Below are 72,089 nucleotides of genomic sequence, written 5' to 3'. Positions count from 1 at the left end.
TGGTGAGTGCCGAGGCGTGCAAACGTGTGTCCAGTGTCCTGCGAAGTCCACAAAACAGCACGTGACCATCCAGTTGCTGCTGAGTGCCGAGACGTGTGTCCAGTGCCCTGTGAAGTTCACAAAACTCCACGTGACGCCCATCTGTCGAAAGCAAATCCAACAAACCTAGCTAAGGGTTAACAGCCTCTCGTCTAGTTCTTCCACACTGAATTAACTAGCTCGATGATGGCTCTATCATTCCAAACAGGCTCTCCGGAGCTAAATTATAACTCCGCCGTTTTTCCTCCCCCGTGGCAAGGGGGCAACACATCTATCCTGGTAAACGACCATCACTCGAAAAAACGCAAGCTGGAACCAACCAAGACAAATGTGAATAAGAGTCAAACTAAACCACCAGCCAGCCAGGTGACCACCTTCAATAGATTCTCAATACTGGAGTCTACGGAAGACTCCATGAATACAACCGAAAAGGTAAATAATCTCCATACTCAAAAAATTCCCCCTCCTCCACCAATATTCATTGACGACGTAATCGACATACAGTCAATGATAAGGACCATTGAAAAAGACATCAGCAAAGAGGACTACAAGTTAAAAATTAACAACAACCACGTGAAAATTCTGCCGACCCACCCAGACGCCTGTAGAAAGTTAACTAAGTTGCTAAAAACGTTAAACGCTAAATTCCATACATATCAGCTCAAACAAGAAAGACCTTTTCGTGTGGTGCTACGCAACATCCACCACTCAGTCGACCTAGATGAACTAAAGTACGAACTTCAAAATCTTGGCCATGAGGTAACAAACATAAGCAACATTAAACATAGAATCTCAAAAAACCCACTATTACTATTCTTCATAGATTTAAAACAAAAAGGGAACAACAAAGAAATCTACAACGTCAACCGGCTGATAAACTCCATAGTTAAGTTCGAACCACCTCTTGTAGAGAAAGAAATAGTACAATGTAAAAGGTGCCAAAGGTACGACCACACGCAGAAATACTGCAACCATAACTTCCGGTGCGTAAAATGTGCAGGTAATCACCCCACTGACCAATACACTAAATCCCCCGAAACCCCCGCTAAGTGCATCCACTGTCAAGGAGAGCATCCTGCGAACTACAAAGGATGCTCAGCATATAAAACACTACATAATATTAAGTATCCAAAACTGAGACCCAAGGACATAACCATACAAGAACCTAGACCCCAAAAACTCACCTCACCATCAGTATCCTACGCGCAGGCGACACAAGGAAACGTAAACAACTCGAAAACCCACAGTGTACACACAGAAAATAGAATTCCCACCCCACAAAACACAGACAACTTCACCAGACTCGAAAAACTTATCGAGAAGCAAACAGAGCAAATTAACAACTTGCTGTCACTACTCACACTCTTCATGGACAAATTCATACGCACAGAAGCAAAATAAAACCAATGCGAATAGCTTTGCGGAACGCCAACGGTCTAGCTCAGCACAAATTTGAACTAGAACTATTCTTAAAACAACAGCAAATCGATGTGATGCTCATATCCGAAACCCATTTCACCGATAAAAACTACCTGAACATAAACGGATACAAGTTCTACCATACCCAACACCCCAGCGGAAAGGCCCACGGCGGCACCGGAATCATAATCACATCAAACATTAAGCACTACGAACTTCCACCATTCCAGAAAGACTACCTCCAAGCAACAAACGTAGCAATAGAAGACTGTCATGGTACAATCACCACTTCAGCTGTATACTGCCCTCCCAGACACTCCATCGCCAAAGAAGACTTTGACGACATCCTGGACACCCTGGGCAATAGATTCATAGCTGGAGGAGACTACAACGCCAAACACACCCAATGGGGCAGCAGACTGGTTACAGTAAGAGGCAAAAACCTCCTCAACAGCATAATAACCAACAAGCTCAACTACCTTACCACATACGAACCCACACACTGGCCCACCGACACAAACAAAATACCCGATCTCCTTGATTTCCTCATAACTAAAAATATCTCGTCAAGACACGTCCAAATCAATTCCTCGGCTGATCTCTCCTCTGATCATTCCCCCGTGATAGTAACAGTCAGTTCAACTATCATCGAGAATACACGTAATGGCTCCATACATAACCAACACACCAACTGGCAGCTCTTTAGAGAAGTCTTTACACACACAACTTCAGCCTCAACTTCACTAAAAACCAATGAAGAAATCGAAGCAGCCACGGAATACCTAAACACGAGCATAACAAACGCTATCCGCTTCTCCACACCGGCAAAAACGTCCATCAGCAATCACGAATACCCCCAGTACATATTAAAAAAAATAGCAGAAAAACGTAGACTAAGAAGCATATGGCAGACCCATAGAACACCGGAGGACAAACGCAAACTAAACAACGCAACTAGAAAACTATCCTAAACTATAAAAAACTACAATAATGACCGTTTTCACAAATATCTCGCCAGCTTGTCCCCCACAGCCGACTCCAACTACTCACTATGGAAGGCCTCCAGGAAACTCACGCGCCTCCCACAAATAATACCTCCAATCCGCCGTCCGCAGGGTGGATGGGCGCGTAGCCCTATAGAAAAAGCCAACCTATTTGCCAAACACTTGACTGAAGTATTCCAACTCCATTCCTCCATAGCTGCAGCGGACGTTACCGAATATCTGCACACTCCCTTCCAAATGTCCCCTCCTATTGAACCCTTCACTTCTTTAGAGATCATAGAAGCAATCAGTCGCCTAAACCCCAAGAAAGCAGCAGGTCACGACCTAATAGGAAATAAAGCAATCAAGGAACTCCCCATAAAAGGGATCGCACTCATCGCATCAATCTTTAACGCCATCCTCCGCCTTGAACACTTTCCTAAGGCGTGGAAAATCTCACTAATCACTCTCATCCCCAAACCAGGTAAACCAATATATGAAGCCAGCTCCTATCGCCCAATCAGTCTCTTACCTACCCTTTCTAAACTATTCGAGAGGATGCTCACGAATCGTCTCCTTCCACTCCTAGAAGAATTGAAAACTCTCCCAGATCACCAATTCGGCTTCCGAAAACAACACTCAACAGTAGAGCAAATCCACCGCATAACCCACATGATCAGCCAGACCCTTGAAAAGAAAAAATACTGCTCAGCCGTATTCCTAGACATCCAACAAGCATTCGATAAAGTATGGCATGAAGGGCTACTCTACAAGCTTAAAAAAATCCTACCCCACCCGTACTACTCCATCTTAAAATCCTACCTTACCAACAGACAATTCATAGTTAAATGTCTAGGCGCCACTTCCGCAACATTCCAAATAGAATCCGGCATACCGCAAGGTAGTGTCCTCGGACCCCTACTATTCTCCATCTACACTGCCGACTTACCCATATCAAACGAGGTAACAATAGCAACATTTGCCGACGACACAGCACTATTAGCTACCCACGCAGACCCGGCAATTGCCTCATCCACTCTCCAGCGAAGTCTCGACTCCATGGAAAAGTGGTTCCAAAAATGGGGTTTTAAAATAAACGAAAAAAAATCCTCCCATGTAACCTTCACGCTCCGAAAACAAACCTGCCCCCAGGTCACCATTAACAACACAATAATCCCAAGCAAGGACTCCGTAAGATACCTGGGCATGACCCTGGACAGGAGGCTAACTTGGAAAAAACATATCTCGGAAAAAACAAAGCAACTAAAGGAAAAACTAAGAAAATTCTATTGGCTCACGGGCCGACGCTCCAAACTAAACATACAGAACAAAATAACCCTCTACAAGGCCGTAATAAAACCTGTCTGGACCTACGGAATCCAACTATGGGGAACAGCAAGTAACTCCAACATTGAAATACTCCAACGCTTCCAATCGAAAACGCTAAGATCCCTATTAAATGCACCCTGGTATGTTACCAACGAAACAATCCACCGAGACCTCAAGATACCTACAGTCAAAGATGAAATACACAAGTCCAGAAGCAGATATAGCACAAGAGTCAACAACCACCACAACCCACTAGTCACCCAGCTACTGGACACGACGGACCAGATCCGCAGACGAAAAAGAAAATACCCACTAGATTAAACCCCTAGTCCTACTAGAATCAACAATATAAAGCAATTATAATCCATGTCATTGTATCACGCCAAATTAAGTTACTGAAAATTCTCAACGAGAATTGATTGTAAATATTCTAATAAATAAAAAAAAAAAAAAAAAAATTTTCGTCTGTACTTACTTTAAGTATGTTTATCTTGTTCTCTTTTAAGCACTCGTGAACATAGTGGTAATGAACTTCAATGTGTTTAGAATTTTTTGTAAAATTCCCGTGCTTTGCTATACTTATCACTCCAGAGTTATCCTCATAAATTTTTACAGGGTTATCGTCTAGATTTACATTGAAGATTTTCATAATTTCCCTAATCACTCCTGCTCGGACAGCCGAGGAGGACGGACATGTCTAGACGGTCTTCCTCTCCAGGTATAAGTGAATAGTGAAAAAGTGCTTCAAAGTAATAGTGCTGCAAAGTGATAGTGAGGAGGAAATAAAATAACAATGCAGATACCAACTATAAACATAGCAACAAAAGGTGAAACATATTATATAAAAACCAAACAAATTAACATTGAGACTGAAGAAACAAAAGAGCATCGGGGACAGGAAGATAGCAATTCAGAACATGAAAGATACTACCAGGACGAAAGCTGGAAGCCAGCGAAGGCTAGCAAAAAACGCAAAACAACCACAGACATAAGTGCCATAGAAAACCCAGTTACAGAAAAGCAGCGATGGCTGCAAGAATTACCATTAAGTAACTCCTTCAACTCACTAACGGAAGAAATAGACGCTGACCCCGTAAATAAAACCACTATCCAAACAAATCATATTACAAAACCACCACCAATCTTTGTAGAGGCCCAAATAATAGACCCGCTCATCGATCTACTAAATAATCTAGATGAGAAAAACAACTACACAATAAAGCAAACAAAATTGGATCAAGTGAAAATACAAACAAACACACCAGAAACATTTAGGAAAGTTATAAAAGCATTAAAAGAAAAAAATGCTATCTACCACACATATCAGCTTAAAACTGAAAGGAGCTATAAAATTGTCATAAGAGGATTGCATCCTAAAACCAACATACATAAACTAAGCGATGAGTTAGCTAAAATTGAACATCAAACAAGAACAATAAACAATATAACAAGATTCGACACAAAGCAACCACTACCACTATTCTTAATAGAACTTGAACCCAGAATCAATAACAAGGAAATATATGATATCAAACAAATACTAAACACAATAGTAATAGTCGAACCACCACGACACAAAAAAGATATACCTCAATGCATGCGGTGTCAACAATACGGACACACTAAAAACTATTGCAACAGAAGCCCAGCTTGCGTCAAGTGCGCAAAAAATCACTTAACTGTACACTGCCCATATTCAGGAAAAATAGAAAAAGTTAAATGCTTCAACTGTAACGGAAACCACCCAGCCAGCTATAAAGGATGTGAAGTAAGAAAACAACTACAACGTAAACTGTTCCCGCCCCTACGAAGCAGGACAATCACTAACACACAAGCCCAACAGGACAGCACAAATCCTGAAATAATACCAAATACAGAGCAAGCAACAAACACCAAACCCATCAGCACCAACACCATTGGTGGTCTAAGCTACGCTCAAGTAACCAGCCAATCGACACATACACACAACCAATACCACAGCAATAGTAACAATGACACTGCAGAAATCAAAGAACTGCTCAAACAATCTATAAAGAACACCGAAATGCTAACCAGAATGATAAGCGAACAAAACGCAGTACTCAAACAGCAAACCCAACAAATCACAGTCATGCTACAACTAATTACAAACGTGCTAAGCAAAAAATAAAAACGGACACTCTAAAAATAGCAGCCTGGAACTCAAACGGCCTACAACAATGGGCCCTCGAAAATAAAACATTCATATACAATAATAATATAGACATACTACTTGTCTCAGAAACACACTTCACTACAAAAAGCTATTTGAAAATACCATACTACACCGTATATGATACCAAACACCCCTCAGGAAAAGCTCACGGAGGGACAGCAGTGATAGTCAGAAACGATATCAAACATTATCTACACAGCCAAGTTAGCAAAGAATATTTACAAGCAACCACTGTTACAGTTCAAACTAGCAGCAACTACTTCCAGTTGTCAGCAGTATATGTGCCTCCGCGACACAAAATAACAACACAAATGTGGGAAGAATACTTCCAGGACCTAGGGGACAAGTACATCGCAGCGGGAGACTACAACTCAAAGCACACGCTTTGGGGGTCAAGAAACATTACACTTCGAGGTAGAACACTGGAAAAATACATTAGAAATAATAACCTCAATATATTATCCACAGGAACACCGACACATTGGCCGACTGACCTGAACAAAAAACCAGATCTTCTGGACTTTGCAGTTACAAGGGGACTAAACACAAATAAACTAAAAATAACACCCAACCTCGAGCTCAGCTCCGATCATACACCCATAATAATTGAATACAGAAACAAACCAATTCACTATAGCAAACCAGAAACACTATGCAATAAAACCACCAAATGGCAAACTTTCAAAGAAATAATAGAAAGCAAAATAAACTGCAACATCCCGTTAAAAACTCCTGAACACATAGAACAGACAGTAGCAACATTGACAGCAACTATTCAGGAAGCAGCAAGGACAACCACTACTCCCGAACCAACCAGCAGACAAACAATAACAATCCCGCAAGAAATACTCGACAAAATCAAAGAAAAAAGAAAAGCAAAAGCAAAATGGCAAAAATACAGAACCCGAGAAAACAAAAAACACTTAAACAAACTTGCAAAGGAAATAAAAAACAAAATAAAGGAGCACAACGATAACGAATTCGCAAAGTTCATAGGGACACTCTCCACACACGAGAACACCAACTATTCACTATGGAAAGCCACGAAAAAAATAAGGAAGCCAATAATACCCGTCCCGGCAATCAGAAAAGCAGATAACACATGGGCAAGAAGCAACGAAGAACAAGCTGAAGAATTCTCCAACCACCTCTGCAACCACACATTATCAACAACAGCAACCTCAAAAGTCATACGGAGGAGGATCCACAAACCACTACTACCACAGCCGACAAGGAATACACCATACCTAAAACATCGGCACAAGAAATTAGAAACATAATTGATAAAACAAAAAACAACAAAGCGCCAGGAATCGACCTAATCAATGGTAAAATCTTGAAAAACCTTCCGCCAAAAGCAATAAGACTAATGACAGTAATATTCAATGCAATTCTAAGAATTCAATACTTCCCCAAACCATGGAAATTAGCACAGATCAAAATGTTACATAAACCAGGCAAAGACCCGCACCAAACTGCATCTTACAGACCAATATCACTGCTTCCAGTATTTTCCAAAATACTGGAAAAGATAATATACGACCGCATAAAACCAATAATAGTGACAAAAAAACTAATACCGGATCACCAATTTGGTTTCAGAAACAAGCACTCCACGATAGAGCAAATGCACAGGCTTATAAACGAAATAATAATAGCACTAGAAAACAAGGAATACTGCACAGCCCTCTTTATAGACATAGAGAAAGCATTCGATAAAATTAACCATGAAAGTCTACTACAAACAATTAGGAAACAATTCCCGGAGCAAATACACCAATTAATAAAATCCTATCTAAGCAGCAGAACCTTCGTAATAAAAATCAAGGACACACATTCTCAAGTTAAAGACATCAAGGCCGGGGTACCACAAGGAAGCGTCCTAGGCCCAATACTATACACATTATACACGGCGAACATACCAACAACTACCAACAGCACAGTATTGACATTCGCGGACGACACAGCTATACTAGTCAGGCATACTAACCCAGAAACGGCAGTCAAAATACTACAAGAACATATCGTAAAAATAGAAAATTGGCTACAAGAAAAACAAATAAAAGCAAACCCCAATAAATGCAACCATATTACATTCACGCTACGGAAAAAGATACCACCAAACATCCTATTGAACGGCACGCATATAACGCAAACAAAGCATGTCAAATACCTAGGACTCCACTTAGATCAAAAACTCACCTGGAAACTACACATCAAATCAATAGTAGAAAAAATACAGAAAACAAGGAGACAAATGCATTGGCTAACAAGCCGAAAATCCAAACTAAGCACAGAAAATAAAGTAAAAATATATAAAACGATCATAAAACCAATCTGGACGTACGGAATACCACTATGGGGGACGGCAGCAATGAGCCATATACACAAAATAGAGGTAATACAGGCTAAAATTCTCAGAACAATAGTAAACGGACCTTGGTACGTCAGAAACGAAGATATACGAAGGGACCTGGGAATGCCAACGGTCAAGGAAGAAATCAGCAGATACTTCGAGAAATACAAATCAAGAATAGCAACACACATAAACCGGCTAGCTGCGGAAACATACAAAATCATAAATATGGACAAAAGACTAAAAAGGAAGCACCCAGCAGACCTTATAAAGGACATAACCTAACAAACACGATGATGGTACCCCGCTGGGGGTAGCCACCAACATGCTAATTTAACCGCTAAAAAATTCCACCAAATGTCCAAATTGGACAAATAGTGAATTTAAATAAATAAATAAAAAAAAAAATAATTTCCCTAATAGACATTAATTCACTCACCGCTTCCGATAGAGCTACATACTCTGCATACGTCAAGGCTTTTGTCACACACCTTTGTTTTTTAGACTTCCAACCAATTACATTTCCATACAATCTAATTACATATACAGAAGTCGATTTCCTATCTAAATGATCTCCTGCCCAATCAGCGTCCACATAACAATCTATCGTTTCACATTTTTCATTCCTTTTATAATCTAATCTTAAATCTCTAGTCCGGTACAAATATTTCAATATTCGCAAAGCATATTTAAAATGTGTCTCATTACAACAATCTTGAAATCTACTCAAATAATTTACACTATAACTTATATCGGGTCTGGTATTTACACTAATATACAACAATGCGCCAATTAAATTTTTGTATCCAATATCCTCTCTATTCTTTGACTTCACTTAAATCTTTCATTTCAAATCTATTAGTTAGTAACTTCTTTACACTTTGTATCTTCCTTTTGTTTTTACTACAAATTAGCAAATCGTCTACATATATTAACAAATAAGCAACATTTTCTCCCTCTCCATGTGTATATAGGCACAACTCTATGTTATTCTTTTTTAAAACCTAATCTCGTCACATACTTATCAAAACACTCATACCAGTCCCTTGGACTTTCTTTTAACCCATACAGCGCTTTCGATAGTTTACAAACTCTATTCATTCCGTCCGCATATCCCTTTGGTTGATTTACATATACCTCCGAGGTTACTTCACCATTTAAAAAGGCAGTTTCTACATCCATTTGCTCAATAATTAATCCATTTTGACAACAATATGATAGCAATATCTTAAAGGTCTGATTTTCTCGCTACTGGGGAGTATATGTCATCAGCTACGTTTCTTTGTTGGAATCCTCTTACCACTAATCTAGCCTTATACCTGTCATCTGATTTTCTCGTGTAAACCCATTTTACATCTAATACGTCTTTGCCTTTTACCCTTTCTACCAATTTCCAAGTTTTATTCTTATAAAGACATTCTATTTCCTCATCCATAGCTTGTTTCCAATCTTCACTATCTTCGCAACAAATCGCCTCCTCAAATGTACAAGGGATATCTACTCTACAATAATTTGCATGGATTTCACTAATGTTTTCTTTTTCTGGATATCTTACTGGAGTTCTCTTATTACGTGTAGATCTTCTAGGGATGTTTAAGCTTTCAAGACTGTTATTATTTTCACCTTCCCTACTTTCTAACTCTTCCTTATTCATGTTTACCAATAAATCATTATCCTCAATGTCATCGTTATCTTTATCGAATGAATTTTCCACAAAGCCGATACATTTTGTGTCTGTTCCTATGACCTCTACATGTCTCGCTATTGTTATTTTCCCACCTAATAAGACTCTGTAACCGACTTCACTATATCCTAACAAAATTCCCATATCTGCCTTCTTATCCCATTTAGAAACTCTTTTTTGTTCTCGTCTTCTTACAAAAACTTTACTTCCATATAGATGTAGATTTTCAACACTTGGTTTTCTCTCGAAGAATATTTCAAAAGGTGTCTTTCTCTCTATAGTATTTGCCAGTATTCGATTTTTCAAGTATACCGCTGTACAAACTATTTCCGGCCAGTACCTTTTATGTACTTTCGCTTCCGCTAACAAGCAACGCGCCATGTCCATAACTGTTCTATTATACCTTTCCGCTGTCCCGTTTAATTCATGTACGTAGGTTGGGCAATTATTTATTCTGATACCTTTATCCCTAGCAAATTTATAAATTCGATTATTCAAATACTCTTTTCCATTATCACATCTCAATATTTTTAACTTCTTGCCCGTTAAATTCTCGGCTTCATTTACAAACTGTACGAAACAATCAAAGACCTCACCCTTTGATTTTATACAATAAATTCTAGCTATTTTGCTATAATCATCGATAAATGAGATGAAATATTTCTCTTCATTGAATCCGGTAGTCTTAAAGGGACCGCACACGTCCGTATGAATAATTTCCATTATCTCCCTAGCCTTGGTTCGATTATTTTTGAATGGTAAATTGTGCATTTTACTTTCTATACACACCCTACATTTCAAAAATTCCTTCTCAAATTCATTCGGTATACCAGTAACTAGCTGCTCTTTACCCAAAATATTTAAATATTTAAAATTTACGTGTCCTAACATCCTACGCCATCCTTCCTTTTTACTCATATCACTACGTTCGGCGCTGTTTGCTAAGTGCTCCTTCCCTTTCAATATACTTTTCATTCTATATGTTCCCTTTTCTTTAACCGCTACCGCTGTAAGCTTATTGTCCTCATCTATTACTTTTGCAATATTTCCTTTTGAAATAACCGTGTTCTTATTATCTGTTAATTTGCCCAAACTAATCAAGTTTGCGGACATTTCTTTCGCGTAAAAAACATTATTCATATTTATTTCATTTTGCTTTCCAAATGCTTCAAAATAACTTATAACATTCCCTACTTTTGTTGCCTTTATCGATCTATTATCGCCTAAATATATATTTACCGGTTCTTTAAGGTCAATAGATTTATCGAAATAATTTACGTTGTTAATTATGTGATCTGTGCAACCGCTATCTAATAGCCACATTACTTCATTATTACTTATCTCGTTCGCCTCGCCGCTGTGTGCTGCGTGCGCCGTTGCTATTGTCACGTAAAATAAAAAAGCAGGAGGCTCGAACGAAAAGAAAAAATTAAGATAACAAAAAAACAAGAGAATTTATTTCTGAATTTACACTGACTGCGATTTTGTTCTGAGCTCCAGCCGTGACTTTCCAAGACTGAAGCTCTTACAATTTGACTTTCGGTAACATCTGTTTCTTCTTTGTTTGTCATCCCTCAATATCCCCACTACCCTGTAGGCGTACGTGACCGCTGTCACGCTTCTAGGACATTCGGTGGAAGGACCGTTAGGATACAGATGACTCATTAGGCACTTCGGCGATATACATTGTCGCCAAGGCCGCCACATCTCTATCTCCATCATCGGTCCATCGGATTTGAAGTATGCCGGTCGTGACACTATCCATGTGCCTGATCTTGAGTTACCATGCTCGCTCGTGCCGGTTGTTGATTGACGATGGAAATTTCCACGTCCCCTGCTCGTATTTCCTTTGTTTCCTCTTCGTCTGCTGCGACCACGTGTTGACCCACGCCAAAAACTGTTACTGCTTCCCGCTTCGACGCCATTTTGACACTCTCTCGCAAAATGTCCTACTCTTCCACATCTGAAGCATCCTTCCTTTTTTGCAGAAAAGGCGTTGTTTTGCATTTCTCCTCGATTGGACTTATTTTTCTTCTCCGCTATTTCAATTTTATTTTTTACATACGCTACCGTTTGATTTTCTGCTTTCAATACATCTACTATATCCGCTATGTAGATGTATTCTTCGGGTAACGTATTCAGCATGTAATTTAGTTATTCTCTCTCACTCACTTGTGCACCCGCACCTTTTAATTCGTTTATTAATTTTTCGAAATCGCTAAAAAACGATGCTGAATCAGTGTAGTTCTCAAGTCTTATCTTTTCCAATCTCCTTCTGCATACGATCTGTAGTGCCGTCGACTCTTTCGAGTACATTTCATCGAACTTTTTTACTATCTCATACGCCGTTTTTTCTTCTCTAATATATTCCAATTGTCTATTTGTGACGGTACTATAAATTATATTTATTGCCTTCAAATCCTTTTTGTCCCAGTCTTCATTGTCTGTTTCTGTCTTCACCCTAGTTGTGACAATCTCGCATTCTTTATATCTGAGAAACATCGTTATTCTTTGCTTCCACATACCGTAATCCTCACCATCGAAAATAGGTATCATGATTTCCGATCTCTCCATTTTAAATGATTCCTTATCTCTTACTCAAGCGTTCCTACGTGCTCGAAGTGTATTTTTCCTCTTTGTAACCTTTGAACGTTTCTTTCCTTACTGAGAACTCACTCGAACTAACTCGCAATATTGAAAAACAGGCACTAAAATAACTTGCAAAATTATGAACCACGCTCTGCTACCATGAAAAGATATAGAATGGATTCGGAAATACAAATAATTCCCTTTATTTAGCACACAACTGTTATACATATGTCGGAGATGGAAAAACACCGGAACCTCTCCTTGGATTCTCGGGAAAACCGTAATGTCGTAATTTAGATTAAACAAATGTCACCCCGATTGTTCGAGATTTATGATAGTGAGCTTGGGCTCGAGGCGACAACCAGTCGCCGAACGTAGCCACGGTCAAGGGATGAACGTTTTATCTAACAAAAGCACAGAGTAATTCTATACCTCTCCTTAAAAGAAATAGTCGTAGCGACACGCGGCAGTAAATATTTCAATGGTTTCTGTCCCGTGGCTCGCCACACGCAGATTCTATACTCCGGGTAAGATGATCTCCAGATGTCAACATACCTCCGCAGTATATGTTTAGCTAACGTGAGGACCCGCAATAAATCTTAAGATTTAGTCAAGCAAAGTCCTTCATATAGACAAGTAGTCTTTGTTGCAACTACGGGAAGATAGGAGAAACCTATCTTCCACGAACGATGCCCCCCGTCAACAACCTCCCCTCAAGGGCGGCCAGCATCTCTTTCAAAACGCCGATATGGAGATCGACCAATTAGCAACAGCGCTAATTTCCCTCACCTTTGGAACGAAAGCTTTCTTTGACGAATCCGAGGATCTCATGTCCTTAGACCCACCCATTATAGTTTTCCTCGACGGCATCGTCGAGACGGAGAGTTACTCTCCGATACGATCTCGACGACGATTCGAGTAACTCTCGGATACGTAGTGATTGCCCCATGCATTAACATTGAGTACAACTTAGGCGCTAAAGAAGAGTAGAGTTCGTCATCCCGTTGACCGTGGATTCGTTATTGAGCCTAGGATCATTGCCATTAGCCTCTCGAGTATCAAATTATCGCGATTACCTGTCCAATTCCATCATGGTCATGTTTGCACTGGTAAATATCTCCTCTATTGCATAATGATCACGTCCAGTGTCAATAGGGATTCGTTTCACGCCCTTAACCCTAACTCTAATCGTAACGCCAACCCGACACATATATCTTATACTCTTAAGACCTCAAAATCCTACTCGCACGCACGCTTGTTGTCAACCGACTCTTCCAGATACTTCTAACGACTGGCTCTTGTCTTTTGTCTCAACCAAGACCCGGACGTCCTCTGACGCTTACACACACATTCACATGTACAGTGTAAATGTATCATATTCCCAACAATTATGTTTCTAATTTCTTGTGCTGATGTTTTAGGTATGGTGTATTCCTTGTCGGTTGTGGTAATAGTGGTTTGTGGATCCTCCTCCGTATGACTTTTGAGGTTGCTGTTGTTGATAATGTGTGGTGTGAATGTGTTGCAAAGGTGGTTGGAGAATTCTTCAGCTTGTTCTTCGTTGCTTCTTACCCATGTGTTATCTGCTTTTCTGATTGCTGGGACGGGTATTATTTGCTTCCTTATTTTTTTCGTGGCTTTCCATAGTGAATAGTTGGTGTTCTCGTGTGTGGAGAGTGTCCCTATGAACTTTGCGAATTCGTTATCGTTGTGCTCCTTTATTTTGTTTTTTATTTCCTTTGCAAGTTTGTTTAAGTGTTTTTTGTTTTCTCGAGTTCTGTATTTTTGCTATTTTGCTTTTGCTTTTCTTTTTTCTCTGATTTTGTCGAGTATTTCTTGCGGGATTGTTATTGTTTGTCTGCTGGTTGATTCGGGTGTAGTGGTTGTCCTTGCTGCTTCTTGAACAGTTGCTGTCAATGTTGCTACTGCCTCTTCTATGTGTTCAGGAGTTTTCAACGGGATGTTGCAGTTTATTTTGCTTTCTATTATTTCTTTGAAAGTTTGCCATTTGGTGGTTTTATTGCATAGTGTTTCTGGTTTGCTATAGTGTATTGGTTTGTTTCTGTATTCAATTATTATGGGTGTATGATCGGAGCTGAGCTCGAGGTTGGGTGTTATTTTTAGTTTATTTGTGTTTAGTCCCCTTGTTACTGCAAAGTCCAGAAGATCTGGTTTTTTGTTCAGGTCAGTCGGCCAATGTGTCGGTGTTCCTGTGGATAATATATTGAGGTTATTATTTCTAATGTATTTTTCCAGTGTTGTGCCTCGAGGTATAATGTTTCTTGACCCCCCATAACGTGTGCTTTGAGTTGTATTCTCCCGCTGCGATGTACTTGTCCCCTAGGTCCTGGAAGTATTCTTCCCACATTTGTGATGTTATTTTGTGTTGCGGAGGCACTGCTGACAACTGGAAGTAGTTGCTGCTAGTTTGAACTGTAACAGTGGTTGCTTGTAAATATTCTTTGTTAACTTGGCTGTGTAGATAATGTTTGATATCGTTTCTGACTGTCACTGCTGTCCCTCCGTGAGCTTTTCCTGAGGGGTGTTTGTTATCATATATGGTGTAGTATGGTATTTTCATGTAGCTTTTTGTAGTGAAGTGTGTTTCTAAGACAAGTAGTATGTCTATATTGTTACTGTATATGAATGTTTTAATTTCGAGGGCCCGTTGTTGTAGGCCGTTTGAGTTCCAGGCTGCTATTTTTAGAATGTCCGTTTTTTATTTTTTGCTTAGCACGTTTGTAATTAGTTGTAGCATGACTGTGATTTGTTGGGTTTGCTGTCTGAGTACTGCGTTTTGCTCGCTTATCATTCTGGTTAGCATTTCGGTGTTCTTTATAGATTGTTTGAGCAGTTCTTTGATTTCTGCAGTGTCATTGTTACTATTGCTGTGATATTCGTTGTGTGTATGTGTCGATTGGCTGGTTACTTGAGCGTAGCTTAGACCACCAATGGTGTTGGTGCTGATGGGTTTGGTGTTTGTTGCTTGCTCTGTATTTGGTATTATTTCAGGATTTGTGCTGTCCTGTTGGGCTTGTGTGTTAGTGATTGTCCTGCTTCGTAGGGGCGGGAACAGTTTACGTTGTAATTGTTTTCTTACTTCACATCCTTTATAGCTGGCTGGGTGGTTTCCGTTACAGTTATAGCATTTAACTTCTTCTATTTTTCCAGAAGATGGGCAGTGTATAGTTAAGTGGTTTTTTGCGCACTTGACGCAAGCTGGGCTTCTGTTGCAATAATTTTCAGTGTGTCCGTATTGTTGACACCGCATGCATTGAGGTATATCTTTTTTGTGTCGTGGTGGTTCCACTGTTACTATTGTGTTTAGTATTTGTTTGATATCATATATTTCCTTGTTGTTGTTTCCGGGTTCCAGTTCTATTAAGAATAGTGGTAATGGTTGCTTTGTGTCGAATCTTGTTATATTGTTTATTGTTCTTGTTTGATGACCAATTTTTGCTAACTCATCGCTTAGTTTATATATGTTCGTTTTAGGATGCAATCCTCTTATGACAATTTTATAGCTCCTTTCAGTTTTTAGCTGATACGTGTGGTAAATAGCATTTTTTTCTTTTAATGCTTTTATAACTTTCCTAAATGTTTCTGGTGTGTTTGTTTGAATTCGATTGATTGCTTGTATGATCTCTGAAGAAGTGAAGGGTTCAATAGGAGGGGACATTTGGAAGGGAGTGTGCAGATATTCGGTAACGTCCGCTGCAGCTATGGAGGAATGGGGTTGGAATACTTCAGTCAAGTGTTTGGCAAATAGGTTGGCTTTTTCTATAGGGCTACGCGCCCATCCACCCTGCGGACGGCGGATTGGAGGTATTATTTGTGGGAGGCGCGTGAGTTTCCTGGAGGCTTTCCATAGTGAGTAGTTGGAGTCGGCTGTGGGGGACAAGCTGACGAGATATTTGTGAAAACGGTCATTATTGTAGTTTTTTATAGTTTTGGATATTTTTCTAGTTGCGTTGTTTAGTTTGCGTTTGTCCTCCGGTGTTCTATGGGTCTGCCATATGCTTCTTAGTCTACGTTTTTCTGCTATTTTTTTAAATATGTACTGGGGGTATTCGTGGTTGCTGATGGGCGTTTTTGCCGGTGTGGAGAAGCGGATAGCGTTTGTTATGCTCGTGTTTAGGTATTCCGTGGCTGCTTCGATGTCTTCATTGGTTTTTAGTGAAGTTGAGGCTGAAGTTGTGTGTGTAAAGACTTCTCTAAAGAGCTGCCAGTTGGTGTGTTGGTTATGTATGGAGCCATTACGTGTATTCTCGATGATAGTTGAACTGACTGTTACTATCACGGGGGAATGATCAGAGGAGAGATCAACCGAGGAATTGATTTGGACGTGTCTTGACGAGATATTTTTAGTTATGAGGAAATCAAGGAGATCGGGTATTTTGTTTGTGTCGGTGGGCCAGTTTGTGGGTTCGTATGTGGTAAGGTAGTTGAGCTTGTTGGTTATTATGCTGTTGAGGAGGTTTTTGCCTCTTACTGTAACCAGTCTGCTGCCCCATTGGGTGTGTTTGGCGTTGTAGTCTCCTCCAGCTATGAATCTATTGCCCAGGGTGTCCAGGAAGTCGTCAAAGTCTTCTTTGGCGATGGAGTGTCTGGGAGGGCAGTATACTGCTGAAGTGGTGATTGTACCATGACAGTCTTCAAGACCATGCTTGGAGGTAGTCTTTCTGGAATGGTGGAAGTTCGTAGTGCTTAATGTTTGATTTGATTATGATTCCGGTGCCGCCGTGGGCCTTTCCGCTAGTGTGTTGGGTATGGTAGAACTTGTATCCGTTTATGTTCAGGTAGTTTTTGTCGGTGAAGTGGGTTTCAGATATGAGCATTATGTCGATTTGCTGGTGTTTTAGGAAGAGTTCTAGTTCAAGTTTGCGTTGCGCTAGACCGTTGGCATTCCACAGAGCTATGCGTCTTGGTTTTATTTTGCGCCGGGGCGTATTAATTTATCCATAATGAGTGTTAGTAGCGATAGCAAATTGTTTATTTGCTCTGATTGTTTCTCTATTAGCTTTTCAAGCCTAGAGACGTTGTCTGTATCAGGTGAGTTGGGGGCACTATTTTGAGGAGGATCCCTATGGCTATTTGGTATATTTTGAGTGCCTTGTACCGCTTGGGCATAGGAGGTTGAGGGAGTGGTGAATTTGGTAGGGCTGGGTGTTTGATTGGTTGGGGGGATTGGGGTAAAGATGAATTTCGGTGCGCTGGGTGTTTGGTAGGTTACCTCTTTTGTTCTAAGTTTGGGGTACTTGTTTGAGTACAGTGTTTTGTAGGCTGAGCAGCCTTTGTAGTTGGCAGGATGGTCACCTTGACAGTGGATGCACTTCGCTGGGGTTTCCGGTGATTTACTGCACTGGTCGGTGGGGTGTGTACCTGCACATTTGACGCAGCGGAAGGTATGGTTGCAGTATTTCTGCGTGTGCCCGTATCTTTGGCACCTTTTGCATTGCACTATCTCCTTTTTGATTTGCGGTGGTTCGAATTTTACTATAGCGTTCATTAGGCGACTGATGTAGATTCCTTATTGTTGGGTTTCTGTTTTAAACCGATAAAAAATAGGGATAACGGGTTTTTCGAGACTTTATGCCTTATGTTGCTGACATTGATGACTTCGTGGCCGAGTTTCGATAGTTCTATTTTTAGCTCGTCGATGTCTGCAGAGTGGTGGATGTTTCGTAGCACCACCCGGAAAGGTCTTTCTTCTTTGAGTTGATAGGTGTGGAAATTGGCGTTCAGGGCCCTAAGTATCTTGGTAAGCCTCCTGTAGGCTTCTGGGTTCGTCGGCAGGATTTTGACTCGATTGTTGGTTATCTTCAGGTTGTAGTCCTCCTTGGAGATATCTCTCTCTAAGGACTTGATCATAGTCTGGGTGTCAATGACATCATTAACAAATATTGGTGGGGGAGGGGGGCTTCTCCGTGCGTGGTGGTTTGTTGGCGGGCCTGCGATTTCCATGGCGTCGTTTGAGGATTCCAATATTGCGAACCTATTATGAGTGTTAATTTGTGTTGTTGGCTGTTCGTTCGAGTTTGGTTCAATTTTGCGTTTTTTCGCCTTATTGGCGTCGTTGGCACGGTGGGATCTGCTGCACTTCTGCCACGGGGGGGGGGGGGAGTAGCGCGGGGTAGTTGTGAGTTTGCACAGGCGAGCCTGGTCGTGTTTGCTGGGCCATCATTGAGCTAGCTATTTCAATATGAATAACTAGTCGTGAGGCTATGAGGCAAGGTTCGGGTTGGGGTTAGGTGCGTAGGCTTTTCTTCTGCCTGGCGGATAGGAAACACTTGGGAGGGTAAGAGCACGCTGTGTTCACTTTCGACGGTTGGGTGACACGTGTTACTTTCGAACTTCACTGGGCACTAGAGACACGTCTGCACGCTTCGACACTCAACAGCGAACTGTTCCAGAGCGAATGACAATCAATTATACGTCGCCTGTATATCACCGGCTCGTGTTCCTTCAGCAAGTTATGTCGCATGGGGACATACACAGTTGACAAATCCCTGGGGGAAAATCCTTTATGATTTGGAAACTCAGGAAAATATGGTGGTCACCGATATCGGTAATTTCCAGCTTAACATTAAAAGCGAGAAATCCATGATGTAATTAACTTTTAGTCTCGTTGGTTCATCGATTTTGCCAGCTCCCTCTGTATTTGCTGAATTTATTAGCAAGCATTACTTATTACTTCGTATGTTTTTACATTTTCTCAAAGACGTACGGATTTGTACGACACTGTCTATAAAAAGGAGTAACTCTACACTGAAACAGAATATGTTTTCTTATAATATTTCTACTACAATACCGTTTTTTTATGAATTATTACTAATTACTTATCATTTGTACTAAATGAATAACTCAATTAAGAAAACCAAAATGTTATAAATAATAATCTGTATATCTTGTGTATCAATATGTAATTGGATATTGTAATAATATTGGAATGTCTTTGATCAGGGATATGATAAAGAACACGCGAAGACTACATTCTTTTGAACATCTTTAATATCCATCATTTATAACATTAAACATCTTTTTAAATATTTAGATAGATTAATACGTAACTCTTTATATATATAAACATTAATTTGAAGTTACAAGCTTAGAGAAATTGGTCGATTAATATTTATAGATCGGCTGTCTCGATGAAAGGCTTAAAGAAAGCAAAAACATAACAATGTCGCAAATATAATTTATAGTTTAACTTCTTTCTTGTATCTGTCTGCCTTTCACGATGTTTTACCAATTACAATAAGTAATTTCGACTTCTTTGCGCTCCGTTTTAACGCATTCGAGACCGAAAGAAATTCATATCAATCAGTAGGCATAATATAGAATTATATATATATATGTCGGAGATGAAAGAACACCGGAACCTTCCCTTCGGAACTTTGGGAATACCCCCAGTACTGTAATTTAGATTTCACCATAGCCGAATTAAGAAACTGTTGTCATTCGATCCGACTGTACTTATTTGAGATTTATGATAGTGAGCTCGGGCTCGAGGCGACAACCAGTCGCCGAACGTAATCGCGGTCAAGGGATGAACGTTTTGTCTAACAAAGGCATGAAGTAACTCTATAGCTCTCCTTAAAAGAAATACTTGGGACGGGGCACGATGGTAAGCATTTCAACGATTTCTGTCCCGTGCCTCGCCACACGCAGACTCTATTTTTTGAGTAAGATGATTACCAGATGTCGACGCGTCTCCACAGTACATGTTCAGCTAGCCCGAGGATATCTATAAATAAATATAAATTCGCTATAAATCTTAAGATTTGTTTAACTAAAGTCCTTCAAACCGACAAACAGTCCTCGTTCCAACTACGAGAAAATAGGAGAAATCTATTTTTCTCACGAACGACGCTTCCTCTTCTCGAACTCTCTCTTAAGGGCGGCTAGCACCCTTCCCTAACCACCAACATGGAAATTGACCAATTAACAGTAACGCCAATTTCCCTCACTTTCCGAACGAAGGCTTTTTTCCACGAATCCGATGATTTCGTGCCCTTAGGCACACCCATCATAGTTTTCCTCGACAGCGTTACCGTGAACAGTTTGCTGGTGAGTGCCGAGGCGTGCAAACGTGTGTCCAGTGTCCTGCGAAGTCCACAAAACAGCACGTGACCATCCAGTTGCTGCTGAGTGCCGAGACGTGTGTCCAGTGCCCTGTGAAGTTCACAAAACTCCACGTGACGCCCATCTGTCGAAAGCAAATCCAACAAACCTAGCTAAGGGTTAACAGCCTCTCGTCTAGTTCTTCCACACTGAATTAACTAGCTCGATGATGGCTCTATCATTCCAAACAGGCTCTCCGGAGCTAAATTATAACTCCGCCGTTTTTCCTCCCCCGTGGCAAGGGGGCAACACATCTATCCTGGTAAACGACCATCACTCGAAAAAACGCAAGCTGGAACCAACCAAGACAAATGTGAATAAGAGTCAAACTAAACCACCAGCCAGCCAGGTGACCACCTTCAATAGATTCTCAATACTGGAGTCTACGGAAGACTCCATGAATACAACCGAAAAGGTAAATAATCTCCATACTCAAAAAATTCCCCCTCCTCCACCAATATTCATTGACGACGTAATCGACATACAGTCAATGATAAGGACCATTGAAAAAGACATCAGCAAAGAGGACTACAAGTTAAAAATTAACAACAACCACGTGAAAATTCTGCCGACCCACCCAGACGCCTGTAGAAAGTTAACTAAGTTGCTAAAAACGTTAAACGCTAAATTCCATACATATCAGCTCAAACAAGAAAGACCTTTTCGTGTGGTGCTACGCAACATCCACCACTCAGTCGACCTAGATGAACTAAAGTACGAACTTCAAAATCTTGGCCATGAGGTAACAAACATAAGCAACATTAAACATAGAATCTCAAAAAACCCACTATTACTATTCTTCATAGATTTAAAACAAAAAGGGAACAACAAAGAAATCTACAACGTCAACCGGCTGATAAACTCCATAGTTAAGTTCGAACCACCTCTTGTAGAGAAAGAAATAGTACAATGTAAAAGGTGCCAAAGGTACGACCACACGCAGAAATACTGCAACCATAACTTCCGGTGCGTAAAATGTGCAGGTAATCACCCCACTGACCAATACACTAAATCCCCCGAAACCCCCGCTAAGTGCATCCACTGTCAAGGAGAGCATCCTGCGAACTACAAAGGATGCTCAGCATATAAAACACTACATAATATTAAGTATCCAAAACTGAGACCCAAGGACATAACCATACAAGAACCTAGACCCCAAAAACTCACCTCACCATCAGTATCCTACGCGCAGGCGACACAAGGAAACGTAAACAACTCGAAAACCCACAGTGTACACACAGAAAATAGAATTCCCACCCCACAAAACACAGACAACTTCACCAGACTCGAAAAACTTATCGAGAAGCAAACAGAGCAAATTAACAACTTGCTGTCACTACTCACACTCTTCATGGACAAATTCATACGCACAGAAGCAAAATAAAACCAATGCGAATAGCTTTGCGGAACGCCAACGGTCTAGCTCAGCACAAATTTGAACTAGAACTATTCTTAAAACAACAGCAAATCGATGTGATGCTCATATCCGAAACCCATTTCACCGATAAAAACTACCTGAACATAAACGGATACAAGTTCTACCATACCCAACACCCCAGCGGAAAGGCCCACGGCGGCACCGGAATCATAATCAAATCAAACATTAAGCACTACGAACTTCCACCATTCCAGAAAGACTACCTCCAAGCAACAAACGTAGCAATAGAAGACTGTCATGGTACAATCACCACTTCAGCTGTATACTGCCCTCCCAGACACTCCATCGCCAAAGAAGACTTTGACGACATCCTGGACACCCTGGGCAATAGATTCATAGCTGGAGGAGACTACAACGCCAAACACACCCAATGGGGCAGCAGACTGGTTACAGTAAGAGGCAAAAACCTCCTCAACAGCATAATAACCAACAAGCTCAACTACCTTACCACATACGAACCCACACACTGGCCCACCGACACAAACAAAATACCCGATCTCCTTGATTTCCTCATAACTAAAAATATCTCGTCAAGACACGTCCAAATCAATTCCTCGGTTGATCTCTCCTCTGATCATTCCCCCGTGATAGTAACAGTCAGTTCAACTATCATCGAGAATACACGTAATGGCTCCATACATAACCAACACACCAACTGGCAGCTCTTTAGAGAAGTCTTTACACACACAACTTCAGCCTCAACTTCACTAAAAACCAATGAAGACATCGAAGCAGCCACGGAATACCTAAACACGAGCATAACAAACGCTATCCGCTTCTCCACACCGGCAAAAACGTCCATCAGCAATCACGAATACCCCCAGTACATATTAAAAAAAATAGCAGAAAAACGTAGACTAAGAAGCATATGGCAGACCCATAGAACACCGGAGGACAAACGCAAACTAAACAACGCAACTAGAAAACTATCCTAAACTATAAAAAACTACAATAATGACCGTTTTCACAAATATCTCGCCAGCTTGTCCCCCACAGCCGACTCCAACTACTCACTATGGAAGGCCTCCAGGAAACTCACGCGCCTCCCACAAATAATACCTCCAATCCGCCGTCCGCAGGGTGGATGGGCGCGTAGCCCTATAGAAAAAGCCAACCTATTTGCCAAACACTTGACTGAAGTATTCCAACTCCATTCCTCCATAGCTGCAGCGGACGTTACCGAATATCTGCACACTCCCTTCCAAATGTCCCCTCCTATTGAACCCTTCACTTCTTTAGAGATCATAGAAGCAATCAGTCGCCTAAACCCCAAGAAAGCAGCAGGTCACGACCTAATAGGAAATAAAGCAATCAAGGAACTTCCGATAAAAGGGATTGCACTCATCGCATCAATCTTTAACGCTATCCTCCGCCTTCAACACTTTCCCAAGGCTTGGAAAATCTCACTGATCACCCTCATCCCTAAACCCGGTAAACCAATATATGAAGCCAGCTCCTATCGCCCAATCAGTCTCTTACCTACCCTGTCTAAACTATTCGAGAGGATGCTCACGAATCGTCTCCTTCCACTCCTAGAAGAATTGAAAACTCTCCCAGATCACCAATTCGGCTTCCGAAAACAACACTCAACTGTAGAGCAAATCCACCGCATAACCCAGATGATCAGCCAAACCCTTGAAAAGAAAAAATACTGTTCAGCCGTATTCCTAGACATCCAACCGGCATTCGATAAAGTATGGCATGAAGGGCTACTCTACAAGCTTAAAAAAATCCTACCCCACCCATACTACTCCATCTTAAAATCCTACCTTACCAACAGACAATTCATAGTTAAATGTCTAGGCGCCACTTCCGCAACATTCCCAATAGAATCCGACATACCGCAAGGTAGTATCCTCGGACCCCTACTATTCTCCATCTACACTGCCGACTTATCTATGTCAAACGAGGTAACAATAGCAACATTTGCCGACGACACAGCACTATTAGCTACCCACGCAGACCCGGAAATTGCCTCATCCACTCTCCAGCGAAGTCTCGACTCCATGGAAAAGTGGTTCCAAAAATGGGGTTTTAAAATAAACGAAAAAAAATCCTCCCATGTAACCTTCACGCTCCGAAAACAAACCTGCCCCCAGGTCACCATTAACAACACAATAATCCCAAGCAAGGACTCCGTTAGATACCTGGGCATGACCCTGGACAGGAGGCTAACTTGGAAAAAACATATCTCGGAAAAAACAAAGCAACTAAAGGAAAAACTAAGAAAATTCTATTGGCTCACGGGCCGACGCTCCAAACTAAACATACAGAACAAAATAACCCTCTACAAGGCCGTAATAAAACCTGTCTGGACCTACGGAATCCAACTATGGGGAACAGCAAGTAACTCCAACATTGAAATACTCCAACGCTTCCAATCGAAAACGCTAAGATCCCTATTAAATGCACCCTGGTATGTTACCAGCGAAACAATCCACCGAGACCTCAAGATACCTACAGTCAAAGATGAAATACACAAGTCCAGAAGCAGATATAACACAAGAGTCAACAACCACCACAACCCACTAGTCACCCAACTACTGGACACGACGGACCAGATCCGTAGACTAAAAAGAAAATACCCACTAGATTAAATCCTTAGTCCTACTAGAATCAACAATATAAAGCTATTATAATCCATGTCATTGTATCACGCCAAATTATGTTACTGAAAATTCTCAACGAGAATTGATTGTAAATATTCTAATAAATAAAAAGAAAAAAAAAAACTTTATGTCTATAGTTCAGTTTGATTTCTGAGATAAATACTATGTCGGAGGTTTCTTTCTTAATTAGGGTTAGCATGCTGTATCTTTTTTGGTTTGAGATTAGTGAGTTGGCGTTTATTGAGATGATTTTCAGATGTTTAACTTTTATCTGATTTGTTTTTTGCTGTAATTGGTGGACGGGTGGGTTTTGGCTAATCTTCGTCTATATTTTCGATGATGTTGAAGATGGAGTCGATTCTTTCTTCATGCGTATTTTATGCTTTTTTTATTTCGTTTAGTTGTGTTTGTTGGTCGCTTAGAGCTTTTAGAATGCTTTTTTTGAAGTCTTCAATGACATTTATTATGCTTATTTGGGGTGAGTCTATCGTTGGGTTGGTGTTTTGTTTGACTCGTGCCGCTATATTTGTTACTTGTGGGCTTGTCTCGTTTATACTTGAAAAGATATAGAATGGATTCGGAAATACAAATAATTCCCTTTATTTAGCACACAACTGTTATACATATATCTTATACTCTTAAGACCTCAAAATTCTACTCGCACGCACGCTTGTTGTCAACCGACTCTTCCAGATACTTCTAACGACTGGCTCTTGTCTTTTGTCTCAACCAAGACCCGGACGTCCTCTGACGCTTACACACATATTCACATGTACAGTGTAAATGTATCATATTCCCAACACGCCTCCTTACATTTATACTGTACACTTAATCGTATTTACATGCTTTGACGAATTACGTAACAGAAACTTTAACACTTATTTATTTACATTTCTCTTAGTTTACATTCATCCATGACCTAAACCTTTCGAATTTCTCTCTACACAGTGCCTTCGTAAAAATAACCGCAGTATTTTCGTCTGTCCCACAGAACACCGGAGGACAAACGCAAACTAAACGCAACTAGAAAACTATCCAAAACCATAAAGAACTACAATAACGACCGTTTTCACAAATATCTCGCCAGCCTGTCCCCCACAGCCGACTCAAACTACTCACTATGGAAAGTCTCCAGGAAACTCACGCGCCCCCCACAAATAATACCTCCAATCCGCCGCCCGCAGGGTGGATGGGCGCGTAGCCCTATAGAAAAAGCCAACCTATTTGCTAAACACTTGACTGAAGTATTCCAACCCCATTCCTCCATAGCTGCAGCAGACGTTACCGAATACCTGCACACTCCCTTCCAAATGTCCCCTCCTATCCAACCCTTCACTTCTGCAGAGATCATAGAAGCAATCAGTCGCCTAAACCCCAAGAAAGCAGCAGGTCACGACCTAATAGGAAATAAAGCAATCAAGGAACTCCCCATAAAAGGGATCGCACTCATCGCATCAATCTTTAACGCCATCCTCCGCCTTGAACACTTTCCTAAGGCGTGGAAAATCTCACTAATCACTCTCATCCCCAAACCAGGTAAACCAATATATGAAGCCAGCTCCTATCGCCCAATCAGTCTTTTACCTACCCTGTCTAAACTATTCGAGAGGATGCTCACGAATCGTCTCCTTCCACTCCTAGAAGAATTGAAAACACTCCCAGACCACCAATTCGGCTTCCGAAAACAACACTCAACAGTAGAGCAAATCCACCGCATAACCCACATGATCAGCCAAACCCTTGAAAAGAAAAAATACTGCTCAGCGGTATTCCTAGACATCCAACAGGCATTCGACAAAGTATGGCATAAAGGGCTACTCTACAAGCTCAAAAAGATCCTACCTCATCCATACTACTCCATCTTAAAATCCTACCTAACCAACAGACAATTCATAGTTAAATGTCTAGGCGCCACTTCCGCAACATTCCCAATAGAATCCGGCATACCCCAAGGTAGTGTCCTCGGACCCCTACTGTTTTCCATCTACACTGCCGACTTACCTATAGCAAACGAGGTAACAATAGCAACATTTGCCGACGACATAGCACTATTAGCTACCCACGCAGACCCGGCAATTGCCTCATCCACTCTCCAGCGAAGTATCGACACCATGGAAAAGTGGTTCCAAAAATGGGGTTTCAAAATAAACGAAAAAAAATCCTCTCATGTAACCTTCACGCTCCGAAAACAAACCTGCCCCCAGGTCACCATTAACAACACAATAATCCCAAGCAAGGACTCCGTAAGATACATGGGCATGACCCTGGACAGGAGGCTAACTTGGAAAAAACATATCTCAGAAAAAACAAAGCAACTAAAGGAAAAATTAAGAAAATTCTATTGGTTCACGGGCCGACGCTCCAAACTAAACATACAGAACAAAATAATCCTCTACAAGGCCGTAATAAAACCTGTCTGGACCTATGGAATCCAACTATGGGGAACAGCAAGTAATTCCAACATTGAAATACTCCAACGCTTCCAATCGAAAACGCTAAGATCCCTATCAAATGCACCCTGGTATGTTACCAACGAAACAATCCACCGTGACATCAAGATACCTACAGTCAAAGATGAAATACACAAGTCCAGAAGCAGATATAACACAAGAGTCAACAACCACCACAACCCACTAGTCACCCAACTACTGGACACGACGGACGGATCTACATTTATCATATTTTATATAAAATTAGAAGGGACCTTTAAAAAATTGCATGCAACAACACACTTACAGGTACTCTTGAATTAGTTTTTCTACATGTCCGATTATGTCTTTATATGTATATGTCAATTCAAATTTATTTTCTTAAATGTCCCTTAATGAAAAACTAACACTTCATATTAACTTTGAACTTTTGAGTTCTTAGAATATTCTGATTTAGTCACTGGCTGTACCATAAATTCATTTACAGATATTATATTTCCACCAAGAGCTAGTTTTATTATGAGCCTTCCTGCATCATCATCGAATCCTTCTATTTGACCATAATTATTACTTTGTTCTCCAGCTATAATTTTCACAAATGTTCCTTTCTCGATTTTAACTTCTTCCTCTTCTTTTTTGAAATCTGTATTTTTCTTCTGCAATGCTACTTTGTCTGCTCCAAGACCCATACCTTTTGGTCGTAATTCTGGTATGACAGCTGCTACTAATCTGTAATAGTTAGAATAAACGATTGTGAAATAAAAAATGATGTTCTCTGTTTACTTTCCAATAAGTGATGTATTAAATACATATAATTAATTTAATCCAGAGTAAAATTCATACTTTTCATTTCAACCAATTCCCTTTCCTGGTTGCCATCCCATTCCCCTTAACATTGCTACACCAAAAGCATCAATAGGAATTTTTTCATAATCTTCTAACGTAGACTGAAAAATACAAAACGATATTTATAATATGCAAATGTAATACATCTGTGCATTGCACATCAATATGTTGATAACGTACCTGTTCTTTGCCTCTTAATGATTCATCTTCTACTAAAGGTAAAGTTAAATCATTTGTTTTAGTTTCATATTTATTCTTTGACTTAAGTTCCCCAATGATTTCTTTAGTCGCTTGCTCTTCTAAAGTAACAACTTTATTTTCACTATCTTCAACTGGCTCTTTCTTTATTGATATTATTGGCGATGTTTTTCCATTAGATAGCTTTGATTTTGCCTCGTTAACACTAGCGTCTCCTACCTTTTCCTTATCTGCCTTCGGAAGGAAAATGTCTGCATCTATTTTATTAAGAATTCTATCATGCCAGGTTTTTGAACCTAGTAATGGAATAATTAGAGGTTCATCTTTTTTTTCTTCCTCATTGAAATAAAAAAATTGTTTTCAAATATATATATTCCGCTATTGGTGATTTTTATAGGTTAGGTTGAGGTTATATGTTTCTTGATTATAAATTTTACTTTTTGAACTCACCCTATTACTTTAATACCTTTCTCATCAAGGCATTCAATGTAATCAACTTTCTTTTTTTCTTGTGGAATAGCATTTTTTAACACAGGTTTCTTAATAGATTTCGCAAAACCGAAGGAAATCTTCTTTCCTTCTTCTGCCATTTATTTGTTATTTTAACACTGACTTATACATCAATACACATGTATATACTAGACATAAAGATTGATGTCACTTGAATCTACGTACATGAATCTGATATCTTATTATACTTTATTAATCTACTCAAAATTACTTGCACATTACTAAAATTTCATTCCGACAATGTATCAAGCGTCTGAATAAGTGACATTAAAGTAAACATATATCAAAGAGGAAATAAGAAGAACTGACGCCTATGGTTTTCTATGTTGCAGAGCTAGTGCTGCATCATACGGCCAAATGCCGAAGGTGGCTTATGCTAGTATATACCTGCCTATACGTTTCAATGAGAAAATCGATATTATGTGTTCATGTGAAAATTCACATTTCCCTAGGAGCTGTATTTTGATAGATTTAAGCTTCTAATGGAGCATTTTAAACGTATAGAGTATACTATGAAGTAGATAGTAGTGCGGATCATTTTATATTCATAGAAAGTTTGAATGTATAGAAATGTACAAAATGCTCATGATATGCAAAAATATGCAAAATATTCAAAGTAAACCAATCATCAAAAAGTTTAGAAGGTGAAACAAATTTCTTTAATAACACCTAGATTAATTTTTATTTGTTAACAATCCCATATATAACCATAGCTTTCGCCCGGCGCATATACGCGCCCATACATGCGTCAATAAGATAAGAGGAAATAAAAGACTGATTATCGATAAAATACACTAACACATATGTAATACGTGGATATATTACCACTCAGATTACACATATTATATATTATAAGGGAATATGTATACCACGTATATATGTAGAACGAACATTTCAAACTTGTTTATAGCCCGTGCGAACACATAAATGCACGCACACGAACAATTTTTCGAACGATAATTATATTAATAATTTATAACCATTTATATTTTTATATTTTTATATTTTTATATTTTTATATTTTTATATTTTTATATGATAAGCATTTATATTTTTTAAAATATGTTCTTATGGCATACATATTTATTCCACGCTTCATATCTATCCACATCCGTAACTGTAGGTGACATTGTTTTTTAACAATTTTGCTATTATTTCATAATTCTTTAATTCATATTTCAAAGTCGTAACAGATGTTTCTTTTTTTTTTTTTTTTTTCAAGTTTTTCCCATATTGGACTTATTTCGAGCAGCCATGCTTGCTTACAAAGCAATTTTATATCCACGCAAGAATATTTTTCAGTAGATTTTATTATGTGGTTTACAACATCCATATTCTCTAATAACTGGTTGCTAAGGTATAATTTGAACATACCAAGTCGAGTAACTTCATTTGGTAATGATACGTATATTTTCTTTTCAAGGCATCTGCGTAAAGCTGCATCAATGTCCCTAATAATATATTTACAATAAATATTATTGTTCTGTTATATTAATAATAACAAAGGAATATTCCGCACAACACAATAATTAAGATTAAGATAATGAATAATTATGATATTAAGATATTTTCTACTTAGAAAACATTGAAATAGCGTGATATACATAGCAAGGGCAATTAGTTGCAGCCAAAAGAACTACATTAGAATTTTCGTTAGATACTAATCCATCCAATCTAGAAAGAAGTTCTGATCTGAATCTCTTTGCAGGTTCAGACAATGTACAGTTTACTCCTTTATTTGTGCCTATCCAGTCAATCTCGTCGATAAAAATAATTGTAGGCGAAAAATTATAGGCAAGTTCAAATAAAACCTGTTCAGTTTAACAAATGTATTAATGTAACTATTCTATTTATATATGATTATTATTATATATGATATATTCCAGAATCTCTTCTTCATAGACAAAGGAAATCAACTTACACGGATATACTTCTCGGAATCACCTCTCCATTTGCTCACCAATGAGCTGGCCGTTATGTTAAAAAAGGTGCATTGACATTCCAGGGAGAAAATGGGCCTTTAAAAAAGATAAGGTACTTGAGGAGATACACAATGGCCTCCTTAATAGCAGATTTACATTCCTCTAGGCCTACGATGTTGTCCCAATATACATTTAATTTTGTCAGTATGATTTCCTACGACAATACAAAGATGAAATGGCGCATAATCTCCGTATTAATTTCCGTAAGTGTTATGTAATTCGTTATTTAAAGCTTTACTGAAATCAGTATTTACAATACGTATATTAATCGAAAATAACTTACGCATGAAATGTCTTCAATAATCTTCCATAATTCCAGATTGTCTATATAAAGCTTCTGAGCCTATTTTGATATCTTTGATTGCGTGGATTGTTCCATTAAGATGTTAAATAGCTCTCCTCTTCTGATGAAGATTCATCGCTTTCATTGGCGAAAATTGATGTCAATGTCATTGCGAGATTAATATCATCCGTAGCGTCACCCGTCATCTTCTGTTGTACATTCCTCCCTTTCACAGACTCACTTCTCGTTTCTTTAATAACAGATTTGACACGTTTTACTACTTCTTCGAAGATTGAATGATATTGTAATCGATACGTTGAATACGTTGAGAACGTTGAATAGTGTTAAATAATTTAAATTCTTACACTTTGTTCGCATTTGTCATTTCCCTCGTCTTTATTTCCTTTTCAGTTATTTTCTTGCACAATATAGGATATTTTTGGAATTTCATCTTGTAATAATAATTTTCATATTCTGTAAGAATAATTTCCAAATCGACGTTGTCGCAGACTCGATATTTCCGAGGTAGACGAGCTTCCCGGATTAATACATCGCTAATGTCTACATATCTAAAAAATATAATTTTTAATTCATTGAACAAATTTTATGCTATGAGTACACACTATACGATAATCATCAATTAACTGTTTTATTTCTAGGTAAGACAGACAAAAAGAATGTACTGTCTATTTATTATTATATAAATCCTCGGCGATAATTTTTTGCCTTCTGCCTTTTAATTTCTAATTTTTAAAGTTTGAATTTAAATATATTTTCATTTATAACTAGTTAATCTACGTTATCGATTGAGTTACTCTATAACTACTGAGTTACCGATGTCGATTTTCAAATTTTGGTTCCTTCCCCTCTTTCCGCACTAATTTCTATTTCGATTGGTCGCCGATATTATTCGAAAAAATTGCAACTAAGAAGATATCTAAATATATACACATAATATAAATATATAAACATAATTTTGTTATCTACTATCTTGATACGTGCAAAGATAAATCTTAATGATATATAATACAGCGTAAATGGTTATAAATAATTAATTATTGACAATAATTATAAGAATTATCGAAAGAAAAAATCATAGATACTATGTGCGAGTGTAAAATATCACAAAAAATGAACAACAATTGTGAAAAACGCAATATGGCAAATCAATGACAAAACACACTCATGACTGTCATGGAAGTTCCAAAGTCTTTTCGCAAATTATGAGATATCTTATTTGTGGTACCTTGCAGCGATAAATCACCGTTCATTGTAATAGTTTTAAATGTGATAATGATATCCTTGTATTGACTATCGTTTTTCGATAGTTACGAGAATTTTCGTTTATTACTTTGAGACAATCCGTCACTTCCTTTCTCTTATAAAGTTTCCCTTCAACTCCGTTGAAAACTGAGCATCAAACAGGAGACGAACGATTTGTTGTCATGGCAATGTTAGTTCACACGTAAGCAGGGTGCGAATATAATGATGGAATAGTCGAATCCTGTCTACTGTATAGTAAGATGGATGCGACATGGAAATAGAAAGAGAAGGCTGTATATAAGCATTTTCTGTCCTTGTTTAATCAGGCATGCACACTAGTGGACACTGACGGCGCTCGTTTACCGTTGTTACACATTTCCGGTACAAGTACGCGGGCATTAGAGAAGGACGGAACGGTCTCTCTCTTTACCCCTATATCGCGTTTTTAGTTCGCTCACGCGCTCTGTACTTATATCTATTACATTTCCACCATAAGCAGCGGCCGTGCAGTGACTTACAAAAGTTTCGAACTCGCGGACGTTTAATCACGTTCCCTACTCCGAAGGGGTAAGTACAAAGTTGCTCGTCTCAGTACTCTTGTTAGAAGTTTTATCATCTTTTTCATTTCGTGGCTACAAGTTTTTCCAGGAAATTCTTATCGTTTTACAAGGGCTGTGGGACACAGTGACGTCAGCTATCGATCATATACGCGAATTTGTTGTAAATTAATTAGGAGAATATCTGGAGTTGTTTATCGTTGCCAGCTGTAAAATATTAGAATTTTTCATTCATAATTGTCATATTTTCGACTCTTCCGTTGCCAAGACCATCTTGAAAGATTTTTGGTATGTTCCATCACCCTTGTTAAAAGTGTGCCCATTGGTTAGCTATATTGATTTTAAAAACCAATACGTATATCAAGTTTATTATTTAACAGAAACAAAGAAATTCGTTTTATTAACGAATTTTCGATGTTTCTTCTCAATTTCCTTTAGCATCGAACGAAGAACATTATTTGATCAAACGTTTCATCGTTCAGATTATATTTCGTTTAAAAAGATTGAAATTGATATTGAGATAAAATCAAAAAGTATCCGTTGTTCTCGAACATTCTAGTATTCCTTCGCCGCCCGGGAGAAAGACAGGTATGAAGAAAGAGGATATTTTTTTTTATTAACTTTTTAATATTGATATTTCGACAAATATTGACGTGTGCAGTGAGAAAATCGAGTGAAATTTTCAATAATATCGTTTTAATAATTTGTGAAACGAATTAGTTTGGTTTTTTCCATTTTTATTAGTTTCCGTCAGTGCTGATTGACGCGCCACTCCAGTTTCCATTTCCGTTTCTCGAAATTTCCTACGTCCTTGGTCTTTGGGACTCTTTGCCCAGGTAACTGCATTGCTTCTGGGTACGTCTCACCGTTCGGGTCTCTCGAGCTTTCGGTGTCAGTTGTTACCGTTGAAGGAAGAGAAGCTGGTGACGGATATTATCGGATAAATCGTTTATTCTGGAAAAGTTCGAGTAAGTTCGTTCTGTTTGAATAAATCAAGACATAGATCAATTTTTATCGTATCATCGTGATTCGCCATGTCGTACGTTTGGTTTCGGGATACCATATGTTTTTAATTTGGTACTTTTAATTTGACATTTTACGCCTATAATCGTGACAGGAAGATACTTTCAGTGAATTATAAATATTTTAAATTATAAATTATAAATATTTGTTATAAATTACAATCATACTACGGGGAAAAGTGAAACATATGTTTTCTTGTGGAACGATTCATGTGATAGTAAATTATTCGAAGCATAATAATGCAATTATTTCTGTGTTATTGCTTTATCGAAGCATAATAAAGCATTAAACATCTATACGGTAACATTTACGGACGAATATTGGGGTAATATTATCGCGTCGCTTTAATCTGGCATTTAATGCTTTGATTGCGGTCTTTGAAATGGCATCACAGATGCTGGTATAATATCACACGAAAAAGGAAGGACCACCAAGTGCACCAGTGCGTTGCAGCCATCGGGGGTGGCTTTGACGCCGGTGCCGAGGAGAGGCGCAGAACGTGTTCGATCGACCCGCGAACGCAGCCCGTGCTCGTACTGCGACAGAGTTCGTTTCAGTTAGTCTCAGTCGCTGTTTGCCCGTCGACAGCGTATAGTCGCGCCGGCCAACGATTATTTTTTTCTTTTTTTGTTTCTCGATAATTCTCTCGCAACGTTCTATACGTACACGTTCTATACGTACACCATCAGTTTATCGCGTGATCATTGTTCCCGCTTCCCCTACCTTTTGTCACGTCCTTCAAAGAAGATTTCCCTTCAGTTTTTTGTTGTTTGGGGAAAATTCATCGCTCGGACACATGGATTTATCGACACGACGGTTTATCGAGGCATCAGCGTGATGTACTTTTCAAGTTTCATATTTTCTCTATGATACTTTCTAAGGAGAATTTAGAATTCGAAAGATATCAATTTCCAGGAAATATAGGTCTTTATGAGACCATCGATAGGTTTGAATTTAATTAACTCTCTTATAATTGGTATTTCAATTTTTTAATTCCTTAAATTTAGCTTTCTTTAGACGATATAACGCGGGCATTTTATGATATATCCAATATATTCGTATATATTTTACTTTATACATTCGATAAATTTCCTTGGTTGGCCGGCCTGCAACCCACATACGGCACTTAATAAAAATTTGTTTCGTTAGAGGTCGGTGTTTGTTCATCTTCGTCATAAAAATGTCATGACGTCATATCATATCACAAGGGTTCTTCTGAAAGCTAGATATTCGATAACAAGATTAATGGTCTTCGGTAGCTTGCAATGTCAAGCTTTGAACTGGCGGGATCGCCTTGCTGTCAAATCGCCATTCAGCAGCGACCATATTCTTTAACTACGTTCAAGACGTATATCACGCTACAGGAACCATCAAAGGAGGATAATTGCAAGTTAGTTGCCCCTTAGAAACGAGACAGTTGGTTGTTACTTGTTATCCGTAGTTGGTAGTTGTTCTCCTTAGTCGCCACATATTATAAAGACGACATTCATAGTCACCAGTTGCCTTCGCTAATAGTTTCTTGTTGTCTGTAGTTAGTTCTCGTCATCGCTATGTATTCCATCAACCACGTAAAATTTAACATATAGGATTTTATTCTTTTTTATTCTTTCTGTAGGAAGATTCTTTAAGTAATATGAATTTAAGTAACTATTTTATGATACAATAAAGTGGAAAAACGATTATTTTACGTAACGTAATGTTTTAAAGAACATTGAATTTAAAGGATTCAGATAGATATCTTAAACGTAATTAAACCCTCCATATCGTAACAAATTAAAAGAAATTGCGCAAGAAAGTACAAATACATTTAATGCATAAAACATATATTTAAAATCCAAATGTAGGCGTTGACGCGTGCGTGCTACATGTTCGAAACGTTCGTTACATCCGCGATAAAATTTGTAACGACGAAGAAGCTTAACATATGGTGTGCTTCAAGACGATAGTAAAAAGTGTTGGCGGATTTTTCGAAATTTCTTCCATTCTTAATAAAAATATATTGTATAAATATAGTAAGATTTTTCAAATTTAAATAGTTATAATGATTTGAAACTTTACAATCGTACGGTTCTGTTTTATCCTTTGAATATACCTGTCATTTTCATATCTCCTTTTAACTAAACTAAATATTTGGAAATCCTATAATTTGTACACTTCTATTTGTGAATAAGATCGATGAAATTAACGCGTAACTATGCTTTCAATAATGGCTTCGATGTATTGCTCACCATTATGGCGGATTAACGTCTCTAAGTGATCGACCTTAATCACTAAATGGCAGCCGCGATTCAGTGGTAGAGCCTTACACATGACGGACATTGCAAGCGCTTGTAAGACGTCTATCGTGAAACGTTTCCAATAGCATCGATTACGACGACGGTGAAATCCGAATAGAAATATATATCGCGTATCGCTTCAGTCTGACATGTCTTAAAATAGAATCACAATTTTTCGTTCTTAAATAAAAAAAAAAAAAAAAATAAGAAAAAAGAAAAAAAGTCTATAAAAATTATATGCAAATAAAATAGATAAATGGATAAATGGTTGTACAAATTTATAAAACAGATATTACAAATATACGTAAATAAATTATATATTTATAAGTTGTTTGTTTAAATATCTGTTTGTTTAAATAAATAAAAGGGATATTTACGACTTACAATGAACGTAGTCCTGTTTTTAGTTTTAAACAAAGCAAAAACGGATAACAACTTTTTAAAATGTAAAACTCAACGCAACAGTGGTTTGTTTTAATTAATCAATAACGTTCAAAGTTAATTAATTTAGAGTGGTTTGTACATTTTGTATGCTCGCCGTATTTTAACGTTTGATGTGTAACGTTTGATGTAGTACTTGATGCCCGAAAAATCGAAAAATAATTAAATTTGATCGTTTCGTCGAATTTACAAGTGTGTATATTCGTGTGAAATCCTATGTGCTTGTGTATGCTGATGTGAAAGGCGGTAATATATTTTTCTTTTTTCGATTATTGTTGTCAACTTTTGTGTGGAATAAATCAATTCCGTGAATAGAAGTGCAATCAATACAGCTTACTATGAAATGATAGCACAACAACAGTACATATCGCCATTGACGTCAGCTTCACAAAATTTCTCGAGTATCGAGGTCGTCCATTTGGGTTAAGAATTTATTTCCAAAATGCCACAAGCACGAATATCTTATGGAAATCCACTGTATTTCCACTGTAATTTTTAATAATCAGATTCCATATTGTATGCTACGATTCGAGGAAAATCCGCAGCTAATTATTATCTTTGCTGCCTTTAAATACCATAAATAGTCGTCCGTAAATTTTAAAAGATTTTCTGTGCCATACTTATATTGTGTATTTTAGTCTTAAGGTGCGGGTCGTGTTCAATTAATCGAAAGTGATGAAACTGTAATGGGTCACGATAGTCAAATATTAAAAATGGTCTCGTTGGCTACATTTAAAATCTTTACGAGATATATATGCATAGTACGTTGCTACTAGCAACGGGTAGCGATGAGCAATAGAGAACAGTACCTTCCTTATCTCGTCGTGATTATGTACATACCAGTAATGCACAGTACTCGTACTGAATATCTTACAACATCTACATAGATTTTCAGATTTGTTTCGAATATTACCAGCATAACCATGATAGTAGAATTCTGTTACAGTATTAATTCTATAGTGCCGTTATGCATAATACAGCCCTAAAATGTTTCTACAAATATACGAATATTTTCGTCAGCTACTATATTCCAACCATGGCTTATTATGAAAGGAAATATATAACGAAATTACTTGTTTTTTTAGACTAAATTAGTTTAATTTGAATAATTTTAGTAATTGTGTAGGATCGAACAACAACTTATCATTAGCTTCACTCGAGACTTGATTGCACGTAGCAACGTAATTGCGTTGGAACTGAGGGTAGAAAACAATGTCAACCGTTAGACGCGTCTGTCTGGCGAATGTGTAACGCGTGAATAATAGATGGCGGCAATCACGTGAACCCTACTTATAGCTGTTTCGGCTTATATCGTAGCATTCAACCTAGGGTAAAACGATAGGGATCATTAGAAGTTGAAAGGCCGGCTGATCAGCCTCATTTTGTTCCATTTTTTAATCAAGCGATGAATCGACAAATTGTACAGATTTCGATGGTTATCACAGTTTTCTGGGAATTTTCAAGCGCGGTTCGTCGAATTTAGTCGGATTGGCTACAGACTCTTTTACGAGCAGCTTGAAACTCGATCTAGTTTCGAGAAAATGAAAAATTCGTTTTATCTCTTTGCTTCCCTGTTCCTTCCTTCCTCTTTTTTTTTGCTTTTTACATTGCGTTAAGACCGGCTAAATAATATTGATTGCCATGGACGTTGGCTGGTTCAAAATCACTGACATCGACGATAACAAAAGTAAGTTTGATGATCATTTATCTGAGCCGGTGTTATTCGACTTGAGCTCTGCACATTTGTTAATATTATTCTAGTAGGGATGAGATACTACAAATTTTAAATAACTTCGATTAAAATTATATTATAAAAATTATATTACATTAACGTTTAGAAGTCAATAAAGTGGAAAGAATTACGCGAGATAATGTAAATATAAATTACATTACAAGGAAACAATACGGCTAGGTAATTTGAAACATTCTGGCTAAAATTGCATTCTTTCAAAGTTAGGACGTACAGTATTTACAAAGCAGATTAAGTATCAAATGGGGTACTTAAGAAAATTCATGTTATCATTCTTTAGTAAACATTTTCAGGTTATAGCCTTCTGCAAAAGCTGCTTTTCGTTACGTTAACGTATTCATTATTAATATTAATCATATTGTTCTTATCTCCTAGGGGCATAACAATCCATTTTTATATTGTGTTAAAGCTAAATTTCTATTATATTTTCGCAAAATTTTCTTTCGTTTTATAGAGAAATGATAGATACACAGCATTTTTTGTTTTATGTTATTTTATATTAAATTGGAGAAAGGTGGATCGCACATAATTGAATAAAATAATATAATGCAAAAAATATCGTACATCTATCATTTCTTTATAAACCGAAAGAAACTTTTGGAACAACCTAATATTTCTCTCCAACGACACTTCTACGATGTTAAAATATTTGATAAAAATATTTGATAAAAATATTAAGAAATTCTAATATTGATTTAAACGTATCGATTTATTTACTTTTCGCTGCCAGAAATTGTTAATTATGATTTCCACTTGAAAGCGTATTTCATATTATGAGGATAAATGATCAAATTCATCTCTAATATACACGTTAGAGAGTCATTTATAGCTGCAATCCTGTTTACCGCTCATATTCCTGGAACTCGATAATTCACTAGGCGATTGCTTTAACCGTGCAGAATACATCCATAAATAATTAATCGCCATTAATATTCCATCGACTTTTGAAAATCCCTGATGTGATCTATTTCACGTGATGAGAATACGTGTAAAGTGAGGTTATTGCTTGATTATCTTTAGTCGAATAAATCGAGTGATTCAAATTATAATGCGGAAGAAAGTCAAAACTATGTATATTATTTTTTTCAATTTTTATGTATCATTTGACGGAAGGAAATTTCGTAAGTAAGGTTCACCTTCTTTAATGTCAATGATTTTGACATATGTTATTAAGCTCCAAATTCTAAGCAATCTTCTATATATATATATATATATATATGTAGTATCTTAATGGGTCTTAGAGGAAAGGACAAGTAATGATGTTTTGATTTAATAAATAATGTTCGAAGCAACGAAATGATTACGATGCTGTCGTACGTCTTATTCTCATAGACGGCTTCCGACTTCCCGATTCACACTCTTCCGCTTCTACACTCGCTCGCTCTCGCTTCTCAAGTCACACTCTGCACACCTTTTGCATCCGTCTTCTCCGGCTTCTCAACTAACACTGCCTTTAGCGTCTCTTTGTCTTTTCCCGTCCTATCGGACACGTGTCCCGAAACGCCCGTGGCCAGAGTCACGCAGGCCCTTTCCACGAAACTATCCACTTAAAAAGAACCGACGACACATTGATGTACCCGACGATGCCGCGGCTCTCGCGGCATTGTTTATGGTTCGGCAGATATCTTAGGCCTTTTGTCCACGATACTACATATATAACATACGTATAATAGCCAAAGTTCAACTGCCAAGTATACGCAAAGCTTTTATTTTCAATTTATGCGACACCACTATGTTTCATGAATTTATTTGCTAACGGTATTGAAACAAATAACAAGCAGAGGACGAACTATCCGTGAACTGTTTTGCCAACGAGTACGCTTCCAATATTTTCTGTTTGAGAAAACACACTTGTTGCTGTTGCAACTCCAAATATTTTTACAGCCGACGTTTTTGCCATGAATCATCGGCTAACATATAAAATAGAGAAAAGCCATAGTTGATTGTAATGGAAATTTAGAAAACCTGAAACTCGATATAGAAGGGAAAAATAAAGGAAAGGAAGGGAGAGATAATTGGAAGCTTGGGGCCAGGTTTAATTCACTGAAACCGGGCTGCTTGTGTCATCACGAAACAGAATTGCCAGTACGTCATTTCTGTGCTCCCGTCCTCGTAAAAACGGTTTCACTCGTTAAGAAAAAACGAATAGGCGGTGAAGAGAGAAAAAAGCAGACAGAGAGCGCTTTTAAAAAGCTGACGAAGCGTGCGTTGCCACAACGAGACACACGGTGCTATTTGTCGTTTTAAATTGCGCCGCAACTTGTTTTTCAGATCTTTGCTAGAGACACGTGAAAACACGTTGGAAGTATATTTCTTGTTTTTGTGGAATTTAGCTGGAAAATAAAAAATAACGTAAAACATGTACTTACGACTTACAGAGTAATTGAATGTATACACTATAATAACCAGCGATTTAAGGCTTTAAAAGATCGAAAAAAAAGAAAAGAAAAGAAGAAAGATAATATGTTGTGGCAGTCTAACTCGATCTAAGGAAATAGAGAGGGAGGGGGTTGGGGGGGGGGGCAAAGCTTGTTAATCTGGAAAGAATACAAGCATCAATTTCAAGCACTTATAGAGAATCAAGCGGGCTTGTTAAGGTCGTAAGTTGGACAATTATCCCGTGTTAGGTTCAATCAGCTTAGTCCTACACAAAATTGATCGAATCATGTGAAAACAAATGTATTCTGATTTTTGTCGCAGATATTTCTGGTCTACGCACTCCAGTGCCCACAAAGCAGTTATTGAAACAGCTGATTTTCGCCTATTCTAGAGCGACAACATCCCCTGATCTTTTACAACCATGAAGGACCTGTACTCGAAAATACTTGCAATTCTCATCTGCTTGCAGGTTATTTTCGTCACTTTCTTCCCGTCAGGGGCTGGTAAGTTGATACTGATTAATTATACCATCGAAATTCTATATAATGGCTACAAAAAATATTTGCATCATTACCCTCATTTCCTAACGAAGCGCGTTTTTTTACCAAGTTTTATATTTCATTTCATAGTATCAAATCTCTGTAGTTACACGAAAGTATTAAATGATAGGAAACTTGATATACACGAATTTAATTAATTAATAAGTTAGTCGATATACAGCCATTATTATTTCATGTGAAATATTACAACGTCAAAAACTTAACGTTCTTGTACGTACAGTATTAATCACAAATTGTAAGAATGTTTACTGATAAGCAAAATAGATAATATGGAAAACGCAGACCTATGGAAAGAGAATTCCTGACATTAGACAGGAATACGCGATTGCACGAAATATTTTATGGTATGTCTGACATGGAGAATATATGCGGCGAAGTACGAAAAATTCATCCTGAGATATGTATACGACCTACGCGGTACGGGACGTGTTATAAATGGTTTTCGCCACTCAGCCGTATTTGAATTTGTGAACACGATCGAACAAATGACGCGACAATTATTAATTGCCGTCTCTGCCTTAGTAACGATTCGCGTTGGAACGAGGTCGAATCGTTCCGATTCCACGCGCGATTAACAAATAATTACAGTGGACATCAATTACTTGGATGACCTTCGTCATTTCAGCTTAAAACGATTAATTTGATCAAACCAACCAATTATTTCAATTAATACAATCTGCACTTTAAATTCGCACGTCTTGTGTATACACACCGGGCCAGAGAAAAGTTTTCATTCGTTCGAGTAGAACCTTCGTAGTCCTTGAGGACGCGTGTCGCTTCTCGTGCACCTAAAGTTTCGCTCAAATTAACCGATTTATTTGAATTCGAGCGAGTGAAAACCTCTTTGTCACCGTGAGTTTGTTACTTAATTGATACTCTTAGATGCCCTTTGCTTTCAATCTCTTACATCCATTCTTAATTAGTCAAGTCGTTTGACTTTTGACAAGTATTTTGAAACCATTTTACTAACACGAACCTACTTTTTTACTTGAGATTATCCGCTATTTTTATTCAAATGTATATGTACGTATATACACTTTTGAATTTTAAACGAACCTTCTATTATACCTATATCCTTTAAGTGCCGTTTTAAGTTTCAAGAGACTTTAACTCGGATAGCTCGACTTGGAGTTCTAACGTATACTGTAAAGCACACTTGCGAAGTAAAACAGCAAACACGATATAAAAACTTTTTGCCCATGTAAGAAATCGAATAACCTATTTCAACGGTGCTTTAATCTCATCGATGAAGCATCGATGCAACGAAGGAGCATCGTGATAGCCGCAATGCGGATCCGTTGAACAAAAATTTCCTGGTACGGTCGTTTTCGTAATGTTATTAACCGTTTTAGTGTCGGATGTTTCAAGACTCCGTATCGGTTTGTGCTGTGCAGCGCGATAGCGCTTCGTTTATTTATTTGCGAGTAGTACCGATCGACGCGATCGCGCTGCCCTTTTTCATCCTGTTTTTTTCATCGAAATATACCGTTCGACGTGCTCGCGCTTCATTTCATCGGTTATACTGGAAGCGTTACAACAAACACTCAAAAGTTTGCGAAATATTTATGCTCTGCGTTTCGTTTGTGTGATAACATTCTATAATGCAGGATTTGGTTTTCCGATTCAAGAGGTAATTTTTTATATTGGTTTTTTTTTTTATTTGGTTTATGATTATTTGAAAAACGAGTAATTACGAGAGGAAACTCTGATATGACTCGCGACGAGCACGCTTGAGCGCGTTGCGAATTAATGATCGTGACCATACATCGTGGCACAATTTACCACGGTACGCGAATAGAGTGATCACGCTGCGTGGCGTTAAAACGGTTAGCGTAACTGCGCGTACGATTGTCGAGTGACAAAGATATTGACGCTGGTAATCGTTTTCAGTGCATTTAGGAGGAAACTGTACTGATTTCGAAGGACGATCTGTCTTACATGGACAGATGTATGTACCGGGACCTTGGATTTGCATACACTGCATATGTTACAATTCGAAGTCAACATCTTGCGGGCGTCTCCGCTGTTCAATTCCTGCGGTAAGTATATGCTCATTCTAAGAGCAACCAGCTTAACACAACCATGAGAAACTAAAGTACACCGTTAACGCTTGCATGCTGGTCGTTAAAACACATGCTGCGCGAATAGGGTACACAGCGATTCATTTAACTCGCCTTGAATTAGTTTTAGAAAGACAAACATGGACAGGGATAATTTTTGTCACGAGTCGTTTAATTTATTCGTTCATTAGAACGAATTAATTTACACCTGCTGAGATCGCGATTGACGCGACAAATTCGAAATCTTGTTCCATATAAATATTTTTAAACAAGCACGTCGTAAGCTTTGTATATTTTTTAATCGCAACGAAACTGTTCAGAGAAATGCTGAAATTATTAATTATAAAAGGAGATTTCTACGCATCGTTGTAAAAGTGTCAGGGAAAATATTCGTGAAACAGTTACGTTGTTACAAGTTCTACAAGAAGAAATATCGAAAATCACGTTCCACTTATTCAGTTGCACGTGTAAAAGGTATCTTGCGTTCGCGCAAAAAATCTCTGAAGGATACATGCTTTATAATAATTGGAGTGTCGAAGTTGTTACACGGATCGGCGTACACGTACCTTTTAATGAAACTAGGTTACTCATTCGTTATTCGTTCCTAATTTTCAGCTTCACGATTTTTACGCAATAAAATTTTATACACCTGTTCGGTTTATAAATGATTCAATTCAAATTTAACAGAATTAAAGTTGAAATAATCATTTGTACTTCATTAAAAGGTTCTTTCAGCATCTCGTTTCAATATTTTTATTGGTAATATTTTGTTGATCGTTATATTTAAATGGAGTTTTTCAAAGGAGAGACATTTTAAGGTAGGAAATGGACATACATTTATAATAAGAATTCAGAAGAAAGAATATTTCATACAGAAAGAAATATTCCGTATGTATAAATAACTACGCTATGAATTTTATATGTATCGGATATTCCTTCTGGTTAATGTATCTGATGTTTTTTCACGCGAGATAGCGTATATTTGCATCTATATGTCTCTTCGTTTCTCAGTAGTAAAACTTAGCATTCATGCGGCTGATAAGTAGTTACGCACTGACAACGAGAAACATAAAATGAGTAAGAAGCATGAGACATTCTATAGGAAAAATAAACTTGTTTTTATCTTTCATTGCATATTCGTCAGAATATTGTTAATAAATATTTAAGTTAAGATTTCAGTTGAAATAAATACATAGGATTAGACATTTATTTATATATATATCTATGAACGCATTTGACATAAAATTTTGATAACGACTAAAATTATATATTCTGATATTAAATTAATTTAATGAGAATAAAAAACTAATTTTTTTAAACAAGATTTTGTATAAAGTTATATTTATTAGGAAAAGTTCGTTCATCCCTTTATAATATGATAGGATTAGACTCATAGCTGTGTAAATCATTTCATGGAATAGTATATGTGTGCGTGTGTGTTCTAAGTTTTTACTATAAAAATGCTAAATGTACTAGGAGACGTTTTTAAAAATTCATACATTTTTCTTCATCAAACATATCAATCGTTATATTGAAAAGTTAATTATCTATTATTTGTTTCGAGCTGCACATTGATTGAGACATTCCTGTTGGTTATAATTGCGAATTTAACGCAACGAAGTTGTTTGAATCCCTTGCGAGCATGTAAATATATCGTCGAATTAATAGGTCAATTACTTGAGGTTGGAATTGAAAGAAAGAGAAAGGTGGAGGAGAAGTCTTGCGTTTGAATGCGGGACACTTTTAAAGCCCACAGTTCGCTGAAATTGCCAGAGAATTCAATTAAATGGCAAATTAAACCATTGAACTGAATCTGTTTCCAATCGCGAGCTTAGAAGTTCTATCCTTTGAATTTTTATATCAGTCAACTTTCTTTTTGTACGTACGGTAACGAATACAATTCATGAATTAATGAAGTATGTAATTGGATGAAAGTTCTTCTTCCTGGATTCAGTTTAGACTAAGAAAAATTATATAATAACGAAATTATCAACTTAAAATTGATAGAGTGTATAGTTTTTTTTCTTTTTTTTTTTTTTGCGTGAGGAGGGGAAAATGCTGTTACGCATACCCAGTGATCCGCATCACTGGGTTATGTGGGACTCGGGCGGATGTTGTTGCCATACCCACTAAAAACCCCTCCTCCTTTTTCCTTTGCTTTGAGGACAGACAACCCCGGTAAAACCTGTCGGCAGTCATCAGGGTTGTCCTTTCATGCCCCGTTGTATCTTCTTCGTCGGGCAGCTATTCTGTATATTCAGTATTGCTCTCGTCATCTTCTCAGCTAGTTCAGAATACTGGGCTGATCTCCTTCTGTGGTTCTTTGTTGTCTTGTATCTCTGCCTTCACTGCTCCGCGTAGTTGTTGTTGCTCTCGTTCTCCTCCTTGTCTCCTTCAAGGCCTTCGCAGTCACCCTCCTGTGAGACATGACGGTCTTGCGAAATTGCCTGAATTTATCCCAGCTCTCGTTCTTGGCGGTCACCGTGGCGATCAGATTGTCCACGTCTATCTTCTCGCCAAGAGCGTTCTCCAGCTCAATCCTTCTGTCCGTTCACCTCGGGCACGTGAAGAGGGCGTGCTCTGCATCGTCGTTAGGGTCTCCACAGTCGAGACAGTTGCTGTCGCTGCTCTTGCCAATCCTCTTTCTATAGACACCGAAACTCCTGTAGAGGTGGCCGTGTGTGCGTTATATATTTATTGGACGTGCGTGATAGCTGTGGTAGTTGGGCCTGGTCCGCTGTAATTGTCACTGGGGGCTGTAGATGTCGCTGCCGTCGTCCGACACTAGTTAGTGTCGAGTGCCGCCACACTCCCATGCCCGGTTAACAGCTGCATGCTGTGATGATCGATGTCCATCTTCTTTTTGGTAAATAGCAGCGCACTCGGTATTAATTTCCTTGCGCCTCCAGTTCCCCCTTCAGCTCGTTGCCGTCATCCGCGCCGATCTTGGTCTTATGGATCTTGTTCCACTCGTAAGTCTCTCCGAGCATCTTTATCTTTATGTAGATCGGGAGATTTCCGGTCAACACGCAAAGTGCCGCGTGGGAGACGGTACGATATGCCGTCGTTGTTATGCACAGGGCCGTTCGTTGTGCCCGTTTCAGCTTCTTCCTGTTCTTATCGGTATTCGCTAAGCTAATTCTTCTTTCTGAACCCATACTGCCTCCGATGGAACGGGTCCGTTCCGATGCATCTCTCGATGATCTTCTTAAAGCATTTTTCCCAGATCTTGCTCATGGCTGGGAGTATGCTTATCGGCCGGTACGCGTTAGGGAGACTGGGATCCTTTCCCGGCTTCCTTAGCAGTATTACTCTGGCCGTCTTCCAGCAGTCTGGTTCCAGCTTGCTTCCAGCTCCTGCTTCCAGCAGTCCAGGAGTCTTCCATCGACTCCTGCAGCCTTCTTGGTGTTCATTCTTCCGGCGGCATCGACGACATCGCCTTCGCCGATGACGACGCTGAAGCTGATGTCTCCTTCTTCTTCGGTCTCTGCCTCTTCGCGGCCCTCGTAATGGGAGGGTCCGTGTCCCATGGTGAATAGCCTCTGTAGGACTGCTTCCACCATGTCGATCGGCATGTCGTTGGTTGGTTTCTTGCTTTTGCATCTCTTCATGACTGTGCGATAGGGTTTGCCTTCTTGCTTTCCTGTATGGATGGAAACGCGTTCGAAAAGTAGAACGGAGTAATTAGCGATGCACGATCCCAGGCTGGTGAATATTTTTCCATCGGGAAAAGTCAGGTCGAGCGATACAAGATTTGTATGCTCGTTCTGCCAGTTATTTCAACGTCTGTTACGCGATAGAAAATGAACATAAATGAATAATAAATGTATTACAGCCATAAAGATTGCTTGATGTACGCCACCGTTTTTCCCCTATTTCTCCGATACAATTTTCCTTTTTTTTTTCTTTGCCAAACACTTTACTAATCGGTACGTATTCGAATTATCCTCAATTATTCTCGGTTGTTTCCGTTTCCTTTGGATTTACATAAGTACTCGTTTGATGTACGTGCAGAGTGAGATAATAACTATTAACAGCTATAAAATAAGAAGCGAAAATACGTTGAAACTCGACTTCTAGATTCGCGAGACTTTGCAGAGCTTCGAAACTCTCGTGTTTCAAACCTAATAAAAAGTTGTAGAGGGAGAATTACATTGCGAGATCTGTTAAGGAAAATCGTATCGTTGTAATAGGATTATTTCAGCGAGGGAAATTCCGTGTTGCGTGTAACGCGTTGCAAAGCCATGAGCTTTCTTTCGGGTTAATATACATAATCGCCTTATCGAACTTTCCATCTAAACCGTTGCGCTCACACGTGAATTTTGCATTTCAATCTTCTTACTTGCAGTCCAGTCCAGTTTAGTGTGACTAAGCTAAATGTTTCAGCCCTTCCAGGTAGAATATGTTTTATAGAGAGACGTACAACTCTATGAAGGGGAGATCAATAAATTGGGTTATCTTTAAATCACTGACAATTATTTCATCGACACGATTTCACCGACAGCGAATCCACCGGCAATGTCTATCAAAGTTTATGTACCGATACACCGAGTGAAATCACCCACAATCATTTCACCAATATTCTCCTTTGTCGATAATTATCATGTTTGCCACTACATGTTATCGTTGATTATATGTCTTTATTTACACATTCGTTTACGCGCATAACGAGATAAACGAAGAAACGAAAATGATATGTTGTCATGATGTATTGTTAAATTACTAATTAACACGAGTTATATATCTACCTACATGAAAGCTTCTAAATATCAATTATAATTCATGAAAGCACACAAGCTATTTTGCTATACACAAATGGAATTATAAGGAAATGTTACGTGCTAATGATTTAACGAAATTTATTCTTCTGTACATTTGACATTTCTGTATTATTACTTGTGTACTTTCTGCTCTTGTTTACGTCATCGGAAGTAAAATTACGTTAAGCGAATCAGCTAATCTATTTGAGCGATTCAATGGCTCGGTCTTCTCTTATGCGACTACCAAGTAGAAGATAAGTTCTTGGTTATATAACATTTTATAACATCCAAATTAACTTTTTTTTTCTTTTTCGTTTTCTTTTTCTTTCTCTTTTTCTTTTTTTTCCTTTTTCTTTTTCTTTTTTTTCCTTTCTCTTTTTCTTTTTTTTTCCTGTTTCTTTTTCTTTTTTTCTTTACGTGGGGGAAATCCGCTCGGACACGAAACCACTTCTTAAGTGGCGTGGTAGTGAACATCGAAATTAACTGGGGCACTAATTAGCTGAATTACATTGGTAATTTTCTATAATTTATTACTCGAATATGGTAATTTTTTCTTAAAAAGTTTGCTTTTTCTACAATTATTTTACTACAAAACCCATCAAAAACATGATGTATGTATATATACCCTCAAATATTATCGGTTTATTCTCAAGCTATAGTTCAATTTCGGAAATTGCCAATTAAAATCATAGAAAAAAAAAAAAAAAAAACACAGAAAGTTCGTTAAAATATGCGATTTTCCAATCAAGATATAGAATTTATTCGAGTAATATAGATTACAGTAGCGATGGTGACGGCAACGATGAATGGACTGATTCTTCGTGCGAAAATAAATTGGAAGCGCAGAACGATGCATTGTTTCAGGGAATATCGATTTTCAAGCATGGTTTTAAAGTACGTGTGCGCGTGACTAGGTTTGTTAATTAATGCCGCTCCCAGGTTTTCAATATATAAATGTGACACCTACATATCTTTAAGCTTAAAACAATTGGACTAACAATTTCATTAAATTTAAATGAATATTTATCTTTTTAAACGCAACAATATTTTTAATGACAACTTCACGTGTAAATCAAGTGCATACATATTCGATCGTTCTTGAAAACCTGATTCTCTGCGAAGAGAAAAAATCCTTGAATAAAGATTTGATCTACGTTTTATATGCTACGTTTTACATCCACCTCTTTTCAGATATACCTCTCTATTTAAAATCATAGATCGTCACACTCTATAGGTATTTCCTTGAAAAGGTTAAAGTCGTTCTGTATAAAAGCTAATTCAAAGGGGAAGGAAATTCTGCGAAAAATTCTTTCAGATTTCCCTATGTTTGAGCTCGAATCAAAACAATCCTGTATAATAGGATAGGATGATAGGATGATTCTGTATTATTCCTTGTGTACTTTCTGTTCCTGTTATTTACAATAGGATGATTATGCGTTTAACTTCTCATAGAATCTCTCTGATTCCGTATGATATCGTCAATGTTTTTGAAATATGTTATTGATGTCGTAACGTCAACCGTTTCCAGTGCAAATTCAATTTCGAATCGCAATTTCCATGTTTGCGTGGCAAAAGCGTAAAATCGATAACGCACGCAAACATGTCTTCTTTGCTAATGGCGTACTATAAATATAAATATTTGAATAAATATTGCGAATTTCATATTGCTAAAAGATTTATACTATTTGTTCGTAAATAATCGTCGGATCTATATTTAAGTGGAAACTGCTGCATTAGATCTCTTTTCTTACTTAAAATTATTTGGATTGGTAACTTGGATGTAACATGTAATTTATTCTTCTTTTATAAATAGTGTACAGAAGATACCAATTCAGAGAAATGGAAGGAAAGTCTAAAAGCAAAGAAAATCTACAGGAAGATGAAACGTTCGAGCCTTGCCAGGCTATATAAGATGCTAAGTAATCTTCCTAGTCCTGCAGTTCTTTCTATTTCGATCAATAATTATTGGTATATGTTAGGAATGCAATTAGAATTTTTGTCCTCAAGCAAAGTATAATTTCAATTTTGTATGTAAACCAAAATATTAAATATCAAATAACCATCAAATAAAATTATATTGTATGGACTACTGTTTCTTTAAATATTTGAATATTTGGTAAATATTGTTTATTTAAATATTTTAAATTGCATGGAAAAAAAATGATGCAAATAAATCATAGGGCATTTTAACTAAAGAGACCAATATCTATTTAACTGTGATTAAATCGTCACCGTTTAACGCTCTATCTCTTTTATTAACTGTGCCTTGTTAAACTACAGAAGATTACAGAGGATGCGTTTTTTTGATAAACAAACGTTCTGACAAATACGGCAGCAAAATCAGATATATAGATTCTTACAACAGCAGTTATATTCTATGAATTCCGTTTTTCAGAAGCTTTATTTGTGAAACGACAATTCGCCAGAGTACGGATTCACTGTAGTTATAGCTGTAGGATCTCTATCTAGTTGACAGATCTGCTTTACGTAAAGAATTCCTGTCTCTTGTTCTACCTTATCGCGATTCTTTCCTCACCTTATACGCTTTGTCGAGGAAAGTAATATCGCTACATATCTCGGCTCCGGTTACAATAATTAGTTTCCGCCTAAACTGTTAGAACCACGTAGCACGCACTCTACTCTCGTTTTTTAAACATTCAGGCCATCTGATCGCATGCGACGAGTTTTATGTTAATCCCGACCAATTACAATATCTTTCTCTCGTTTACAAGGGACGACGAGACTGGCAGTTGCGTGCTTTCCAAAGCAAAAGCCGCGATATCTGCATGATAACCTAACGTCAACCGATTTTGTTGTACTATTCTTAAGTGGACTTCGTTTGTACCACTTTCGTAACAAAAATAGAATATCTAGAACACAGCATTCCGTTATGCGATATTGTCAATTTCTAACATCTGAAACATCAGAGATAATTTTTTCCCTACAGTTGTAAATTTGTGTGAAAAATTACGAACGTAAAGGTGTTTGGCGCATGTACAGTTCCCCCCTCCCCCTCCCCCCTCCAACCTTCATTTGCGTAGACATGCTAGAAAGATCCACTTTTCGACGGTGAAACCGTTAGTATTAGTATTAGTGTTATAATATATTTGACTAATGGTTCTCAAATACTAGTTTTGCTAAAGCAATGGTGGAATTGGAGCAATTCCTTCTTCTTTCATTCTTTGAATAACCTGAATTTTCAAATAGTCTAGTGACGATTGATCCGTACAATTAATCGATTTCTTTTTATTACAGAAGTGCAAGAAGTTCCGCTTTGAACGCAGATGTTGCAACATCGAATGCCTAAACCCCACAGAAGATCCGATCGAATTTAATGTCACTACCGTCGATGACTCACCCAGAAATGGTTCACTTCAGAACCATAGTCCCATATCTGGAAGCGTCAATCACTATGTGTCACATAGTCATATGTGGACGCTGAGCTTATTGATGGTAATTGTAATATTTTAATTTTTTTTATTCTATATTTTGAAATACTTTGAAATTACTTACTTGCGAATTACTTTGAAAAGTAATTCGCAAAGTAATATAAAATAATACTACTGATTTGTGTCTCTTTCAGAATTTTTTCTTAATCTCTTGTTTTTTTCCAGTGCAATCCCTTTTATCGGAAGTTACTTGATTGCTTTATTTCCTATTAGGTGGTGACCTGCTGCTTTCTTGGGGTTTAGGCGACTGATTGCTTCTATGATCTCTGCACAAGTGAAGGGTTCAATAGGAGGGGACATTTATGTTACTATCACGGGGGAATGATCAGAGGAGAGATCAGCCGAGGAATCCAGCTATGAATCTATTGCCCAGGGTGTCCAGTAAGTTGTCAAAGTTGTTAATTGTTATCTGTGTTAGCGTAGTGAATAAACACATTGATGTTCGGTGTTTCAATTATCAGAATTATAATCGATGTTAAATGTATAGAGTGTGAAAAAATTATTTGTTATAGCTGTGGAAGATGGAGATCTGTTAGAGAAAATGGATCATGAAATTGATCTTGAGTATAATTTTCAGACAAAATTTTTTATTGCATCATAAAGTACTCATCACGAGAAACGAAAGTTTCAGAAAACCCATTTTTTTTTTCTTTTTTTTTTTTTGGTTCTATGTATCCAAGGTCGAGAATAAACTATGTGCACGTTTCTTGTATTCGTTTCTTGTATTTTTATGAGGAATTCAGTCTTTTTACGCCACAAGAGTCTCAACGTTTTCGTTTCCACGCCTACGTTACGCTCGTTAAACACGTTCCAACAAGACCATGAATAAGGGTAACAGCTTTAATGTTTTCACATGTGTTAATTTATTATTTTAGACCTTAAATATTTTATTTATAAAATCTTTATTTAAACAAGTTACCATTGTCGCTACAATAAATCAATGAATGAAATCAGTTTAAATTTAAAATATCATTTCATAATTTCTCGTCACTTGTATCTAAAAACAACAAAAAAACGGTGTACCCACATCGTGCGTAGACGGGAAATTAAAACAGTGGAGCTTAATTGAAACACTGATCATATTCCGCGATTGTAAAACAATAATAGAAAATCGTGTTTCTTTCGAAGGGTATGAAATTGTCAGGAGATTATGCCATAAATGAAATTGGAAACTGGCTGGTCAAAGGTATTAAACTCAATTAAACTGAACTGTGTTATATTGTACAAAGGCTAGAGAACTGCTACCAAATATCTGCTAGTTTAAAGGTGTCCCTTATAAATTATAATTATATTTCAAATTCAATCTCCTAATAATAAGTAAATTAATATTTTACCTAAAATCTGTGATATAGATAACAAAAATAAATTCTTTACATTATTCGTTAGTTTGCAATATAATTAGAATATTCTTTATTTTTATTTTCTGGTGTCTTTGTTATTCTTAAAAGATAAACTGCTTATTTACAAATTTAACACTGCATATGCTATTAATAAATCATTTTATATTTAATTTTGCAACCTTCAGTCATTGTTAAAACTTGTTGACAATACTGTCGGTTAATAGAAATTTCTAAAATCCCCTTGTTTCTATTCGATTAAAGGGTATATTGCAGAAACTATGTTAGCTACAGTGTTAGCTACAAATCACCTGTGTCACTCCGTTAAACTTATACACAATAGTATTGTTTCTTGTTTTCATTGAAAATAAAATATGTTATTGTAGGAATGAAGCAGAATGTTCAAATAATTGAAACAACTTTTTGTCCTATAACTAGTGCCTTTCATTTTAAAAATTAAAAAATTTTTAATCAACGATATTTGGAAGTTTCGATCTAAAATGACCAGGAATTGAAACAGAAAATATTTTGATGCCAATAAATACATATTCTTCACACATAAAACAAATATGAAAACAAAAATCGATGTATATGAATGAATTTTGAAATGGGGAGGAATTATATGATTATACCCATTCTCTGTTGCGTTTAATTGTTTCAATTGATGTCTCATGAGAATTTTCATCGAATTTTTTAGAGATCCTGGCTGTAAGGTCTTTTTAAAATTATAAGAACAGATTCAAACTATAACATTTGAAAACTTGTGCTTACAAAACTTACTTGTTTCTCATAATTATTTAAATGAATCTATTCGGCATTTTGAGTGACCGTCCCTTTATGGCTCGGACGGCACCTCTCCTTCCTTTGGGAAATTCCGAATTATCTGTCCTCCCCGAGCTGCAAACCTGATGACTTAGACAGTAGGGAAAAACATCAGGGAAAACCTCTGGCTAGAAAAGTACGATAGACGAACAAAATTTAACGGCTGATGGGGAGTATCAACAACATACAAGGACAATCATCAACAAAGTGTCGTACCGTGCGGGTGAAATACTGGAGTTTCAATAAGATCTTATAACCATCGAGTTCAGAACATCAAACTTTGTTTGCATAAAGCAAGTGTAAACAAAGTGTCAAATTACACTAACACTCGATCTATTAAATCCGTTCCACCTTGAGCGTTAATTCATTCGAGGTTCGTGGTATCGATCGATCGGTCGGACGTGCCCGCTGGCTCTTTAGTTGATGATTTGTAACAGAATCCTTGCATTAACACAGATTCTCAGAACACACAACTTCACCCAGCAGATATCGATTACAGTCAGTTGTCACTAACAATGCTTTTATCAACAATTTCTTTACCTGTTGATCCTCTGGAAGTTTTAACTATATTATATTCTCTAGGAACAGTAAGATTTTAATGATATAACTTTACTAATGAGATCTTAATGTCATAAACGGTATCGAAACTTCTTAATTAATGTCGTTATCGAAGAAGAGACTCGTAATCTTCTCAAACGAAGAGCACTTGATGTTTACAAGTAGAACTCGATATCTTAGTTTCTTAAAATGTGTTTCTGTGTTTACTTTCTAAATGTAAACTTTATTCAAAACGAGCCGTTCATTCGTTACAGGCCGTTAATAAAATTGCACGTTGCACAAAGGAATTGCCGTTAATAATTTAAGATTCTCTGCTCGTCGTACAGGGTATATATCGTAATTATTCACGACGATCGTAACGTTTAAGTCCAATTCGAGCTTAAAATCCCACGTGAGCTATACTACCACAATAGCCTGAATTTCTATTTGTTCGTTTACTGCCTGTTCGTACTCGGAGCATCCGTTGTAAATTACAGCAAAATCTTCTAATGTGTTCCAGAATATGTCTTCATGGAATTTTAATAATTTATTAAATCTATAGATAACAAATGTAAAACTTACTAATTTATAATTAATATAAAATAAGAGAGCACGAAACTTCCTATTTTATGGACATATTAAATATTTGTAAAAAATTCTGTATCATTAGTATCACTTTAATTACTTTAAAGGATATAATCCCATAAAGCCGTGACCCCTGAAAGAATCGATGTTCACGCGTGACAAATTGGCGTCGTATGAAAGTTCCGGTATGAACGTTACTAGAGCTGATACCAGCTAGGGGCACAGGTATATGTTCTGGGTTCATTATATATTTATAAAGGGCTGCCGACTCAACGAGTGGTCCGGGTAAATTTAAATTGTAAATAGACAGAGATTTCAAGTAAAAGCCTGGATAAGAGCGGATATGGTATGAGAGTCTGTGGTGGAAAGAGGAACAGGCTGCTTTTATTTGTAAAGTTTGAATTTCCTCGATATCGAAGGTGTTTAAGCCGCAAGTGTGTTTCATGTTAATCGTTCGTGTTAATTCATTCGAGACCGAGATTTTATTGTAATACGATTCCTGGGTGTCAGTACGATCTGAATGTTTTGTTAGAATGATACTGTGCTTTTCTCTCTCTGGAATATTCTTTTCATATTTTAATTTTAAGTCGATGACAATCTTAAATTTTATGCCTCATGTTTTTAAAATATAAAATTATATACTATGTTATACTATAATATATTATGTACAGTTATATATATTATGCCTACTGATTGATATGAATTTCTTTCGGTCTCGAATGCGTTAAAACGGAGCGCAAAGAAGTCGAAATTACTTATTGTAATTGGTAAAACATCGTGAAAGGCAGACAGATACAAGAAAGAAGTTAAACTATAAATTATATTTGCGACATTGTTATGTTTTTGCTTTCTTTAAGCCTTTCATCAAGACAGCCGATCTATAAATATTAATCGACCAATTTCTCTAAGCTTGTAACTTCAAATTAATGTTTATATATATAAAGAGTTACGTATTAATCTATCTAAATATTTAAAAAGATGTTTAATGTTATAAATGATGGATATTAAAGATGTTCAAAAGAACGTAGTCTTCGCGTGTTCTTTATCATATCCCTGATCAAAGACATTCCAATATTATTACAATATCCAATTACATATTGATACACAAGATATACAGATTATTATTTATAACATTTTGGTTTTCTTAATTGAGTTATTCATTTAGTACAAATGATAAGTAATTAGTAATAAGTCATAAAAAAAAAAAAAAAAAAAAAAAAACGGTATTGTAGTAGAAATATTATAAGAAAACATTTTCTGTTTCAGTGTAGAGTTACTCCTTTTTATAGACAGTGTCGTACAAATCCGTACGTCTTTGAGAAAATGTAGGTATCTGAGCCCTTACTTCCTCAACAACTTTCAAATCTGAGAGAAAAGAAAAACATACGAAGTAATAAGTAATGCTTGCTAATAAATTCAGCAAATACAGAGGGAGCCGGCAAAATCGATGAACCAACGAGACTAAAAGTTAATTACATCATGGATTTCTCGCTTTTAATGTTAAGCTGGAAATTACCGATATCGGTGACCACCATATTTTCCTGAGTTTCCAAATCATAAAGGATTTTCCCCCAGGGATTTGTCAACTGTGTATGTCCCCATGCGACATAACTTGCTGAAGGAACACGAGCCGGTGATATACAGGCGACGTATAATTGATTGTCATTCGCTCTGGAACGCTGAAGTAATGACCAGTGCAGTGGTCCAGTGGTCATATTGAATGCCGCCGGATATATCAGCATTTGGCAACCTAACACAGAGAAACGGGAAATACGAGACCACTGAATTTTAGTTAACTTTGTAGCTGCACAGTCCATATTCCATAATTTATGAATATGCGAGAACAGTCCTCTTGTCGTGCTTCTAATTCTTTTATTTATTTCATTTTCAGCGAATATACTGGTTTTTTAAATTAAGCTCCTTTTTATACAGAGTTACAGATTATATTGATTATATTTTATATAGAATATATTTAAGAAAGATAGTTACTTTCATGCTAGTTAAGTATTGTTCGATTAAGCTACTGTACCTTTGTTCCGATAAATGCGTGCCATTTCCTCGAATCTGATATCATAGCAAATGCCAATACCTATTTTGCAGCCCTTCACATCAAACATTGTTAGGGAATTACCAGGACTGAGTGAATCACTCTCTCGGAAAGTAATCTTGTTGGGAATGTCGATGTCGAATAGATGTACCTAATAACATAAAAATATAGTTGCTAACTCTATTGCTGTAACTTTTGTAATTTAACATCAATGTTACGAACTTCTAAACTTTAATTGTTTTTTATTTAATAACTGACAGCGTTTTTATCACTTTCTTTTATTAAAAAGTTTTATCATTTAATAATATTTGAGAAGGAATATTTTTTAAGAAAAACTAAGTTTTTTCCTATGTGAAAAATTTATATTACAAAACAAATATATTGTACAAAAATTTATATATTATATTACGACAAAAATGTATGTTTCTCGTATCAAAACGTATTTTATAAACCTATAACATATTTTTTAAATTATAGAATTGGTTATAGTACACGTATGTACATATGCATATTCCTAAATTATTCCTAGATAGAGTCACTTTCTCCACCCCAATATTTTCAATTTCAAAGCCACATGGAGGTATATTATTTACCTTCCGGTGTTTTGCTATCAAAGTTCCATCGGGACCCCAAATAGTACAGGTATTGTACAATTTATCGCCCTCTATTTCAGGTATCGTACCACCAACTACATAAATGCTGTTTTCCTTAGCTGCCTTCGATAAAGCAACGCTCGTTTCACCGTTTCATCAGGAATACTCTCGGCGTATTTTGGAAACTATTCTGCATTGCAATATTTCAATTAATGAAAAATAACTGTCCTTTGTTCCAACCATAAATTAGGTTGAAATGTTTGTCAATTTTTTATTTTTTAAATTATTAAAATAACTAAATTTTATATTTAGATTTACTTAAATATATAATTACTTAGATAATAGTACATATAATAAATTGTTTCTACAGGTTCAAGATGAAAAATGAATATTTAGAAATGTTTAATTACAATCATGCTATTTGGGTCAGTACCAGTGACTTGTTACTTAACGACTTTGCTAGTACTTTTTGAAACATAAAGTTAGATTTTAACTAACTTTAATTTTTAACTATTATAGGTGGAATTATAAATACAAAATAATTGATAATACTAGTTTATAAGTACCTAATTATTAGTATCTTAAAAAATATATTTATACAAAAATCACGATAATCATAAAAATGGGGAAATTCTATATTCTCGAGTCAATTCACAATCTTTATGGAAGTATGAACGTTAAGGTAATTTGTCTACTTTTACTTTTTTCTATATAGTTGTTATACATATAATAAATTATTAGAAAAAGAAACAAATTATTACGTATTCCATATGGTGAATTAAAGCATTCAGGAAGAGCGATAATATCAGCATTATGCTCTTTCGCGCTTGAAATGTAGGAAACTGCCCGCTCTACATTTTTGCTTTTTACTTCATTTACTTGAAGTTGTACCAACGCCAAGCGAAATGCTAAAATGTTGGAAAAGTTAAATACACTCGGTTATATATTTCCCATACTTTTTATTTATAAATACTTTATACATAGTGAATACTTACTCGACATCGTTCGCACTACTTGTTTAACGATGTTCGTAAGTATCATAATGTTCTTTGAGGTTATGTATGGTATTACTCGATATCAACATTACGTAAGCAATACGCGGGGATTTTTAATAATTATTGATAAAGTTTAGGACATTAACTTTGATGTAATTGTAAACATTATTACATATTATAATTAAATGTAATTTTCAGTTAAGGGTAAGAAAAGAAATATACTTTTGTAAAAATACACTTTATTATAAAATCTGTATAAATAAAATTGTACAATTTATCTTGAAAGTAAAATGACCGAATACGTTCCTGGAAAATATTACTGCCTACTAAATGATCGAGATCTTGATCTTTCTCGTCGTCTCGTTTTTTACTTGATCTTTCAGACGAGCAATCGTACTTCTTACGTTTCTTTGACTTCTTCAATCTTTTTAATTTATAAGAATCATTACTATTAGAGTTACTTCTTTCTCTCCGTCTCTTCTTTTCAGAATCACTATCGCTGTCATCATTAGATTCGGAGCGTCTTTTTCGTCTTTCTGATTTTTTATCCCCCACTTTATCATACTTGTTCTTATTGTGCATCGTACTTCCGATTTTCTTTCTTTTATTACTACTTTTGTTCTTCACCGTCTTCGGGGTCAGGGGACATTGATCTTTTTCTATCCATCTTTTGCTTGAGTCCCTTGGATTCCTTGTCCTTATATTCCTCATACTTTTTTGTATCTGAAATTAACCCCATAAAATACTGAAATCTAAAACCTCTACATTTATCATATTTTATATAAAGATAGAAGGGACCTTTAAAAAATTGCATGCAACAACACACTTACAGGTACTCTTGAATTAGTTTTTCTACATGTCCGATTATGTCTTTATATGTATATGTCAATTCAAATTTATTTTCTTAAATGTCCCTTAATGAAAAACTAACACTTCATATTAACTTTGAACTTTTGAGTTCTTAGAATATTCTGATTTAGTCACTGGCTGTACCATAAATTCATTTACAGATATTATATTTCCACCAAGAGCTAGTTTTATTATGAGCCTTCCTGCATCATCATCGAATCCTTCTATTTGACCATAATTATTACTTTGTTCTCCAGCTATAATTTTCACAAATGTTCCTTTCTCGATTTTAACTTCTTCCTCTTCTTTTTTGAAATCTGTATTTTTCTTCTGCAATGCTACTTTGTCTGCTCCAAGACCCATACCTTTTGGTCGTAATTCTGGTATGACAGCTGCTACTAATCTGTAATAGTTAGAATAAACGATTGTGAAATAAAAAATGATGTTCTCTGTTTACTTTCCAATAAGTGATGTATTAAATACATATAATTAATTTAATCCAGAGTAAAATTCATACTTTTCATTTCAACCAATTCCCTTTCCTGGTTGCCATCCCATTCCCCTTAACATTGCTACACCAAAAGCATCAATAGGAATTTTTTCATAATCTTCTAACGTAGACTGAAAAATACAAAACGATATTTATAATATGCAAATGTAATACATCTGTGCATTGCACATCAATATGTTGATAACGTACCTGTTCTTTGCCTCTTAATGATTCATCTTCTACTAAAGGTAAAGTTAAATCATTTGTTTTAGTTTCATATTTATTCTTTGACTTAAGTTCCCCAATGATTTCTTTAGTCGCTTGCTCTTCTAAAGTAACAACTTTATTTTCACTATCTTCAACTGGCTCTTTCTTTATTGATATTATTGGCGATGTTTTTCCATTAGATAGCTTTGATTTTGCCTCGTTAACACTAGCGTCTCCTACCTTTTCCTTATCTGCCTTCGGAAGGAAAATGTCTGCATCTATTTTATTAAGAATTCTATCATGCCAGGTTTTTGAACCTAGTAATGGAATAATTAGAGGTTCATCTTTTTTTTCTTCCTCATTGAAATAAAAAAATTGTTTTCAAATATATATATTCCGCTATTGGTGATTTTTATAGGTTAGGTTGAGGTTATATGTTTCTTGATTATAAATTTTACTTTTTGAACTCACCCTATTACTTTAATACCTTTCTCATCAAGGCATTCAATGTAATCAACTTTCTTTTTTTCTTGTGGAATAGCATTTTTTAACACAGGTTTCTTAATAGATTTCGCAAAACCGAAGGAAATCTTCTTTCCTTCTTCTGCCATTTATTTGTTATTTTAACACTGACTTATAGATCAATACACATGTATATACTAGACATAAAGATTGATGTCACTTGAATCTACGTACATGAATCTGATATCTTATTATACTTTATTAATCTACTCAAAATTACTTGCACATTACTAAAATTTCATTCCGACAATGTATCAAGCGTCTGAATAAGTGACATTAAAGTAAACATATATCAAAGAGGAAATAAGAAGAACTGACGCCTATGGTTTTCTATGTTACAGAGCTAGTGCTGCATCATACGGCCAAATGCCGAAGGTGGCTTATGCTAGTATATACCTGCCTATACGTTTCAATGAGAAAATCGATATTATGTGTTCATGTGAAAATTCACATTTCCCTAGGAGCTGTATTTTGATAGATTTAAGCTTCTAATGGAGCATTTTAAACGTATAGAGTATACTATGAAGTAGATAGTAGTGCGGATCATTTTATATTCATAGAAAGTTTGAATGTATAGAAATGTACAAAATGCTCATGATATGCAAAAATATGCAAAATATTCAAAGTAAACCAATCATCAAAAAGTTTAGAAGGTGAAACAAATTTCTTTAATAACACCTAGATTAATTTTTATTTGTTAACAATCCCATATATAACCATAGCTTTCGCCCGGCGCATATACGCGCCCATACATGCGTTAATAAGATAAGAGGAAATAAAAGACAGATTATCGATAAAATACATTAACACATATGTAATACGTGGATATATTACCACTCAGATTACACATATTATATATTATAAGGGAATATGTATACCACGTATATATGTAGAACGAACATTTCAAACTTGTTTATAGCCCGTGCGAACACATAAATGCACGCACACGAACAATTTTTCGAACGATAATTATATTAATAATTTATAACCATTTATATTTTTATATTTTTATATTTTTATATTTTTATATTTTTATATTATTATATGATAAGCATTTATATTTTTTAAAATATGTTCTTATGGCATACATATTTATTCCACGCTTCATATCTATCCACATCCGTAACTGTAGGTGACATTGTTTTTTAACAATTTTGCTATTATTTCATAATTCTTTAATTCATATTTCAAAGTCGTAACAGATGTTTCTTTTTTTTTTTTTTTTTTTTTCAAGTTTTTCCCATATTGGACTTATTTCGAGCAGCCATGCTTGCTTACAAAGCAATTTTATATCCACGCAAGAATATTTTTCAGTAGATTTTATTATGTGGTTTACAACATCCATATTCTCTAATAACTGGTTGCTAAGGTATAATTTGAACATACCAAGTCGAGTAACTTCATTTGGTAATGATACGTATATTTTCTTTTCAAGGCATCTGCGTAAAGCTGCATCAATGTCCCTAATAATATATTTACAATAAATATTATTGTTCTGTTATATTAATAATAACAAAGGAATATTCCGCACAACACAATAATTAAGATTAAGATAATGAATAATTATGATATTAAGATATTTTCTACTTAGAAAACATTGAAATAGCGTGATATACATAGCAAGGGCAATTAGTTGCAGCCAAAAGAACTACATTAGAATTTTCGTTAGATACTAATCCATCCAATCTAGAAAGAAGTTCTGATCTGAATCTCTTTGCAGGTTCAGACAATGTACAGTTTACTCCTTTATTTGTGCCTATTCAGTCAATCTCGTCGATAAAAATAATTGTAGGCGAATAATTATAGGCAAGTTCAAATAAAACCTGCTCAGTTTAACAAATGTATTTATTATTTATTAACTTTTTTTTTCTTTTTCTTTTTTTCCCTTTTTCTTTTTCTTTTTTTTGCTTTCTCTTTTTCTTTTTTTCCCTTTTTCTTTTTCTTTTTTTTCCTTTTTCTTTTTCTTTTTTTTTACGTGGGGAAAATTCGCTCGGACACGAAGCCACTTCATAAGTGGCGTGGTAGTGAACATCCAAATTAACTGGGGCACTAATTAGCTGAAGCTTCTAGTCAAACCTGGTATCAGTCTTTGTACGCAAAGGCATTCATTACAATCGTTTAAAGTTTGAAGAAACACCGTTACAAATTCGTGATATAAGAGTAAGCGATTCAAAACTCGGATTCATTTGTTGGAACGACGCCGTGGGCAAAAGTACATAATGGTAAATTTTCTTCCAAGACCAATTGATAGCGCTGACGTAATTAAAATGTGACGATATTGCCAGCGACGTTTCTCCAAATAGACGACTAACTTATTTACGAATTGCCGACACACAATTGCCGCTGGTAATACGGTTAGTAATCACTTTATTGAATTTTCTCTTGACGTGACATCGTCGAGTTCCTAGAGAGATTCTTCTCCCTTGCAAAACTATGTTTCTGCAACGCATGTATTTGTTGAATTACCGTTCGTGAACAAGTCCTTCTCTTTATTACATGTAATAGATTCTTCTTTTGAAGTTTTAAATTACATTGGTAATTTTCTATAATTTATTACTCGAATATGGTAATTTTTTCTTAAAAAGTTTGCTTTTTCTACAATTATTTTACTACAAAACCCATCAAAAACATGATGTATGTATATATACCCTCAAATATTATCGGATTATTCTCAAGCTATAGTTCAATTTCGGAAATTGCCAATTAAAATCATAGAAAAAAAAAAACACAGAAAGTTCGTTAAAATATGCGATTTTCCAATCAAGATATAGAATTTATTCGAGTAATATAGATTACAGTAGCGATGGTGACGGCAACGATGAATGGACTGATTCTTCGTGCGAAAATAAATTGGAAGCGCAGAACGATGCATTGTTTCAGGGAATATCGATTTTCAAGCATGGTTTTAAAGTACGTGTGCGCGTGACTAGGTTTGTTAATTAATGCCGCTCCCAGGTTTTCAATATATAAATGTGACACCTACATATCTTTAAGCTTAAAACAATTGGACTAACAATTTCATTAAATTTAAATGAATATTTATCTTTTTAAACGTAACAATATTTTTAATGACAACTTCACGTGTAAATCAAGTGCATACATATTCGATCGATCTTGAAATCCTGATTCTCTGCGAAGAGAAAAATCGTTTGAGGTGGCCGTGTTGTGAGTTATACTTGTAGTAGTTAGTAGGCCTGTTCCGCTGTAATTGTCACTGGGGGCTGTAGATGTCGCTGCCGGGGTACTGCTGATTTTTCGGCTTGTCGAGTGCCGCCACACCTTGAATAAAGATTTGATCTACGTTTTATATGCAACGTTTTACATCCACCTCTTTTCAGATACACCTCTCTATTTAAAATCATAGATCGTCACACTCTATAGGTATTTCCTTGAAAAGGTTAAAGTCGTTCTGTATAAAAGCTAATTCAAAGGGGAAGGAAATTCTGCGAAAAATTCTTTCAGATTTCCCTATGTTTGAGCTCGAATCAAAGCAATCCTGTATAATAGGATAGGATGATAGGATGATTCTGTATTATTCCTTGTGTACTTTCTGTTCCTATTATTTACAATAGGATGATTATGCGTTTAACTTCTCATAGAATCTCTCTGATTCCGTATGATATCGTCAGTGTTTTTGAAATATGTTATTGATGTCGTAACGTCAACCGTTTCCAGTGCAAATTCAATTTCGAATCGCAATTTCCATGTTTGCGTGGCAAAAGCGTAAAATCGATAACGCACGCAAACATGTCTTCTTTGCTAATGGCGTACTATAAATATAAATATTTGAATAAATATTGCGAATTTCATATTGCTAAAAGATTTATACTATTTGTTCGTAAATAATCGTCGGATCTATATTTAAGTGGAAACTGCTGCATTAGATCTCTTTTCTTACTTAAAATTATTTGGATTGGTAACTTGGATGTAACATGTAATTTATTCTTCTTTTATAAATAGTGTACAGAAGATACCAATTCAGAGAAATGGAAGGAAAGTCTAAAAGCAAAGAAAATCTACAGGAAGATAAAACGTTCGAGCCTTGCCAGGCTATATATGATGCTAAGTAATTTCATTTTGACAATGGTCCAACATCTTAGATTTAATCAAAGCCGCTGGAATACGCCAAATATTTCATATCTGACTTAAACATGTACTGCGACGAGCGAAAAAAGTAAACACATAAATGTAAAAGACTAATTTTTCAAGTGATCGGTAAAGATTAGGTAACAGTAACTACAAGTTATTATTAACGAAATGTAATAGTTAATTTTCATTAGCATTAATAATGTACAAAACATTTTATAAAAATGGACATCTCAAACCATGTTTACAGTTTTGCACATTAATTATACTCGTCGAATCAAGGTTTCAACATAGGTATTTCGTCCACTAGTACTACTTCACGTTTATTATATCCAATAGAATTAACTACTATTTAGGTAAATTATTTTGTGGAATGGTCAAATAATGCTCTTTTCTCATTATACCTTCGACATTCGCTTTCTACATAAAATCAACGGGCTGTGTTTACACTTTTGCTTGTCACGGCGTATCAAGGAAGATTGAAATGTAAAGTAATTCGCACAAAAAAGTAGATATTAGTATTGATGTTATTGTATTCCATATTTGACCTTAAAATATGAATAAAATCAGTCTAAGTATTAATGAAATTTCAAACATTTTTTCTAAAACAACGGAACTTTCCTTTCTAATGAGCACTATATGATGCAATAGAAAAACAATTTGACACTGAAAATTGTGGTCAAGATCAATTTTGCGCTACACTTATTTAACCAATTTTCATCAAATCGAAGGTGTAGAATGGCTTGAAAAAAATACCGCGATAAATACTTTTTTGACACTTTGTACAAAGGTGTATATCAATGTGTATATCGATACACATACTCTGTATGTGCATATCCGTGGTATGTATATCCGTTTTTCGAAGCAAAATGTCATCTACCTGTTCAAAAGAGCAAAGCAAAAACACTACATAGAGGGTTTGTTACTGTTAACACTCTCTATTTCCGTGCGTAAAGTATCCAACCAGATATCCAGGAACAGCTTTCAGGGAACGAGATTGAATATTTGATCGAATATATTTAATATGGCAATGTTACGTATAACAATATACGTATGGAATTTTAAAAGTCACGAGGGTTGCAGCGGACTCAATTTTAATGTACATTAAACATTTTGCTCATTGATGACCTTACCTTAATTTTTTTCTCCTTCCTCACTTTCTTCTCCTATGCGAGTGACACAGCAAGATTGATAGTAACAAGCGATTTCATTAAAACACAATCTCCTTTTCCATTTGATAAACACGATACGAGACGAGGGAATGATTTAGGAACACGACTTTCGAGCGGTTTCAACAACTATTAAGTTTCATTTATAGCAACGAACACTGCCAAAGACGTAATCGATAAGATTCGCGTAGGTGCCGTAGATGACGTAGATGAAAAAACGTAGATCAAACGTAAATGACGAAATTATACATTAATTTATTTTAACGCGTTAAAATTACGCTAATGACAGTTGCTCCATTCAATTTGTTCACATATTTGAGCCTTATATGGAACAAAGTGAACGGAGCATCTGCAAGCGTGTTAACTGGACAACGACGAATTTTCACATCTACTCCACGAAGCTTCACATATATCAATGACCACTGCCGTAGTCATGGTCAAACATAGATGACGAAGTTATGTATTGATTCACTTTAACACGTTCAGATTACGCTAGTGACACTTGCGCAGTACTATTTGTTCATATATTTAAGCCCTATATGCAACAAAGTGAACGTAGCATCAGCAAGCGTGTTAATTGGACAACCACGAATTTTCACATATATTGCACGAAGATTCGTATATAACAATGATCACTGCCATAATCATGGTCAAACGTAGATGACGAGATTATGCATTAATTCACTTTAAAAATTACGCTAGTGACAGTTGCGTCGTTCTATTTGTTCATATATTTAAGCCCTATATGCAACAAAGTGAACGTAGCATCTGCAAGCGTGTTAGTTGGACAACGACGAATTTCGTTTCGCAAACACCGACACGTGATACATTTTGAAGTTACGTGGATGCGAGAGTAATTCGTTCCCTTAAATTGCTCAATTTCCATTTCTTTCGCCATGTATATTCGAGTATTGCATTTGAATTGCAGAGCAGTGGGAAGTAACGGCGCACGTCGTTGATATATCGACAGGAACATGAATTCTTTTTTCATAGGATGAATACTTTTTTCATCGAATTATTAAACCGAATCAAGTTTTCAAATCCAATCATTTAATTTCATCGTTTTACATCGAACGTTTCAATCTTTTTTCTTTTAACTACCTTACCTATATTTCATCTCGTTGAATATTCAATATTTTTAATGCTACTACCACTTATTGGTAATTTCAAATATGTAATTATCGTTCTGAAGTTAGAAATTCGAAATAACATTCGTCAGTATATGATTCTACGTTTTATATAGAGTAATAAAAATGATACAATGAGTTTCGGTAAATAACCAATAAAAATTTTTGTTCCTTTTTCTTTTTCTTTTCTTTTTTTTTTTTTGGTTTTATGTATCCAAGGTCGAGAATAAACTATGTGCACGTTTCTTGTATTCGTTTCTTGTATTTTTATGAGGAATTCAGTCTTTTTACGCCACAAGAGTCTCAACGTTTTCGTTTTCACGCCTACGTTACGCTCGTTAAACACGTTCCAACAAGACCATGAATAAGGATAACAGCTTTAATGTTTTCACATGTGTTTATTTATTATTTTAGACCTTAAATATTTTATTTATAAATTCTTTATTTAAACAAGTTACCATTGTCGCTACAATAAATCAATGAATGAAATCAGTTTAAATTTAAAATATCATTTCATAATTTCTCGTCACTTGTATCTAAAAACAACAAAAAAACGGTGTACCCACATCGTGCGTAGACGGGAAATTAAAACAGTGGAGCTTAATTGAAACACTGATCATATTCCGCGATTGTAAAACAATAATAGAAAGTCGTGTTTCTTTAGAAGGGTATGAAATTGTCAGGAGATTATGTCATAAATGAAATTGGAAACTGGCTGGTCAAAGGTATTAAACTCAATTAAACTGAACTGTGTTATATTGTACAAAGGCTAGAGAACTGCTACCAAATATCTGCTAGTTTAAAGGTGTCCCTTATAAATTATAATTATATTTCAAATTCAATCTCCTAGTAATAAGTAAATTAATATTTTACCTAAAATCTGTGATATAGATAACAAAAATAAATTCTTTACATTATTCGTTAGTTTGCAATATAATTAGAATATTATCTTTATTTTCTGGTGTCTTTGTTATCCTTAAAAGATAAACTGCTTATTTACAAATTTAACACTGCATATGCTATTAATAAATCATTTTATATTTAATTTTGCAACCTTCAGTCATTGTTAAAACTTGTTGACAATACTGTCGGTTAATAGAAATTTCTAAAATCCCCTTGTTTCTACTCGATTAAAGGGTATATTGCAGAAACTATGTTAGCTACAGTGTTAGTTACAAATCACCTGTGTCACTCCATTAAACTTATACACAATAGTATTGATTCTTGTTTTAATTTAAAATAAAATATGTTATTGTAGGAAGGAAGCAGAATGTTCAAATAATTGAAACAACTTTTTGTCCTATAATTAGTGCCTTTCATTTTAAAAATTAAAAAATTTTTAATCAACGATATTTGGAAGTTTCGATCTAAAATGATCAGGAATTGAAACAGAAATACTTTTATGCCAATAAATACGTATTCTTCACATATAAAACAAATATGAAAACAAAAATCGATGTATATGAATGAATTTTGAAATGGGGAGGAATTATATGATTATACCCATTCTCTGTTGCGTTTAATTGCTTCAATTGATGTTTCATGAGAATTTTCATCGAATTTTTTTGAGATTTTTTTTTTTATTAGAATATTTACAATCAGTTCTCGTTGAGAATTTTCAGTAATTAATTTAATTTGGCGTGATACAATGACATGGACCATAATAGTTTTATAATGTTGGTTCTAGTAGAAACTAAGGATTTAAACTAGAGGGTATTTTCTTTTTAGTCTGCGGATCTGGTCCGTCGTGTCCAGTAGTTGGGTGACTAGTGGGTTGTGGTGGTTGTTGACTCTTGTGTTATATCTGCTTCTGGACTTGTGTATTTCATCTTTGACTGTAGGTATCTTGAGGTCACGGTGGATTGTTTCGTTGGTAACATACCAGGGTGCATTTGATAGGGATCTTAGCGTTTTCGATTGGAAGCGTTGGAGTATTTCAATGTTGGAGTTACTTGCTGTTCCCCATAGTTGGATTCCGTAGGTCCAGACAGGTTTTATTACGGCCTTGTAGAGGGTTATTTTGTTCTGTATGTTTAGTTTGGAGCGTCGGCCCGTGAGCCAATAGAATTTTCTTAGTTTTTCCTTTAGTTGCTTTGTTTTTTCCGAGATATGTTTTTTCCAAGTTAGCCTCCTGTCCAGGGTCATGCCCAGGTATCTAACGGAGTCCTTGCTTGGGATTATTGTGTTGTTAATGGTGACCTGGGGGCAGGTTTGTTTTCGGAGCGTGAAGGTTACATGGGAGGATTTTTTTTCGTTTATTTTAAAACCCCATTTTTGGAACCACTTTTCCATGGAGTCGAGACTTCGCTGGAGAGTGGATGAGGCAATTTCCGGGTCTGCGTGGGTAGCTAATAGTGCTGTGTCGTCGGCAAATGTTGCTATTGTTACCTCGTTTGATATAGGTAAGTCGGCAGTGTAGATGGAGAACAGTAGGGGTCCGAGGACACTACCTTGGGGTATGCCGGATTCTATTGGGAATGTTGCGGAAGTGGCGCCTAGACATTTAACTATGAATTGTCTGTTGGTTAGGTAGGATTTTAAGATGGAGTAGTATGGATGGGGTAGGATCTTTTTGAGCTTGTAGAGTAGCCCTTGATGCCATACTTTGTCGAATGCCTGTTGGATGTCTAGGAATACCGCTGAGCAGTATTTTTTCTTTTCAAGGATTTGGCTGATCATGTGGGTTATGCGCTGGATTTGCTCTACTGTTGAGTGTTGTTTTCGGAAGCCGAATTGGTGATCTGGGAGTGTTTTCAATTCTTCTAGGAGTGGAAGGAGACGATTCGTGAGCATCCTCTCGAATAATTTAGACAAGGTAGGTAAAAGACTGATTGGGCGATAGGAGCTGGTTTCATATATTGGTTTACCGAGTTTAGGGATGAGGGTGATCAGTGAGATTTTCCACGCCTGAGGAAAGTGTTCAATGCGGAGGATAGCGTTAAAGATTGATGCGATGAGTGCAATCCCTTTTATGGGAAGTTCCTTGATTGCTTTATTGCCTATTAGGTCGTAACCTGCTGCTTTCTTGGGGTTTAGGCGATTGATTGCTTGTATGATCTCTGAAGAAGTGAAGGGTTCAATAGGAGGGGACATTTGGAAGGGAGTGTGCAGATATTCGGTAACGTCCGCTGCAGCTATGGAGGAATGGGGTTGGAATACTTCAGTCAAGTGTTTGGCAAATAGGTTGGCTTTTTCTATAGGGCTACGCGCCCATCCACCCTGCGGACGGCGGATTGGAGGTATTATTTGTGGGAGGCGCGTGAGTTTCCTGGAGGCTTTCCATAGTGAGTAGTTGGAGTCGGCTGTGGGGGACAAGCTGACGAGATATTTGTGAAAACGGTCATTATTGTAGTTTTTTATAGTTTTGGATATTTTTCTAGTTGCGTTGTTTAGTTTGCGTTTGTCCTCCGGTGTTCTATGGGTCTGCCATATGCTTCTTAGTCTACGTTTTTCTGCTATTTTTTTAAATATGTACTGGGGGTATTCGTGGTTGCTGATGGGCGTTTTTGCCGGTGTGGAGAAGCGGATAGCGTTTGTTATGCTCGTGTTTAGGTATTCCGTGGCTGCTTCGATGTCTTCATTGGTTTTTAGTGAAGTTGAGGCTGAAGTTGTGTGTGTAAAGACTTCTCTAAAGAGCTGCCAGTTGGTGTGTTGGTTATGTATGGAGCCATTACGTGTATTCTCGATGATAGTTGAACTGACTGTTACTATCACGGGGGAATGATCAGAGGAGAGATCAACCGAGGAATTGATTTGGACGTGTCTTGACGAGATATTTTTAGTTATGAGGAAATCAAGGAGATCGGGTATTTTGTTTGTGTCGGTGGGCCAGTTTGTGGGTTCGTATGTGGTAAGGTAGTTGAGCTTGTTGGTTATTATGCTGTTGAGGAGGTTTTTGCCTCTTACTGTAACCAGTCTGCTGCCCCATTGGGTGTGTTTGGCGTTGTAGTCTCCTCCAGCTATGAATCTATTGCCCAGGGTGTCCAGGAAGTCGTCAAAGTCTTCTTTGGCGATGGAGTGTCTGGGAGGGCAGTATACTGCTGAAGTGGTGATTGTACCATGACAGTCTTCAAGACCATGCTTGGAGGTAGTCTTTCTGGAATGGTGGAAGTTCGTAGTGCTTAATGTTTGATTTGATTATGATTCCGGTGCCGCCGTGGGCCTTTCCGCTAGTGTGTTGGGTATGGTAGAACTTGTATCCGTTTATGTTCAGGTAGTTTTTGTCGGTGAAGTGGGTTTCAGATATGAGCATTATGTCGATTTGCTGGTGTTTTAGGAAGAGTTCTAGTTCAAGTTTGCGTTGCGCTAGACCGTTGGCATTCCACAGAGCTATGCGTCTTGGTTTTATTTTGCGCCGGGGCGTATTAATTTATCCATAATGAGTGTTAGTAGCGATAGCAAATTGTTTATTTGCTCTGATTGTTTCTCTATTAGCTTTTCAAGCCTAGAGACGTTGTCTGTATCAGGTGAGTTGGGGGCACTATTTTGAGGAGGATCCCTATGGCTATTTGGTATATTTTGAGTGCCTTGTACCGCTTGGGCATAGGAGGTTGAGGGAGTGGTGAATTTGGTAGGGCTGGGTGTTTGATTGGTTGGGGGGATTGGGGTAAAGATGAATTTCGGTGCGCTGGGTGTTTGGTAGGTTACCTCTTTTGTTCTAAGTTTGGGGTACTTGTTTGAGTACAGTGTTTTGTAGGCTGAGCAGCCTTTGTAGTTGGCAGGATGGTCACCTTGACAGTGGATGCACTTCGCTGGGGTTTCCGGTGATTTACTGCACTGGTCGGTGGGGTGTGTACCTGCACATTTGACGCAGCGGAAGGTATGGTTGCAGTATTTCTGCGTGTGCCCGTATCTTTGGCACCTTTTGCATTGCACTATCTCCTTTTTGATTTGCGGTGGTTCGAATTTTACTATAGCGTTCATTAGGCGACTGATGTAGATTCCTTATTGTTGGGTTTCTGTTTTAAACCGATAAAAAATAGGGATAACGGGTTTTTCGAGACTTTATGCCTTATGTTGCTGACATTGATGACTTCGTGGCCGAGTTTCGATAGTTCTATTTTTAGCTCGTCGATGTCTGCAGAGTGGTGGATGTTTCGTAGCACCACCCGGAAAGGTCTTTCTTCTTTGAGTTGATAGGTGTGGAAATTGGCGTTCAGGGCCCTAAGTATCTTGGTAAGCCTCCTGTAGGCT

General features: G+C 36.8%; 2 long non-coding RNA genes and 1 pseudogene across 2 annotated transcripts; all 3 read right to left on the bottom strand.

Annotated features, from left to right (window-relative positions):
• Positions 1–29,898: 29,898 nt before the first annotated feature.
• On the bottom strand, positions 29,899–31,471 carry LOC126927638 (uncharacterized). Its single transcript, XR_007715714.1, has 3 exons — positions 31,378–31,471; positions 30,669–31,262; positions 29,899–30,558 (listed from the first exon to the last, which is right to left on the bottom strand). It is a non-coding gene; the product is annotated as an uncharacterized LOC126927638 (long non-coding RNA).
• Positions 31,472–55,173: 23,702 nt separating this feature from the next.
• LOC126927632 (omega-amidase NIT2-like) lies at positions 55,174–59,523 on the bottom strand (annotated as a pseudogene).
• Positions 59,524–63,034: 3,511 nt separating this feature from the next.
• Positions 63,035–66,473, bottom strand: LOC126927640 (uncharacterized). The gene is made up of 2 exons (XR_007715716.1): positions 65,734–66,473; positions 63,035–63,793 (listed from the first exon to the last, which is right to left on the bottom strand). It is a non-coding gene; the product is annotated as an uncharacterized LOC126927640 (long non-coding RNA).
• Positions 66,474–72,089: the final 5,616 nt, after the last annotated feature.

Source organism: Bombus affinis, unplaced genomic scaffold (assembly GCF_024516045.1).
Source record: "Bombus affinis isolate iyBomAffi1 unplaced genomic scaffold, iyBomAffi1.2 ctg00000173.1, whole genome shotgun sequence".
Taxonomy (NCBI): Eukaryota; Metazoa; Arthropoda; class Insecta; order Hymenoptera; family Apidae; genus Bombus; species Bombus affinis.
The sequence above is the reverse complement of the archived record's forward strand: the minus strand, read 5'-3'. Positions and strand labels throughout refer to the sequence as shown.